Raw genomic sequence first — 70771 nt, 5'->3', positions numbered from 1 at the left:
TTAGAATAGCTGCTGATGGGCACAATTGAGAAAGGAAGGGGGGAAAACATTTGAATCCAGCACATATATGTAATTTGAATATGTAATTTGTACCTTCCTACTTTAAAATGTAATGGATGAACCTCACCCTGTGAGAACTATCTTTATGATCAAGAGATCTCATATGCAAGATAAGTATGTGTTGGCAGAGGCGCTCACTGGGCAGAGATGCTGATCGCATCTCTGGCATGTGCCGGTGCACTGCGGCACCAGCACACACACACACTTCAGACCTGATCTCCTGTTGTGTGAATATGCACAGCAGAGATCAGGTCTGAATTAGGCCCTATATACAGCTGTCAGTAAGGCAGGGATCTGCTGCTGCCAGTGAGGCAGGGATCTGCTGCTGCCAGTGAGGCAGGGATCTGCTGCTGCCAGTGAGGCAGGGATGTGCTGCTGTCAGTGAAGCAGTGATCTGCTGCTGTCAGTGAGGCAGTGATCTGCTGCTGTCAGTAAGGCAGGGATGTGCTGCTATAAGTGAGGCAGGGATGTGCTGCTGTCAGTGAAGCAGGGATGTGCTGCTGTCAGCAAGGCAGTGATCTGCTGCCCACTATCTCCCTATCACCCCTGCCTGAGTCACACACTTTCCCTGTCACCCCTGCCCCAGTTACCCACTATCTCCCAGTCACCGCTGCCTCAGTTAACCACTATACCTGCGACCCCTGCCTCAGTCACCCACTATACCAGTCACCCCTGCTTTAGTCACCCACTATCTCTGTCACCCCGGCCTCAGTCACCCACTATCTCCCACTCATACATGCTTCAGTCACCCACTATCTCCCAGTCATCCCTGCCTCAGTCACCTACTGACACCAGTGCAGACATTTCTGCTGCGGCCTCTCCACTCTCCAGCGTGAACGTCCTGACGACTGAGGAAATCCGCTTCCCAGTTGAGGACTCCGGGAATGAACACTGCCGATATTGCTGGCAGATGACGTTCTACCCAACTGAGGATTTTTGATACTTCCAGCTTTGCTATGCAATTTCGAGTGCCGCCTTGATGATTTGTGTACACTACCGTGGTGGCGTTGTCCGATTGTACTTGAACAGGCCTGTTCTGTACTAGAGGCAGGGCCAGTGTCAATGAATTGAACACTGCCTGCAATTCCAGAATGTTTATCGGGAGGAGAGATTCCTCCCTGGTCCACCGATGGTGAAGGGTCGTCATCACGGCCATGACCTTGGTGAATTTCCGAGGTGCCGTGGCCAAACCAGAAGGCAGGACCTGAAATCCAAAAACTAACCAGGCACAACACTGCTTAGCTTCCAACATCAGATGAGATTGGACATATCCAGTGTGATGCGGCTGTAGATGATTTTTGCTGTTTCTAACTTCTACTTCTAACTACTGGTACATCAATGAATAAGTTTCAAAATAGAATGCATCAAGAGAACGGTGTTGGTAGTATAAAACTACCTACAGCACCTGGTATTCCCAGGTGGTCTCACATCCAAGAACATACCAGGCCTAAAATCAGGTGATATTGGGCATATACAGTGTGGTGTGGCTGTAGATGAGCTTAGTGGTTTCTGTTAGAGTTCTTCTACTTCTAACTACTCGTACATAAATGAGTAAGCGGACGATTTATTAAACCTGGTGAAATGATAATTTGCATGGTGATAAAGTACCAGCCAATCAGCTCCTAATTGCCATGTCACAGGCTGGGTTTGAAAAATGACAGTTAGGAGCTGACTGGCTGGTACTTTATCACCTTGCACTTTATCAGTTCACCAGGCTTAATAGATCTGCCCCAATGTTTCAAAATGGAATGCATCAAGAGAACGGTGTTAGTATTGTAAAAATACACACAGCTCCTGGTATTTCCTGGTGGTCTCCCATCCAAGTACTAAAACCAGGACCAACACTGCTCAGCTTCCATGATCAGGAGAGATTGGGCAAATCCAGTGTGCTGTGGCTGTAGATGAGCTGGTGGTTTTTATTACAGCTCTTCTACTTCTAACTTCTGGTACATAAAAGAATACATGTAAAAATTAAATGTACCAAGAAAATGGTGTTGGTAGTTTAAAAACACCTAAAGAATCTGATACTACCAAGCAGTCTCCCATCCATGTATTAACAAAGTCCAATACTGCTTTGCTTCAAAAATCAAATGAGATTGGGCATATCCAGTGTGGTGTGGCTTTAGATAAGCTTTGTGGTTTCTGTTAGAGCTCTTCTACTTCTAACTACTGGTACATTAATGAATATGTATAAGGTTGTAGTTTATCCAATATGCCTTTACTACCTTACCTTTCAACCCCCCCTCCCCTCTTCTCCTTATAGCTTCCTTAGTTCTCTCCTCCTCATGTGTGCGTTATTTGTTTTCTCATACGTCCTAGATGATGCTGGGGTCACATTAAGAACCTTGGGGTATAGACTGGATCCGCAGGAGACATGGGCACTTTAAGACTTTCAAAGGGTGTGAACTGTCTCCTCCCTCTATGCCCCTCCTCCAGACTCCAGTTTTAGTATTGTGCGCAGTGATACTGGATGCACTACAGGGGAGCTCTACTGAGTTTCTCTGAAAAGACTTGTTAGTTTTTTTTATTTTCAGGGAGGCTGCTGGCAACAGTCTCCCTGCTTCGTGGGACTTAGGGGAGAGAAGTATGACCAACTTCTAGTGAGTTCAATAGCTCTGCTTCAGGCTGACAGGACACCATTAGCTCCTGAGGGTGCTGATCGCTGGGTACGCCTAGATGCACACTCCCGCAGCCTGCCGTCACCCCCTTACAGAGCCAGAAGACAGGTGAGTAGCAGAAGAACAGAAGACTTCTTCTCCAGTGATTGCATTCTGAGGTACCGAGCAGCGAGCGGAACGCTGCGCGCCATGCTCCCACACAAACACAGGCACTGCAGGGTGCAGGGCACAGGGGGGGGGGGCACCCTGGGCAGCATAAATTCCTCACAAAAGGCTGGAAAAAGTGGACATTAGTGCCTGGGCACTGTCCTTACCCCGCTAGCGTAATTAATTATTTCTGAGCAGGACAGATACGCGCCATTACAGTAGCGGGGCTTCTTCCTCACCTCACCAGAACATCTTTAGAGCATTACAAGTCTATCACTATAGAGTTTATTATTTCCCAGACTGTGTACTTTTGGCGCTGGATTGTGAGCTGAAAAATCCTCTGTGTCCCTCTGACAGATTTACTGACGGTCTGTCCCCCATAAGCCGATGTGTCTGTGGGTACTTGGTACATGTGTGTCAACATGTCGATGGCTGAATGTTTTTCCCAAGAGGAAACTATATTAGGAATGCAGACATATGATGGTGGCCCTGTTGGCACCACCAATAACTGACTGGGTAAAAGTTTCAGTAATATCAGAGTAAGGTTGGATAAATCTGTGTCCCAGACACAGACGTAGAGAATAGATGTGATGTTCTTGGCTATGTTTCTTTTCCCTCAGGCCCCGCGGGGTCGCAAAAATGTTATTTTGCCCAGTTACTACACACTGATACTGACACGGATACTGATTCCTATGTCGACCATAATGTTTCCTGATTAGATCCAATATTGGCAAGGAGCATTCAGTACATGATTGTGGATATTAAGGACATATTAAAATCACTGAAGACCCTGCTGTTCCTGAGAAAGGGGTCTATATGTATGTATATATAGATATATAATGAAAGCTGATGTAACGTTCCTCCATCTCTGTTTGAGAAAGTCTGGGCCAGCTCGACAAGATGGTTTCAAATCCCCAAAAGGATTCTGGTTGTTTATTCATTTCCCGCCGCGGACAGAATAAAGTGGGAGTCACCCCCTGTTCTGCACGGGGCCCTGTCACAAATCCAGCGGATCGTATGCAGGAAGCTACATTATTTCTAGTTATGTAACCAAGGGTACATTACTTAGACCTGCCATTACATGTGCATGGGTGAGTAGTAGTATTCAAGAATTGGTCGAATACCTTGTCATCCGATATAGATACCTTGGAGAGATGGGATACTCCTTACGTTGTATCATATCAAGGACACTGCAGCATACTTACGTGAGACTGCAAGGGATATAGGACTCTTGAGTTCACGGGCCAATTTCATGGCAGTCTCGGATAGGAGGGCATTGTGGATTCACCAAGAGAATGCTGATGCTGACTCCAAGAAGAAAGGGAGTCCCTTCCCTATGAAGGTGAAGCGTTGTTTGGTGACTGCCTAGTTAATTTGATCTCGGCAGCTCCCGCAGGTAAGTCAACCTTTTTGCCCTATGTTCCCTCCCAACGGATGAAGACGCATCATTATCTGATGCAGTCATTTCGGCCCAATAGATATGCAAGAAGTTAAGATTCCCCTTTCTTTGCAGGTAGAGGAAGGAGAAGAGGGAAGAGGTCTGCATCCTCTTCAAGATCGCAGGAGCAGAGATCATCCTCTGCTTCTGCCAAATCCACCGCATGACGCTGGGGCTCTCTTGCAGGAGCCCGCACCAGTGGGGGCACGTCTAAAACTCTTCAGTCAGTTCTGGATTCATTCGGACATGGACTCGTGTGTTTTACAAATAGTGTCCCAAGGGTACAAACTGGGGTTTCAAGACGTTCCCCCTCACCGATTGTTCAAATCGGCTTTAGTCAGCAGGGAGAAGGTTTTTATTCAAGCCTCTTCGTGGTCCCTAAGCCGGACAGCTCAGTCAGACCAATCTGAAATCTGAAATCCCTCAATTTCTACCTAAGGAAATTAAATTTCAAGATGGAATCTCTCAGTGCAGTGATCTCCAGTCCGGAGGAAGGAGATTTCATGGTTTTGGTAGACATAAAGGATGCCTACTTACATGTTCCCATTTAGCCTCTGCATCAAGCTACCTGAGGTTTGCAATTCAGTATTGCCATTACCAATTTCAGACATTGCCGTTTGGTCTGTCCACGGCTCTGAGGATTTTCACCAGGGTGATCGCAAGCAAGGAGTAACAATTATCCCGTACTTGGATGATCTTTTGATAAAGGCGAAATCCAGGGACCAGTTAGTGCAAAACATTGCACTCTCCCTGACAGTTCTTCAACAACATAGTTGGCTCCTAAACTTGCCAAAATCGCAGTTGGTCCCAATGACGCGGTTGTTGTTTTTGGGAGTGATACTGGACACAGAAGAGGTTTTCTTCCAGTGGAAAGGCTCTGGAGATCCAGAGTCTTGTCAAACAAATTCTGAAACCAGCAAGAGTGTTAATCCATCAATGCATTTGGTTGCTGGGTAAGATGGTTGCGGCCTACGAGCCCATTCAGTTTGGCTGGTTCCATGCCAGAGTGTTCCAGTGGGACCTGTTGGACAAGTGGTCCGGATCCCACCTACACACGCACCGGAGGATAATCCTGTCTTCCAAGACCAGAATCTCACTCCATTGGTGGCTGCACAGTTCTCACCTCCTAGAGGGGCGAAGGTTCGGGATCCAGGACTGGATCCTAGGGACCATGGATGCAACCCTCCGAGGCTGGGGAGCAGTCACACAGGGGGAAAACGTCCAAGGAAGATGGTCAAGTCGGGAAAGTTGTCTCCACATAAATGTTCTGGAGTTAAGGGCCATTTAATAACTGCAGACACAGTACGCACTGGGACGGGTGCCCAGCATCCTCTACGGAATAAGAGAAAAGGATTTACCTGTAGGTATTAAAATCCTATTTTCTCTAACGTCCTAGAGGATGCTGGGGACTCCGTAAGGACCATGGGGATAGACGGCTCCGCAGGAGACATGGGCACTTTAAGAAAGACTTTAGTTCTGGGTGTGCACTGGCTCCTCCCTCTATGCCCCTCCTCCATACCTCAGTTTGATACTGTGCCCAGTGGAGACTGGGTGCTTTTCAGGAGCTCTCCTGAGCTTTCTGACAGAAAGTATTTTGTTAGGTTTTTAATTTTCAGGGAGCACTGCTGGCAACAGACTCCCTGCATCGAGGGACTGAGGGGAGAGAAGCAGCCCTACTCTCCGAGTTGCAAGGTCCTGCTTCTTAAGCTACTGGACACCATTAGCTCCAAAGGGATTAGCTCCAAAGGGATTGGTACGCAGGATCTCACCCTCGCCGTCCGTCCCAGAGCCGCGCCGCCGTCCCCCTCGCAGAGCCGGAAGATAGAAGCCGGGTGAGTATGAGAAGAAAAGAAGACTTCAGAGGCGGCAGAGGACTTCATGATCTTCATTGAGGTAACGCACAGCACTGCAGCTGTGCGCCATTGCTCCCATACACCTCACATACTCCGGTCACTGTAAGGGTGCAGGGCGCAGGGGGGGCGCCCTGGGCTGCAATATAAACCTCTTTTTGGCAGAAATATAACATATATACAGCTGGGCACTGTATATATGTATGAGCCCCCGCCAATTGTACAGTTTAAGCAGGACAGAAGCCCGCCGCCGAGGGGGCGGGGCTTCTCCCTCAGCACTCACCAACGCCATTTTTTCTCCACAGCACCGCTGAGAGGAAGCTCCCCGGACTTTCCCCTGCTTATACCACGGTAGACAAGAGGGTTGAAAAGAGAGGGGGGGGCACATAATTTGGCGCAAATTACTTACAGCAGCGCTACTGTGCAAACATTAAGTTACTGTGCTATTCCTGGGTTATATAGCGCTGGGGTATGTGCTGGCATACTCTCTCTCTCTGTCTCTCCAAAGGGCAGAGCCGGCCATAGGCATAGGCAAACTAGGCAATTGCCTAGGGCATTTGATATGCCTAGGGGCATCAGCAACTTCTGCTGATTAAAATGATATGCGGCATGCCTATATTCTGTGTGTAGCATTTCATATGCAGATACAGCCACAGTCTCACACAGTATATAGGCGTGCTGCATATCATTTTAATCGGCAGAAGCTGCGTGTGCATCCTAACAACATAGCAATGCAAATAAGATGCATTTTAATAAAAAAAAGGTGCCCCAACGTTAGCATTGAGGCAAGATTTATGAGGACACATCTGTATCCAAGCAGAGGCAGAGGTCACAGTGTTAGTGGCAGTGTGAGTGCTGTGTGCATGTGAGTGGGTTGATTGTGCAGTAGTGTTCGGAATATGAGTAAGGAGCATTATGTGTGTCATGTAAAAATGCATTAATAATGTGCAACATATGGGTAAGGGGCACTATGTGTGTCATTATGTGTATAAGGGCATTAATAATGTGCGGCATATGTGTAAGGGACATTGGTGGTCATTTCGAGTTGTTCGCTCGGTAATTTTCTTCGCATCGCAGCGATTTTCCGCTAATTGCGCATGCGCAAGGGTGGTCATTCCGAGTTGTTCGCTCGGTAATTTTCTTCGCATCGCAGCGATTTTCCGCTAATTGCGCATGCGCAATGTTCGCTCTGCGACTGCGCAAAGTAAATTTGCTATGCAGTTAGGTATTTTACTCACGGCATTACGAGGTTTTTTTCTTTGTTCTGCTGATCGTAGTGTGATTGACAGGAAGTGGGTGTTTCTGGGCGGAAACTGGCCGTTTTATGGGTGTGTGTGAAAAAACGCTGCCGTTTCTGGGTAAAACGCGGGAGTGTCTGAAGAAACGGGGGAGTGTCTGGGCGAACGCTGGGTGTGTTTGTGACGTCAAACCAGGAACAAAACTGACTGAACTGATCACAGTTGTCGAGTAAGTCTGGAGCTACTCAGAAACTGCTAAGAAGTGTCTATTCGCAATTCTGCTAATCTTTCGTTCGCAATTTTGATAAGCTAAGATTCACTCCCAGTAGGCGGCGGCTTAACGTGTGCAATGCTGCTAAAAGCAGCTTGCGAGCTAACAACTCGGAATGAGGGCCATTATGTGTAAAAGGGCATTAATAAAGGTTGTCATAATGTGTAAGACGCATTATGTTTATAAGGACATTAGTGATGTGTCTCATATGTGTAAGGGGCATTACTGTGTGGAATTATGTGTATAAATGCATTACTAATGTGTGGCATTATGTGTATAAGGTGCTCTAATATGTAGCGTTGCGTATAGAAAGGGCATTTACTGTGTCGTCTAATGTGAATAAAGAGCAATAGGGTGTGGTGTAATGTAAATAAGGAGCAATTCAGTGTGATGTAATGTGAATAAGGAGCACTACTGTGAGAAGTAACGTTTATAAGGTAAAGTAATACTACTGTGGGATGTAATGTGAATTATGGACACTATCGCGTGATCAAATGTGAATAAAATTGCAGTACTGTGTGGCGGAATTTTAATTGGGGGTACTATTGTGAGGACATGCCCATTGCCAGCAAAAACACACCCCTTTTTGGACTGTGCGCCAAATGTGCGAACTGTTCCTGTTTAAAATATAGGGGGTACAAACACCAAAATAAGTACTGTTATGGGTGAGGGTTGATGGTGCTGGGAAAGAGGTGCAAGGTCAGAGGCGGAACCAGCGGTGGTGCTAGGGGGCACCAGGCAAAATCTTGCCTAGGGCATCATATTGGTTAGGGCCAGCTCTGCCAAAGGGCCTTGTGGGGGAAATGTCTTCAGTAAAAGCATTCCCTGTGTGTGTGGTGTGTCGGTACGCGTGTGTCGACATGTCTGAGGAAGAAGGCTATATTAGAGAGGAGCGGGAGCAAATGAATGTGGTGTCTCCGCCGACACCTGATTGGATGGATATGTGGAATGTTTTAAATGCTAGTGTAAACTCATTGCACAAAAGATTAGACAAGGCTGAAGCTTTGGGACAGTCAGGGTCTCAACCCATGCCTGATCCTATGTCGCAGGGACTGTCAGGGTCTCATAAGTGCCCACTATCCAGATTGTTGACACAGATACCGACACGGATTCTGACTCCAGTGTCGATTACGATGATGCAAAGTTACAGCCAAAATTGGCAAAATACATTTGATATATGATTATGGCAATAAAAGATGTTTTGCACATCACAGAGGAGCCCCCTATCCCTGACAAGAGGGTACATATGTACAAGGGAAAGAAGCCTGAGGTAACCTTTTCCCCTCACACGAGCTGAACGAGTTATGTGAAAAAGCTTGGGAATCTCCTGCAGATTTCCAAAAGGATTCTTATGGCGTATCCTTTCCCATCAACGGATAGGTTACGATGGGAATCCTCCCCTTGGGTGGACAAAGCATTAACACGCTTATCCAAGAAGTTAGCCCTCCCGTCCCAGGATACGGCTACCCTCAAAGAGTCTGCTGACCGCAAACAGGAGATTACCCTGAAGTCCATTTATACACATTCAGGTACCTTACTCAGACCGGCAATTGCGTCGGCCTGGGTGTGTATGTGTAGTGCTGTAGCGGCATGGACGGATACTCTAGATAATGATACTATTTTATTGCCCCTGGGGCATATAAGAGATGCTGTCCTATATATGTGTGTATGCAAACTACAGGTGGTGCTGCATGGCTCACACCCTTTTACTTGTCTTGTAGAGCAACTCTGGAGCTGTTACTGGGTCCAGCTGCTGCAAGAAATCAGCTTGAATGCTTCAGGGGCTGGGGCATGGCCAACATGAGCCCCACACTGATGGGGGTGTATAAAGCGATCTAGGGGTCATCCAAGCGCAACCCCACAAAGGCCGCCATGCCCTGCGTGACCATTTTCTCTTTTCATATGCAGACGAGGGTTGCAGCCAACTATACCCATTGCTTGGATGACATCACCATATGCGAATCCATCTGCTGCAGGCCTTCCCCCAGGAATGCTTGCACTAGTTGTTGCATTTGGTTTGTTGTTTGGGGGGTGCTTCAGTATTAGGCAGCCTTCTGCCCTCACACATTCGTCTGAAAATGTGTTCTCCCTGCAGTTGTTGTCCCCAGATGAGAGTTCCCTTGTGCTGCCTCAATTGAATCTCCTTTACTTGACGGAGGTGTGCCTGAGCAGCGGCCCTCCCCAGCCCTATCTCAAATCATACTTATTTTGCTTAGGTGATACCATGGTCATGAAGATTGTTTTCCCAGGGTGAGGTTCATTCATTGCATTCTGGGTATGCTGACCTCTGTGATTTCCCCAAATGTGGGAATCTCGACTGCATAATTTGTGGTAGGGGGGGGGGGACTGCATTTGTGCTTTCCCCTGGTTGGCTCTGGTATAATTTAGATCTCATTGTCTCAGGTCTCTCTCCCGCCTAGTTTGCTGTCTGTTTCCACTTCTCTTTTCTTGAGCCCCTCCATTCTATGCCCTTGCGCACTATCCTGACTTCTCCCGTCTGCTTACTTTGTGCCTTCCAACGCACAATGCGAACTACAGGTGGTGTTGCAGGGCCCACACCCTTTTATTTGCATTACAGAGCAGCTCTGGAGCTGTTACAGTGCCCAGCTGCTGCAAGAAATCAGCTTGAATGCTTCAGGGGCTGGGGCATGGCCAACATGAGCCCCACACCAAAGGAGGGTGGGGGGTGTTCAATGCGAACTAGGGGTCATCCAAGCGCCCCTTTTCTCTTTTCATATGCAGATGAGGGTTCCAGCCAACTTTGGCCCACTGCTTGGATGACATCACCGTATGCAAATCCGTCTGCTGCAGACCTTTCCCCAGGAATGCTTGTACTAGTTGTTGCATATGGTTTGATGTTTGAGGGTGCTTCAGTATTAGGCAGCCTTCCGCCCTCTCATTTTCATCTGAAAAGATGTGGTCTCCCTGCAGTTGTTGTCCCCAGACAAGAGTTCCCTTGTGCTTCCTCAGTTGAATCTCCTTAACTTGACGGGGGTGTGCTCGAGCAGCCGCCCTCCACAGCCCTATCCCAACACATGCTTTTCTTGCGTATGAGATCTCTTGATCATGAAGATAGTTCTCACAGGGTGAGGTTCATCCATTACATTTTAAAGTAGGAAGGTACAAATTACATATTCAAATTACATATATGTGCTGGATTCAAATGTTTTCCCCCCTTCCTTTCTCAATTGTGCCCATCAGCAGCTATTCTAATGTTGCTGCCAATGGGTGTGACACATTCATTTCTTCTGTGGGGTACACTGGACTCCACAAGGATTCACATTGGGGTGTAGAGTAGGATCTTGATCTGAGGCACCAACAGACTCAAAGCTTTTGACTGTTCCCAAGATGCTCAGCGCCCCCTGCTCTATAACCTCGCTTCCATGAACAGGGAGCTCAGTTTGTAGTTGGTGCCTTCAGTAGCAGGCCACTTAACAGGGGGCTGCCTCAGGCAGCCTATTCTTAGCTATTAATTTTGACAAGAAAAGAAGAACTTTTTTTTATAAGAATCTACAAGGGCTGCAGCAGGTTAGGTCTAATAGACATCTTTACTGCAGCTCCATCACTCCCAGCGGCGCAGTATACTCCCGTGCCCTGGTTGCTGGGTCACTGCAGCGGAGGCTCCGGTTTCTTCCTAAGGTCAGTCACACACACACCGCCCTCCGGGATCACGAGGCCGCTGATGAAAGGGAGGTAAGGGACTTCTGTGCCCACACTATACCGTGATCCAGCGTGGCTGTAGGGGGTGGGCCATGTGCGCACTGGCGTGGACACTGATTACTGGGCAGCCGCTCCACTAGCCACCAGGGACAGTTAAGGAGCACAGCTCTGGGGGGGTTTTCTCTTATATTAACCCCATTTTGTACTACCCGCAGTGCATTGTGATAGGTAATAGAGCCTGATTCAGGTTGGATTGCAATCGCAATAAGCAATCCAACTGCAAAAATTGCTAAGAGCATACGCATGCGCCTGCATTTTCTGCGGCACCCCGCAGAAAATGCGATCGCTTCTGACTGTCAATCGGTGCTGGGGGGAAGGGGCAGCAACAATCCATTTCCAAGTCGGAGATGGAGCGGTGCATGGGCAGGGCTACAAAATGGGGTCGGCAACGGAGAAACAGGAGGCGTGGTCAGAGCTGCTGCATGACATCACATGCAGCAGCTGCGATCACAAAAATGGTGGCGGCTTCCTGCGCACACATACAGTCTGCACCAACAGGAGGCTAACCCATTTTTTATGATCACGCTGAACTGCACTGAGACTGCAATTTCAGCGTGGTCAAGAAGGGAGGCGGCATGCTGGGTGGCCCCAGCATGCGAACCAAAGGATTGCAAATTCTGTTACTTAGCAGAATTTGCAATCCTTACTGAATTAGGCCCATTGATTACAAAATGTATTTGTAAATATTTGAAGTTTTTCTTCAGGGACTAACACAAAAGATGCTTGGGGCTACTAACACATGGGTAAGCCACGTAAAGCTTCCCATGGGTCAGTGGCATCACAACGGGGTTGCGGCCCACACCCGAGTGTCACCCGCCAAGGGGGGTGACACCAAAGTGCCGGCTCCTCTTCAGTGACAGAATATGGGTGTTTCACTGTAACATTACGTGCAACACCCAGTTTCTGTCACTGTGCAGGAGCCAGCACCACTCACACACTAGTCCCCGGGTGCAGCACTCAACCCCCGGGATACCCGGAGCAACAAAATGGAGATTCAGGAAAACAGGCCACACCCCTACCTATGAGACCATGCCTCTTTTTTACCATTGCGCTGCTTATCTGCGCGCACTGCATTACAATCTCCCTCGCTGCCTCTCTGGGTGTCACCAATGATAGTGACACCTTTGCCATGCTTGTAGCAGCTGGTCCTAAGATCTACACCTCCAGCCCTGAGTGTTTGCCCTTGTGACTTGTTGATCATCATAGCGAAGCAGATTCTTACAGAAAACTGCAGGGGCTTAGATTGAAAAGAAAAACATTGACGAACCCATCATTTCAGCAACAGGGTCTGCCACACGGCTGACTGAAATGACTGGTTGGTTTGGGTCCCCACCAAAAAAGAAGCAATCAATCTCTCCTTGCACAAACTGGCTCTACAGAGGCAAGATGTCCACCTCATCATCCTCCGATTCCTCACCCCTTTCACTGTGTACATCGCCCCCCTCACATATTATTAATTCGTCCCCACTGGAATCCACCATCTCAGATCCCTGTGTACTTTCTGGAGGCAATTGCTGGTTAATGTCTCCACGGAGGAATTGATTATAATTCATTTTGATGATCATCATCTTCTCCACATTTTCTGGAAGTAACCTCGTACGCCGATTGCTGACAAGGTGAGCGGCTGCAGTAAACACTCTTTTGGAGTACACACTGGAGGGAGGGCAACTTAGGTAGAATAAAGCCAGTTTGTGCAAGGGCCTCCAAATTGCCTCTTTTTCCTGCCAGTATACATACGGACTGTCTGACGTGCCTACCTGGATGCGGTCACTCATATAATCCTCCACCATTCTTTCAAAGGTGACAGAATCATATGTAGTGACAGTAGACGACATGTCAGTAATCGTTGCCAGGTCCTTCAGTCCGGACCAGATGTCAGCACTCACTCCAAACTGCCCTGCATCACCGCCAGCGGGTGGGCTCGGAATTCTTAGCCTTTTCCTTGCACCCCCAGTTGCGGGAGAATGTGAAGGAGGAGCTGTTGACGGGTCACGTTCCGCTTGACTTGACAATTTTCTCACCAGCAGGTCTTTGAACCTCTGCAGACTTGTGTCTGCCGGAAAGAGAGATACAATGTAGGTTTTAAATCTAGGATCGAGCACGGTGGCCGAAATGTATTGCTCTGATTTCAACAGATTGAATCCTGGTTAAGCGAATTAAGGGCTCCATCCACAAGTCCCACATGCCTAGCGGAATCGCTCTGTTTTAGCTCCTCCTTCAATGTCTCCAGCTTCTTCTGCAAAAGCCTGGCAGTGTCTGAACTGACTTCACGTGTGGCAAGTTCAAAGGGTTGCAGAACCTTACACAACGTTGAAATCATTCTCCACTGCGCTTGAGTCAGGTGCATTCCCCCTCCTTTGTCTATATCGTGGGTAGATGTATAGGCTTGAATGGCCTTTTGCTGCTCCTCCATCCTCTGAAGCATATAGAGGGTTGAATTCCACCTCGTTACCACCTCTTGCTTCAGAGGATGGCAGGGCAGGTGCAGGAATGTTTGGTGGTGCTCCAGTCTTCGGCACGCGGTGGCTGAATGCAGAAAGTGGCCCGCAATTCTTCGGGCCACCGACAGCATCTCTTGCACGCCCCTGTCGTTTTTTTTAAATAATTCTGCACCACCAAATTCAATGTATGTGCAAAACATGGGACGTGCTGGAATTTGCCCAGATGTAATGCACGCACAATATTGGTGGCATTGTCCGATGTCACAAATCCCCAGGAGAGTCCAATTGGGGTAAGCCATTCTGCGATGATGTTCCTCAGTTTCCGTAAGAGGTTGTCAGCTGTGTGCCTCTTATGGAAAGCGGTGATACAAAGCGTAGTCTGCCTAGGAACGAGTTGGCATTTGCGAGATGCTGCTACTGGTGCCGCCGCTGCTGTTCTTGCTGCGGGAGGCAATACATCTACCCAGTGGGCTGTCACAGTCATATAGTCCTGAGTCTGCCCTGCTCCACTTAACCACGGACATGTGGACTAGTGGACCTTGGGTACAACTGCATTTTTTAGGACACTGGTGACTCTTTTTCTGAGGTCTGTGTACATTTTCGGTATCGCCTGCCTAGAGAAATGGAACCTAGATGGCATTTGGTACCGGGGACACAGTACCTCAATCAAGTCTCTAGTTGCCTCTGAATTAACGATGGATACCGGAACCACGTTTCTCACCACCCAGGCTGACAAGACCTGAGTTATCCGCTTTGCAGCAGGATGACTGCTGTGATATTTCATCTTCCTCGCAAAGGACTGTTGGACAGTCAATTGCCTACTGGAAGTAGTACAAGTGGTCTTCCGACTTCCCCTCTGGGATGACGATCGACTCCCAGCAGCAACAACAGCAGCGCCAGCAGCAGTAGGCGTTACACTCAAGGATGCATCGGAGGAATCCCAGGCAGGAGAGGACTCGTCAGACTTGCCAGTGACATGGCCTGCAGGACTATTGGCTTTCCTGTCTAAGGAGGAAATTGACACTGAGGGAGTTGGTGGTGTGGTTTGCAGGAGCTTGGTTACAAGAGGAAGGGATTTAGTGGTCAGTGGACTGCTTCCGCTGTCATCCAAAGTTTTTGAACTTGTCACTGACTTATGATTAATGCGCTGCAGGTGACGTATAAGGGAGGATGTTCTGAGGTGGTTAACGTCCTTACCCCTACTTATTACAGCTTGACAAAGGCAACACACGGCTTGACACCTGTTGTCCGCATTTGTGTACAGGATGCATACCTTCATGTCCCCATTTATCCATCTCATCAGGCGTACCTCAGATTTGCGGTACAGGATTGTCATTGCCAATTTCAGACGTTGCTGTTTGGTCTCTCCACGGCCCAGAGAATTTTCACCAAGGTAATGGCGGAAATGATGGTTCTCCTGCGAGGTGTCACAATTATCCCGTACTTGAGCGATCTCATAAAAGCGAGATCAAGAGAGCAGTTGCTGAACAGCGTATCACTTTCACTGAAAGTGTTACAGCAACACGGCTGGATTTTCAATATCCCAAAGTCGCAGTTGGTTTCTACGACTCGTCTGTCTTTCTTGGGCATGATTCTGGACACAGACCAGAAGAGAGTTTATCTCCCGATAGGAAAGGCCCAGGAACTCATGACTCTTGTCAGGAACCTATTGAAACCAAAACTTGTGTCAGTGCATCACTGCACTCGAGTCCTGGGAAAGATGGTGGCATCATACGAAGCCATTCCATTCGGCAGGTTCCATGCGAGGACTTTCCAATGGGACCTACTGGACAAGTGGTCTGGGTCACATTTGCAGATGCATTGGTTGATCACCCTGTCCCCCAGGGTCAGGGTATCACTCCTGTGGTGGCTGCAGAGTGCTCACCTTCTCGAGTGACGCAGATTCGGCATTCAGGACTGGATCCTGGTGACCACAGAGGCAAGCCTCCAAGGTTGGGGAGCAGTCACACAGGGAAGAAATATCCAAGGTCTTTGGTCAAGTCAAGAGACTTGTCTTCACATCAACATCCTGAAACTAGGGGCCATATACAATGCCCTACGTCAAGCGGAGACCTTACTTCGCGACCAACCGGTTCTGATCCAGTCAGACAACGTCACCGCAGTGGCTCATGTAAACCGCCAAGGCGGCACAAGGAGCAGAGTGGCGATGGCACAAGCCACCAGAATTCTTCGCTGGGTGGAGAATCACGCAAGCGCACTGTCAGCAGTGTTCATTCTGGGAGTGGACAACTGGGAAGCAGACTTCCTCAGCAGACACGACCTACATCCGGGAGAGTGGGGACTTCATCAGGAAGTCTTTGCACAGATTACAAGTCGGTGGGAACTGCCACAGATAGACATGATGGCGTCCCGGCTCAACAAAAAGCTACAGAGGTATTGCGCAAGGTCAAGAGACCCTCAGGCAGTAGCTGTAGACACCCTAGTGACACCGTGGGTGTTCCGGCCGGTCTATGTATTTCCTCCTCTTCCTCTCATACCCAAGGTGTTAAGGATAATAAGACAAAGAGGAGTGAGAACAATCCTCATTGTTCCAGATTGGCCACGGAGGACCTGGTATCCGGATCTGCAGGAAATGCTCACAGAAGATCCGTGGCCTCTTCCTCTAAGACAGGACCTGTTGCATCAGGGGCCCTGTCTGTTCCAAGACTTACCGCGGCTGCGTTTGACGGCATGGCGGTTGAATGCCGGATCCTAGCAGTGAAAGGCATTCCGGTTGAGGTCATCCCTACGCTGATAAAGGCTAGGAAGGATGTAACGTCAAAACATTACACCGTATATGGTGAAATTATGTTTCTTGGTGTGAGGCCAGGAATGCTCCTACGGAAGAATTCCATCTGGGCCGTTTCCTTCACTTCCTACAAACTGGAGTGAATTTGGGCCTAAAATTAGGCTCTATTAAGGTCCAGATTTCGGCCTTATCCATTTTCTTTCAAAAAGAATTGGTTTCTCTTCCAGAAGTTCAGAATTTTGTAAAAGGAGTGCTGCATATTCAGCCTCCTTTTGTGCCTCCGGTGGCACCTTGGGACCTTAACGTGGTGTTAAGTTTTCTAAGATCACACTGGTTTGAACCACTTAAAACGGTGGAGTTAAAATATCTCACATGGAAGGTGGTCATGTTATTAGCCTTGGCTTCGGCTAGGCGAGTGTCGGAATTAGCGGCTTTGTCACATAAAAGCCCATATTTGGTGTACCATGTGGATAGAGCGGAATTGCGGACCCGTTTTCAATTCCTACCAAAAGTGGTCTCATCTTTTCACATGAACCAACCTATTGTGGTGCCTTTGGCTACGCGTGACTTGGAGGATTCCGAGTTACTTGATGTGGTCAGGGCTTTGAAAATTTACGTGGCCAGGACGGCTAGAGTCAGGAAAACTGAAGCGCTGTTTGTCCTGTATGCAACCAACAAGATTGGTGCCCCTGCTTCAAAGCAGGCTATTGCTCGCTGGATTTGTAACACGATTCAGCAAGCGCATTCTATGGCTGGATTGCAGTTACCGAAATCGGTCTAGGCCCATTCCACGAGGAAAGTGGGCTCTTCTTGGGCGGCTGCCCGAGGGGTCTCGGCACTACAGCTGTGTCGAGCTGCTACTTGGTCAGGTTCAAACACCTTTTCAAAATACTATAAGTTTGATACCCTGGCTGAGGAGGAACTCATGTTTGCTCAATCGGTGCTGCAGAGTCATCCGCACTCTCCCGCCCGTTTTGGAGCTTTGGTATAATCCCCATGGTCCTTACGGAGTCCCCAGCATCCTCTAGGATGTTAGAGAAAATAAGATTTTAAACCTACCGGTAAATCTTTTTCTCGTAGTCCGTAGAGGATGCTGGGTGACCGTCCCAAGTGCGGACTACTTCTGCAATACTTGTATATAGTTATTGCTTCAATAAGGGTTATGTTAGAGTTGCATCAATCCTGCACTGATGCTACAGTATGTTGTTTTTTCGTACTCATAACTGGGTAGTTTATCACAAGTTATATGGTGTGATTGGTGTGGCTGGTATGAATCTTGCCCTGGATTAACAAAATCCTTTCCTCATACTGTCAGTCTCCTCTGGGCACAGTTTCTCTAACTGTGGCATAGAGGGGCATAGAGGGAGGAGCCAGTGCACACCCAGAACTAAAGTCTTTCTTAAAGTGCCCATGTCTCCTGCGGAGCCCGTCTATCCCCATGGTCCTTACGGAGTCCCCAGCATCCTCTACGGACTACGAGAAAAAGATTTACCGGTAGGTTTAAAATCTTATTTTCTACTTTATTCTTTTCTATCCTAGTTTATTACGACCAACTTTCATCCAAGGACTTTGATATTCTACTACCTGCATGCAATTTAAATTGCTTAAATTGTTTATATGGTTGATTTGTCCTTCACAATCCATAATCTGCAACTTGGATGTACTTGTGTCATTGAAAATCTTATAATAAAAATGTTTATATATTGAAAAAAAAGTTATAAGACTTATGCCTACCTACTAAATGGGGTAAAATTAGGGGATTCTGTACAGGAAAAGGACTTAGGTGTCCTCATAGATAGCAAGCTAAGCAGTAGTACCCAAAGTAGGACTGCAGCAAAGAAGGCTAATAAGATATTAGCATGCATAAAACGGGGTATTGATGCTAGGGACGAGAGTATTATACTCCCGTTATATAAATCACTAGTGAGGCCACACCTTGAATACTGTGTACAGTTCTGGGCACCGTACTACAAAAAGGATATCCTGGAGCTTGAAAAGGTACAGAGGAGGGCGACCAAACTAATTAAGGGCATGGAGATGATGGCATACAAGGAAAGGCTTGAAAGACTAGGCATGTTTACATTGGAAAAGCGGAGACTAAGAGGGGATATGATCAACATCTACAAATATATAAGGGGACAATACACAGAGCTTGCGTGGGACCTGTTTCTGGTTAGATCAACACAGAGGACTCGTGGACACTCGCTCAGGTTAGAGGAGAGGAGATTCCGCACAATACAGCGTAAAGGCTTTTTCACGGTAAGGACAATACGTGTTTGGAATTCCCTGCCCGAGGGAGTTGTAATGGCGGAATCTGTCAACACCTTTAAGAATGGGTTAGATAAATTCCTATTGGATAAGGATATCCAGGGGTATGGTGCATAGTCATGCATTATAATTACTATAAATAGGGATAAAATGCAATGGCTGACAGCAGCATCAGTCAGACATTTTAGTAAAATCATCATGCATAGGACACCACAAATAGGTTGAACTCGATGGACAATTGTCTTTTTTCAACCTCAGATACTATGTTACTATGTTACTATGTAATATTTGAAGAAACAAAATAAAATAAAGCTATGTATTGGGTTTCACTAACAAGCACATTGGAAGACTTGACTACTGTTAAAAGACATGCATTACATGGTATAGAGCCACAAACCACAATGTAGTAAAATAAAAACAAACTTACATGTGTATCAAACCTATGTGAGGCTTACATTGATAGTGCAAGATCAACACTCTATCAACTGTGCAAACTAGACTGCACATAAATGCCATAAAATGTATCTGAGATTTTAGTAAATAAGGCCTGTTGCTGTCCGGGTCACACAGCCGTCACGGCCCCGCCCCCATACGGTCCGGTCATGTCTGCGTTGTCCTGACTGTGCCCCCAAAATGGCGGCACAACGCCGCTGGCCCGACTCCTCCTGCCCAGTGACCGCCTCTACCTGTCAATCAGGCAGAGGCGCTCACTGGGCAGAGATGCTGATCGCATCTCTGGCATGTGCCGGTGCACTGTGGCACCAGCACACACGCACTTCAGACCTGATCTCCTGTTGTGTGAATATGCACAGCAGGGATCAGGTCTTAATTAGGCCCTATATACAGCTGTCAGTAAAGCAGGGATGTGCTGCTGCCAGTGAGGCAGGGATGTTCTGCTGTCAGTGAAGCAGTGATGTGCTGCTGTCAGTGAAGCAGTGATGTGCTGCTGTCAGCGAGGCAGTGATGTGCTGCTGTCAGCGAGGCAGGGATGTGCTGCTATAAGTGAGGCAGGGATGAGCTGCCGTCAATGAGGCAGGGATGTGCTGCCGTCAATGTTGCAGGGATGTGTTGCTGTCAACGTTGCAGGGATGTGCTGCTGTCAGTGAAGCAGGAATGTGCTGCTGCAGTGAGGCAGAGATATGCTGCCCACTATCTCCCTATCACCCCTGCCTGAGTCGCACACTTTCCCTGTCACCCCTGCCTCAGTTACCCACTATCTCCCAGTCACCGCTGCCTCAGTCAACCACTATACCTGCGACCCCTGCCTCAGTCTCTCACTGTCCCTGTCACCCCTGCCACAGTCATCCACTATCTCCCTATCATCCCTGCCTTATTCATTTATTATCCCTGTCACCCACTTTCTTCCCATACTTACCCAACCCCTTCCTATCACCCCTCCCTCAGTAACCAACTATCTCCCTGTCACCCCTGCCTAAGTCACCCACTATCACTGTCACCCCTGCATCAGTCACCCACTATCTCCCAGTCACCCCGGCTTCAGTCACCCACTATATCCCACTCATACATGCTTCAGTCACCCACTATCTCCCAGTCATCCCTGCCTCAGTCACCTACTGACACCAGTGCAGATATTTCTGCTGCAGCCTCTCCACTCTCCAGCGTGAACGTCCTGACGACTGAGGAAATCCGCTTCCCAGTTGAGGACTCCGGGAATGAACACTGCCGATATTGCTGGCAGATGACGTTCTACCCAACTGAGGATTTTTTTATACTTCCAGCTTTGCCATGCAGTTTCGAGTGCCGACTTGATGATTTGTGTACACTACCGTGGTGGCGTTGTCCGATTGTACTTGAACAGGCCTGTTCTGTACTAGAGGCAGGGCCAGTATCAATGAATTGAACACTGCCCGCAATTCCAGAATGTTTATCGGGAGGAGAGATTCCTCCCTGGTCCACCGATGGTGAAGGGTCGTCATCACGGCCATGACCTTGGTGAATTTCCGAGGTGCCGTGGCCAAACCAGAAGGCAGGACCTGAAATCCAAAAACTAACCAGGCACAACACTGCTTAGCTTCCAACATCAGATGAGATTGGACATATCCAGTGTGATGCGGCTGTAGATGATTTTTGCTGTTTCTAACTTCTACATCAATGAATAAGTTTCAAAATAGAATGCATCAAGAGAACGGTGTTGGTAGTATAAAACTACCTACAGCACCTGGTATTCCCAGGTGGTCTCACATCCAAGAACAAACCAGGCCTAAGATCAGGTGATATTGGGCATATACAGTGTGGTGTGGCTGTAGATGAGCTTAGTGGTTTCTGTTAGAGTTCTTCTACTTCTAACTACTAGTACATAAATGAATAAGCGGCCGATTTATTAAACCTGGTGGAATGATAATTTGCATGGTGATAAAGTACCAGCCAATCAGCTCCTAATTGCCATGTCACAGGCTGGGTTTGAAAAATGACAGTTAGGAGCTGACTGGCTGGTACTTTATCACCTTGCACTTTATCAGTTCACCAGGCTTAATAGATCTGCCCCAATGTTTCAAAATGGAATGCATCAAGAGAACGGTGTTGGTATTGTAAAAATACACACAGCTCCTGGTATTTCCTGGTGGTCTCCCATCCAAGTACTAAAACCAGGACCAACACTGCTCAGCTTCCATGATCAGGAGAGATTGGGCAAATCCAGTGTGCTGTGGCTGTAGATGAGCTGGTGGTTTCTGTTAGAGCTTTTCTACTTCTAACTTCTGGTACATAAAAGAATACATGTAAAAATTAAATGTACCAAGAAAAGGGTGTTGGTAGTTTAAAAACACCTAAAGAATCTGATAATACATGGATGGGAGACTGCTTGGTAGTAACAAAGTCCAATACTGCTTTGCTTCAAAGATCAAATGAGATTGGGCATATCCAGTGTGGTGTGGCTTTAGATAAGCTTTGTGGTTTCTGTTAGAGCTCTTCTACTTCTAACTACTGGTACATTAATGAATATGTATAAGGTTGTAGTTTATCCAATATGCCTTTACTACCTTACCCCCCCCCCTCCCCCCCCCCTTCCTTTGTTCTCTCCTCGTGTGTGCGTTATTTGTTTTCTCATACGTCCTAGAGGATGCTGGGATCACATTAAGAACCATGGGGTATAGACGGGATCCGCAGGAGACATGGGCACTTTAAGACTTTCAAAGGGTGTGAACTGTCTCCTCCCTCTATGCCCCTCCTCCAGACTCCAGTTTTAGAATTGTGCCCAGTGAGACTGGATGCACTACAGGGGAGCTCTACTGAGTTTCTCTGAAAAGACTTATGTTAGTTTTTCTTATTTTCAGGGAGGCTGCTGGCAACAGTCTCCCTGCTTCGTGGGACTTAGGGGAGAGAAGTATGACCAACTTCTAGTGAGTTCAATGGCTCTACTTCTGGCTGACAGGACACCATTAGCTCCTGAGGGTGCTGATCGCTGGGTACGCCTAGATGCCCACTCCCGTAGCCTGCCATCACCCCCTTACAGAGCCAGAAGTCAGAAGACAGGCGAGTAGCAGAAGAACAGATGGCATTCTGAGGTACCACGCAGCGAGCGGAATGCTGTGCGCCATGCTCCCACACAAACACAGGCACTGCAGGGTGCAGGGCGTTGGGGGGGGGGGGCACCCTGGGCAGCATAAATTCCTCACAAAAGGCTGGCAAAAGTGGACATTAGTGCCTGGGCACTGTCCTTACCCCACCAGCGTAATTAATTGTTTGTTTCTGAGCGGGACAGAAGCGTGCCATTACAGCGGCGGGGCTTCTTCCTCACCTCACCAGCACATCTATAGAGCGTTACAAGTCTATCACTATAGAGTTTATTATTTCCCAGACTGTGTACTTTTGACGCTGGGTTGTGAGCTGAAAAATCCCATCTGTCCCTCTGACAGATTTACTGTAGGTCTATCCCCCATAAGCCGATGTGTCTGTGGGTACTTGGTACATGTGTGTCAACATGTCGGTGGCTGAATGTTTTTCCCAAGAGGAAACTATATTAGGAATGCAGACATATGATGGTGGCCCTGTTGGCACCACCAATAACTGACTGGGTGAAAGTTTCAGTAATATCAGAGTGAGGTTGGATAAATCTGTGTCCCAGACACAGACGTAGAGAAAAGATGTGATGTTCATGGCTATGCTTCTTTTCCCTCAGGCCCCGCAAAAATGTTATTTTGCCCAGTTACTACACACTGATACTGACTCGGATACTGATTCCTATGTCGACCATAATATTTCCTGATTAGATCCAATATTGGCAAGGAGCATTCAGTACATGATTGTGGATATTAAGGACATATTAACATCACTGAGGACCCTGCTGTTCCTGACAAAGGGGTCTATATGTATGTATATATATAGATATATAATGAAAGCTGATGTAACGTTCCTCCATCTCTGTTTGAGAAAGTCTGGGCCAGCTCGACAAGATGGTTTCAAATCCCCAAAAGGTTTCCGGTTGTTTATTCATTTCCTGCCGCGGACAGAATAAAGTGGGAATCACCCCCTGTTCTGCATGGGGCCCTGTCACAAATCCAGCGGATCGTATGCAGGAAGCTACATTATTTCTAGTTATGTAACCACGGGTACATTACTTAGACCTGCCATTACATGCGCATGGGTGAGTAGTAGTATTCAAGAATTGGTCGAATACCTTGTCATCCGATATAGATATCCTGGAGACATGGGATGCTCCTTACGTTGGATCATATCAAGGACACTGCAGCATACTTACGACTGCAAGGGATATAGGACTCTTGAGTTCACGGGCCAATTTCATGGCAGTCTCGGATAGGAGGGCATTGTGGATTCACCAAGGGAATGCTGATGCTGACTCCAAGAAGAAAGGGAGTCTCTTCCCTATGAAGGTGAAGCCTTGTTTGGCGACGGCCTAGTTAATTTGATCTCGGCAGCTCCCGCAGGTAAGTCAACCTTCTTGCCCTATGTTCCCTCTCAACGGATGAAGACGCATCATTATCTAACGCAGTCATTTTGGCCCAATAGATATGCAAGAAGTTAAGATTCCCCTTTCTTTGCAGGTAGAGGAAGGAGAAGAGGGAAGAGGTCTGTAGCCTCTTCAAGATCGCAGGAGCAGAGATCGTCCTCTGCTTCTGCCAAATCCACTGCATGACGCTGGGGCTCTCTTGCAGGAGCCCACACCAGTGGGGGCACGTCTAAAACACTTCAGTCAGTTCTGGAATAATTTGGACCTGGACTCGTGGGTTTTACAAATAGTGTCCCAAGGGTACAAACTGGGGTTTCAAGACGTTCCCCCTCACCGATTGTTCAAATCGGCCTTAGTCAGCAGGGAGAAGGCTTTTATTCAAGCCTCTTCGTGGTCCCGAAGCCGGAAGGCTCAGTCAGACCAATCTGAAATCTGAAATCCCTCAATTTCTACCTAAAGAAATTCAATTTCAAGATGGAATCTCTCAGGGTAGGGATCTCCAGTCCGGAGGAAGGAGATTTCATGGTTTTGGTAGACATAAGGATGCCTACTTACATGTTCCGTTTAGCCACTGCATCAAGCTACCTGAGGTTTGCAATTCAGTATTGTCATTACCAATTTCAGACGTTGCCGTTTGGTCTGTCCACGGCTCCGAGGATTTTCACCAGGGTGATGGCGGAAATGATGGTTCTCCTTCGCAAGCAAGGAGTCACAATTATCCCGTACTTGGATGATCTCTTGATAAAGGCGAGATCCAGGGACCAGTTGTTGCAAAACATTGCACTCTCCCTGACAGTTCTTCAACAACATGGTTGGCTCCTAAACTTGCCAAAATCGCAGTTGGTCCCAATGACGCGGTTGTTGTTTTTGGGAGTGATACTGGACACAGAAGAGGTTTTCTTCCAGTGGAAAGGCTATGGAGATCCAGAGTCTGGTCAAACAAATTCTGAAACCAGCAAGAGTGTTAATCCATCAATGCATTCGGTTGCTGGGGAAGATGGTTGCGGCCTACGAGGCCATTCAGTTTGGCAGGTTCCATGCTAGAGTGTTCCAGTGGGACCTGTTGGACAAGTGGTCCGGATCCCACCTACACATGCACCGGAGGATAATCCTATCTTCCAAGACCAGAATATCACTCCATTGGCGGCTGCACAGTTCTCACCTCCTAGAGGGGCGATGGTTCGGGATCCAGGACTGGATCCTAGGGACCACGGATGCAACCCTCCGAGGCTGGGGAGCAGTCACACAGGGGGAAAACATCCAAGGAAGATGGTCAAGTCGGGAAAGTTGTCTCCACATAAATGTTCTGGAGTTAAGGGCCATTTAATAACTGCAGACACAGTACGCACTGGGACGGGTGCCCTGCATCCTCTACGGACTAAGAGAAAAGGATTTACCGGTAGGTATTAAAATCCTATTTTCTCTAACGTCCTAGAGGATGCTGGGGACTCTGTAAGGACCATGGGGATAGACGGGCTCCGCAGGAGACATGGGCACTTTAAGAAAGACTTTAGTTCTGGGTGTGCAGTGGCTCCTCCCTCTATGCCCCTCCTCCATACCTCAGTTTGATACTGTGCCCAGTGGAAACTGTGTGCTTTTCAGGAGCTCTCCTGAGCTTTCTGACAGAAAGTATTTTGTTAGGTTTTTAATTTTCAGGGAGCACTGCTGGCAACAGACTCCCTGCATCGAGGGACTGAGGGGAGAGAAGCAGCCCTACTCTCCGAGTTGCAAGGTCCTGCTTCTTAGGCTACTGGACACCATTAGCTCCAGCGGGATTGGTACGCAGGATCTCACCCTCGCCGTCCGTCCCAGAGCCGCGCCGCCGTCCCCCTCGCAGAGCCGGAAGATAGAAGCCGGGTGAGTATGAGAAGAAAAGAGACTTCAGCGGTGGCAGAAGACTTCATGATCTTCACTGAAGTAATGCACAGCACTGCAGCTGTGCGCCATTGCTCCCATACACCTCACATACTCTGGTCACTGTAAGGGTGCAGGGCGCCCTGGGCAGCAATATAAACCTCTTTTTGCCAAAAATATAACATATATACAGCTGAGCACTGTATATATGTATGAGCCCCCGCCAATTTTACAGTTTAAGCGGGACAGAAGCCCGCCGCCGAGGGGGCGGGGCTTCTCCCTCAGCACTCACCAGCGCCATTTTTTCTCCACAGCACCGCTGAGGCAGCTCCCCAGACTCTCGCCTGCTGAAACCACGGTAGACAAGAGGGTTGAAAAGAGGGGGGGGGCACATAATTCGGCGCAAATTACATACAGCAGCACTACTGGGCAAACATTAAGTTACTGTGTTATTCCTGGGTTATATAGCGCTGGGGTGTGTGCTGGCATACTCTCTCTCTCTGTCTCTCCAAAGGGCCTTGTGGGGAAACTGTTTTCAGAAAAAGCATTCCCTGTGTGTGTGGTGTGTCGGTACACGTGTGTCGACATGTCTGAGGAAGAAGGCTATATTAGAGAGGAGCGGGAGCAAATTAATGTGGTGTCTCTGCGACAGCTGATTGGATGGATATGTGGAATGTTTTAAATGCTAGTGTAAACTCAGTGCACAAAAGATTAGACAAGGCTGAAGCTTTGGGACAGTCAGGGTCTCAACCCATGCCTGATCCTATGTCGCAGGGACTGTCAGGGTCTCATAAGCGCCCACTATCCCAGATTGTTGACACAGATACTGACACGGATTCTGACTCCAGTGTCGATTACGATGATGCAAAGTTACAGCCAAAATTGGCAAAATCCATTCGATATAGGATTATGGCAATAAAAGATGTTTTGCACATCACAGAGGAACCCCCTGTCCCTGACAAGAGGGTACATAAGTACAAGGGAAAGAAGCCTGAGGTAACCTTTCCCCCCTCACACGAGCTGAACGAGTTATGTGAAAAAGCCTGGGAATCTCAAGATAAAAGACTGCAGATTTCCAAAAGGATTCTTATGGCGTATCCTTTCCCATCAATGGATAGGTTAAGATGGGAATCCTCCCCTAGGGTGGACAAAGCATTAACACGCTTATCCAAGAAGGTAGCCCTCCCGTCCCAGGATACGGCTACCCTCAAAGAGTCTGCTGACCGCAAACAGGAGATAACCCTGAAGTCCATTTATACACATTCGGGTACCTGACTCAGACCGGCAATTGCGTCGGCCTGGGTGTGTAGTGCTGTAGCAGCATGGACGGATACCTTATCTGAGGGGATGGATACCCTAGATAAGGATACTATTTTATTGACCCTGGGGCATATAAGAGATGCTGTCCTATATGTGTGTATGCAAAGTACAGGTGGTGCTGCAGGGCTCACACCCTTTTACTTGTCTTGTAGAGCAACTCTGGAGCTGTTATTGGATCCATCTGCTGCAGGCCTTCCCCCAGGAATGCTTGCACTAGTTGTTGCATTTGGTTTGTTGTTTGGGGGTGCTTCAGTATTAGGCAGCCTTCTGCCCTCCCATGTTCATCTGAAAATATGTGTTCTCCCTGCAGTTGTTGTCCCCAGATGAGAGTTCCCTTGTGCTGCCTCAGTTGAATCTCCTTTACATGACAGAGATGTGCCTGAGCAGCGGCCCTCCCCAGCCCTATCCCAAGTCATACTTATTTTGCATAGGAGATACCATGGTCATGAAGATTGTTCTCCCAGGGTGAGGTTCATTCATTGCATTCTGGGTATGCTGACCCCTGTGATTTCCACAAATGTGGGAAACTCGACTGCATTATTTGTGGTAGTGGGGGACTGTGTTTGTTCTTTCCTCTGGTCAGCTCTGGTAAAAGTCAGATTTATTTGTCTCAGATCTTCCTCTAGCCTTGTTCTTCTATCGAGAGTTTCCTTGTGCTGCCTCAGTTGGATCTACTTCACTTGACAGGGGGGTGCCCGAGCAGCGACCCTCCCCAGCTCTAGCCCAACTCCTACTTACCTGCCAGGTGAGATACTATGATCATGAAGTTGCTTCTCCCAGGACAAGGATCACCCATTGCACTCTGGGTGTGCTGCTCCTGCGATTTCCCCAAATGTGGGAAACTTGACTGCAAAATTTGTGTTTCCCCTGGTCAGCTCTCATATAATTCAGATCTCTTTGTCTCAGGTCTCTCTCCAGCCTAGTTTGCTGTCTGTTTCCACTTCTTTTTTCTTGAGCCCCTCCCTTCTATACCCTAGTGCACTATCCTGACTTCTCCTCCCGTCTGCTTACTTAGTGCCTTACAATGCACAATGCAAACTACAGGTAGTGCTGCAGGGCCCACACCCTTTTACTTGCCTTACAGAGCAGCTCTGGAGCTGTTACAGTGCCCAGCTGCTGCAAGAAATCAGCTTGAATGCTTCAGGGGCTGGGGCATAGCCAACATGAGCCCCACACCGAAGGAGGGTGGAGGTGTTTAATGCGAACTAGGGGTCATCCAAGCGCCGCAAAAGGCCGCCATGCCCTGCACGCCCCTCTTCTCTATTCATATGCAGATGAGGGTTGATGCCAACTTTGACCCACTGCTTGGATGACATCACCATATGCAAATCCATCTGCTGCAGGCCTTCCCCCAGGAATGCTTGCACTAGTTGTTGCATTTGGTTTGTTGTTTGGGGGTGCTTCAGTATTAGGCAGCCTCTGCCCTCCCATGTTCATCTGAAAATATGTGTTCTCCCTGCAGTTGTTGCCCCCAGATGAGAGTTCCCTTGTGCTGCCTCAGTTGAATCTCCTTTACTTGACAGAGATGTGCCTGAGCAGCGGCCCTCCCCAGCTCTATCCCAAATCATACTTATTTTGCATAGGAAATACCATGGTCATGAAGATTGTTTTCCCAGGGTGAGGTTCATTCATTGCATTCTGGGTATGCTGACCCCTGTGATTTCCCCAAATGTGGGAAACTGGACTGCATTATTTGTGGTAGTGAGGGACTGTGTTTGTGCTTTCCTCTGGTCAGCTCTGGTAAAAGTCAGATTTCTTTGTCTCAGATCTTCCTCTAGCCTTGTTCTTCTTTCGAGAGTTCCCTTGTGCTGCCTCAGTTGGATCTCCTTCACTTGACAGGGGGGTGCCCGAGCAGCGACCCTCCCCAGCTCTAGCCCAGCTCCTACTTACCTGCCAGGTGAGATACTATGATCATGAAGGTGCTTCTCCCAGGGCAAGGCTCACCCATTGCACTCTGGGTGTGCAACTCCTGCGGTTTCCCCAAATGTTGGACACTTGACTGCATAATTTGTGTTTCACCTGGTCGGCTCTCGTATAATTCAGATCTCTTTGTCTCAGGTCACTCTCCAACCTAATTTGCAGTCTGTTTCCACTTCTCTTTTCTTGAGTTGCTCCCTTCTATGCCCTTGCGCACTATCCTGACTTCTCCCGTCTGCTTACTTTGTGCCTTCCAACGCACAATGCAAACTACAGGTAGTGCTGCAGGGCCCACACCCTTTTACTTGCCTTACAGAGCAGCTCTGGAGCTGTTACAGTGCCCAGCTGCTGCAAGAAATCAGCTTGAATGCTTCAGGGGCTGGGGCATAGCCATCATGAGCCCCACACCGAAGGAGGGTGGAGGTGTTTAATGCGAACTAGGGGTCATCCAAGCACCGCAAAAGGCCGCCATGCCCTGCATGCCAATTTTCTCTTTTCATATGCAGACGAGGGTTGAAGCCAACTTTGACCCACTGCTTGGATGACATCACCATATGCAAATCCATCTGCTGCAGGCCTTCCCCCAGGAATGCTTGCACTAGTTGTTGCATTTGGTTTGTTGTTTGGGGGTGCTTCAGTATTAGGCAGCCTTCTGCCCTCCCATGTTCATCTGAAAATATGTGTAACTCCTGCAGTTGTTGTCCCCAGATGAGAGTTCCCTTGTGCTGCCTCAGTTGAATCTCCTTTACTTGACAGAGATGTGCCTGAGCAGCGGCCCTCCCCAGCCGTATCCCAAATCATACTTATTTTGCATAGGAGATACCATGGTCATGAAGATTGTTCTCCCAGGGTGAGGTTCATTCATTGCATTCTGGGTATGCTGACCCCTGTTATTTCCCCAAATGTGGTAAACTTGACAGCATTATTTGTGGTAGTGGGGGACTGTGTTTGTGCTTTCCTCTGGTCAGCTCTGGTAAAAGTCAGATTTCTTTGTCTCAGATCTTCCTCTAGCCTTGTTCTTCTTTCGAGAGTTCCCTTGTGCTGCCTCAGTTGGATCTCCTTCACTTGACAGGGGGGTGCCCGAGCAGCGACCCTCCCCAGCTCTAGCCCAACTCCTTCTTACCTGCTAGGTAAGATACTATGATCATGAAGGTGCTTCTCCCAGGGCAAGGCTCACCAATTGCACTCTGGGTGTGCTGCTCCTGCGATTTCCCCAAATGTGGGAAACTTGACTGCATAATTTGTGTTTCCCCTGGTCGGCTCTCGTATAATTCAGATCTCTTTGTCTCATGTCTCTCTCCAGCCTAGTTTGCTGTCTGTTTACACTTCTTTTTTCTTGAGCCGCTCCCTTCTATGCCCTTGCGCATTATCCTGACTTCTCCCGTCTGCTTAATTTGTGCCTTCCAACGCACAATGCGAACTACAGGTAGTGCTGCAGGGCCCACGCCCTTTTACTTGCCTTACAGAGCAGCTCTGGAGCTGTTACAGTGCCTAGCTGCTGCAAGAAATCAGCTTGAATGCTTCAGGGGCTGGGGCATAGCCAACATGAGCCCCACACCGAAGGAGGGTGGAGGTGTTTAATGCGAACTAGGGGTCATCCAATTGCCGCAAAAGGCCGCCATGCCCTGCACGCTCCTTTTCTCTTTTCATATGCAGACGAGGGTTGAAGCCAACTTTGACCCACTGCTTGGATGACATCACCATATGCAAATCCATCTGCTGCAGCCTTCCCCCAGGAATGCTTGCACTAGTTGTTGCATTTGGTTTGTTGTTTGGGGGTGCTTCAGTATTAGGCAGCCTTCTGCCCTCCCATGTTCATCTGAAAATATGTGTTCTCCCTGCAGTTGTTGTCCCAAGATGAGAGTTCCCTTGTGCTGCCTCAGTTGAATCTCCTTTACTTGACAGAGATGTGCCTGAGCAGCGGCCCTCCCCAGCCCTATCCCAAATCATACTTATTTTGCATCGGCGATACCATGGTCATGAAGATTGTTCTCTCAGGGTGAGGTTTATTCATTGCATTCTGGGTATGCTGACCCCTGTGATTTCCCTAAATGTGGGAAACTCGACTGCATTATTTGTGGTAGTGGGGGACTGTGTTTGTGCTTTCCTCTGGTCAGCTCTGGTAAAAGTCAGATTTCTTTGTCTCAGATTTTCCTCTAGCCTTGTTCTTCTTTCGAGAGTTCCCTTGTGCTGCCTCAGTTGGATCTCCTTCACTTGACAGGGGGGTGCCCGAGCAGCGACCCTCCCCAGCTCTAGCCCAACTCCTACTTACCTGCCAGGTGAGATACTATGATCATGAAGTTGCTTCTCCCTGGGCAAGGATCACCCATTGCACTCTGGGTGTGCTGCCCCTGTGATTTCCCCAAATGTGGGAAACTTGACTGCGTAATTTGTGTTTCTCCTGGTCGGCTCTCATATAATTCAGATCTCTTTGTCTCAGGTCTCTCTCCAGCCTAGTTTGCTGTCTGTTTCCACTTCTTTTTTCTTGAGCCCCTCCCTTCTATACCCTTGTGCACTATCCTGACTTCTCCTCCCGTCTGCTTACTTTGTGCCATACAATGCACAATGCAAACTACAGGTAGTGCTGCAGGGCCCACACCCTTTAACTTGCCTTACAGAGCAGCTCTGGAGCTGTTACAGTGCCCAGCTGCTGCAAGAAATCAGCTTGAATGCTTCAGGGGCTGGGGCATGGCCAACATGAGCCCCACAGAGAAGGAGGGTGGGGGTATTTAATGCGAACTAGGGGTCATCCAAGCGCCGCAAAAGGCCGCCATGCCCTGCATACCCCTTTTCTCTTTTCATATGCAGATGAGGGTTCCAGCCAACTTTGGCCCACTGCTTGGATGACATCACCGTATGCAAATCCGTCTTCTGCAGACCTTCCCCCAGGAATGCTTGTACTAGTTGTTGCATTTGGTTTGTTGTTTGGGGGTGCTTCAGTATTAGGCAGCCTTCTGCCCTCCCATGTTCATCTGAAAATATGTGTTCTCCCTGCAGTTGTTGTCCCCAGATGAGAGTTCCCTTGTGCTGCCTCAGTTGAATCTCTTTTACTTGACAGAGATGTGCCTGAGCAGCGGCCCTCCCCAGCCCTATCCCAAATCATACTTATTTTGCATAGGAGATACCATGGTCATGAAGATTGTTCTCCCAGGGTGAGGTTCATTCATTGCATTCTGGGTATGCTGACCCCTGTGATTTCCCCAAATGTGGGAAACTTGACTGCATTATTTGTGGTAGTGAGTGACTGTGTTTGTGCTTTCCTCTGGTCAGCTCTGGTAAAAGTCAGATTTCTTTGTCTCAGATCTTCCTCTAGCCTTGTTCTTCTTTCGAGAGTTTCCTTGTGCTGCCTCAGTTGGATCTCCTTCACTTGACAGGGGGGTGCCCGAGCAGCGACCCTCCCCAGCTCTAGCCCAACTCCTACTTACCTGCCAGGTGAGATACTATGATCATGAAGGTGCTTCTCCCAGGGCAAGGCTCACCCATTGCACTCTGGGTGTGCTGCTCCTGCGATTTCCCCAAATGTGGGAAACTTGACTGCATAATTTGTGTTTCCCCTGGTCGGCTCTCGTATAATTCAGATCTCTTTGTCTCAGGTCTCTCTCCAGCCTAGTTTGCTGTCTGTTTCCACTTCTCTTTTCTTGAGCCGCTCCCTTCTATGCCCTTGCGCACTATCCTGTCTTCTCCCGTCTGCTTACTTTTTGCCTTCCAACGCACAATGCGAACTACAGGTAGTGCTGCAGGTCCCACACCCTTTTATTTGCCTTACAGAGCAGCTCTGGAGCTGTTACAGTGCCAACTGCTGCAAGAAATCAGCTTGAATGCTTCAGGGGCTGGGGCATAGCCAACATGAGCCCCACACCGAAGGAGGGTGGAGGTGTTTAATGCGAGCTAGGGGTCATCCAAGCGCCGCAAAAGGCTGCCATGCCCTGCACGCCCCTTTTCTCTTTTCATATGCAGACGAGGGTTGAAGCCAACTTTGACCCACTGCTTGGATGACATCACCATATGCAAATCCATCTGCTGCAGGCCTTCCCCCAGGAATGCTTGCACTAGTTGTTGCATTTTGTTTGTTGTTTGGGGGTGCTTCAGTATTAGGTAGCCTTCTGCCCTCCCATGTTCATCTGAAAATATGTGTTCTCCCTGCAGTTGTTGTCCCCAGATGAGAGTTCCCTTGTGCTGCCTCAGTTGAATCTCCTTTACTTGACAGAGATGTGCCTGAGCAGCGGCCCTCCCCAGCCCTATCCCAAATCATACTTATTTTGCATAGGAGATACCATGGTCATGAAGATTGTTCTCCCAGGGTGAGGTTCATTCATTGCATTCTGGGTTTGCTGACCCCTGTGATTTCCACAAATGTGGGAAACTCGACTGCATTATTTGTGGTAGTGGGGGACTGTGTTTGTGCTTTCCTCTGGTCAGCTCTGGTAAAAGTCAGATTTCTTTGTCTCAGATTTTCCTCTAGCCTTGTTCTTCTTTCGAGAGTTCCCTTGTGCTGCCTCAGTTGGATCTCCTTCACTTGACAGGGGGCTGCCCGAGCAGCGACCCTCCCCAGCTCTAGCACATGTAAGTTTGTTTTTATTTTACTACATTGTGGTTTGTGGCTCTATACCATGTAATGCATGTCTTTTAACAGTAGTCAAGTCTTCCAATGTGCTTGTTAGTGAAACCCAATACATAGCTTAATTTTATTTTGTTTCTTCAAATATTAAATGCATATGTCTTATAACTTTTTTTTTCAATATATAAACATTTTTATTATAAGATTTTCAATGACACAAGTACATCCAAGTTGCAGATTATGGGTTGTGAAGGACAAATCAACCATATAAAAATTTAAGCAATTTAAATTGCATGCAGGTAGTAGAATATCAAACTCCTTGGATGAGAGTTGGTCGTAATAAACTAGGATAGAAAAGAATAAAGTAGAAAATAAGATTTTAAACCTACCGGTAAATCTTTTTCTCGTAGTCCGTAGAGGGTGCTGGGGACTCCGTAAGGACCATGGGGATAGACGGGCTCCGCAGGAGACATGGGCACTTTAAGAAAGACTTTAGTTCTGGGTGTGCACTGGCTCCTCCCTCTATGCGCCTCTATGCCACAGTTAGAGAAACTGTGCCCAGAGGAGACTGACAGTATGAGGAAAGGATTTTGTTAATCCAGGGCAAGATTCATACCAGCCACACCAATCACACCGTATAACTTGTGATAAACTACCCAGTTATGAGTACGAAAAAACAACATACTGTAGCATCAGTGCAGGACCGATGCAACTATAACATAACCCTTATTGAAGCAATAACTATATACAAGTATTGCAGAAGTAGTCCGAACTTGGGACGGGCGCCCAGCATCCTCTACGGACTACGAGAAAAAGATTTACCGGTAGGTTTAAAATCTTATTTTCTCTAACGTCCTAGAGGATGCTGGGGACTCCATAAGGACCATGGGGATTATACCAAAGCTCCAAAACGGGCGGGAGAGTGCGGATGACTCTGCAGCACCGATTGAGCAAACATGAGTTCCTCCTCAGCCAGGGTATCAAACTTATAGTATTTTGAAAAGGTGTTTGAACCAGACCAAGTAGCAGCTCGACACAGCTGTAGTGCCGAGACCCCTCGGGCAGCCGCCCAAGAAGAGCCCACTTTCCTCGTGGAATGGGCCTAGACCGATTTCGGTAACTGCAATCCAGCCATAGAATGCGCTTGCTGAATCGTGTTACAAATCCAGCGAGCAATAGCCTGCTTTGAAGCAGGGGCACCAATCTTGTTGGTTGCATACAGGACAAACAGCGCTTCAGTTTTCCTGACTCTAGCCGTCCTGGCCACGTAAATTTTCAAAGCCCTGACCACATCAAGTAACTCGGAATCCTCCAAGTCACGCGTAGCCAAAGGCACCACAATAGATTGGTTCATATGAAAAGATGAGACCACTTTTGGTAGGAATTGAGGATGGGTCCGCAATTCCGCTCTATCCACATGGAACACCAAATATGGGCTTTTATGTGACAAAGCCGCTAATTCCGACACTCGCCTAGCCGAAGCCAAGGCTAATAACATGACCACCTTCCACGTGAGATATGTTAACTCCACCGTTTTAAGGCTGCTAAAAACTGCTAGCGAGCAATCAACTCAGAATGACCCCCATAGTGTATTGCAAGAAAATATCTGTAAATCCAATGGTACCGTAAGTGCTGTATATACTCGCACTTCTTTGCGGGGCGAGAACATCTCCCCTTAGTGAAGTCAGCCCTATGAATAGAGTTTGTGTGATCCCTGTGCAGCAGTCACAGAAAGGGTTCATCTCTGCAGTTTGTCACTCAAATTACATTGTTGCATTTTTTCTAGAAGTGGATCTGAGAGCTGTTACCCGCAGACCAGCTACAATAATTATCCTGGGATAGTGCGCAAGGGCATAGAAGGGAGCGGCTCAAGAAAAGAGAAGTGGAAACAGACAGCAAACTAGGCTGGGGAGAGACCTGAGACAAAGACATTTGAGGTCCACGCCATATGCCTCTTCCAACCAGTCCATCTTAGAGAAGCTGTCATTTACCGCCCCCCTGGCACTGCTTCCAAATTAATCGACAACTTTGCTTCCTGGCTTCCTCACTTCCTCTCTTCTGACATTCCCACCATTATCCTTGGCGATTTCAACATCCCTATTGACATCCCCACACAATCCCCTGCCTCTAAACTCCTTAACCTCACCTCTTCACTTGGTCTCTCCCAGTGGACCTCCTCACCCTCCCATGTGAATGGGAGCTCACTGGATCTGGTCTTCACTCACCGCTGTGATATTTCTGATTTTTCCAACTCCCCATTTCCCCTCTCTGACCACCACCTGCTCTCCTTCAACCTATCTCTCTCGACTTCCCCATCTCTACCTCCTAAGGCTACCATCACTAAGCGTAACATTGAAGCTATTGACACCACATTCCTTTCCTCCCTGTTTGACTCACTTCTCTCTCCTATTCTCTCTCTCTCATGCCCTGAACAAGCCACTTCCACATACAATGCTTCCCTTACTTCTGCTCTTGACTCTGTTGCTCCACCAACCACTATTCACCCTCACAAATTAACACCTCAACCCTGGCACACCAAATGCACCAGATATCTGCAAAAATGCTCACGTACGGCTGAGCGACACTGGAGGAAATCACGCTCTAAGGCAGACTTCCTCCATTTCAAACTTAGGCTCTCATCCTTCAGTGCTGCCCTTTCTCTTGCTAAACAGTCATACTTCAAGAACCTCATCTCCTCCCAGTCTTCCAACCCCCGGCGCCTCTTTGCCACTCTCAACTCACTCCTCTGCCCACCTCCACCTCGTCTCCCTTCCTCACTCTCTGCTCTTGACTTTGCCACTTACTTCACATCCAAAATTGACTCCATACGTCAGGACATCACATCACACCAGACTATCAGTAACCAGCCTTCTCCCAACCCTTACCAACCCTCCCCATCCCTCGCACCAACTCTGTCATCTTTCTCCCATGCATCTGGAGAGGAAGTCATGGCCCTCATTCGTTCCTGTCCCCTCACCACCTCCCCACTTGACCCAATCCCCTCCCGCCTCCTTTGCCACCTCTCTTCTTCTGCTTTTTCCCATCTTTCCCACCTTCTCAATCTCTCCCTCTCATCAGGCACTGTCCCCTCTGCCTTCAAGCACGCTCTCATCTCTCCTATTCTTAAAAAACCTACCCTTGATCCAAACACTCTCTCCAACTACCGACCCATCTCTCTCCTCCCTTTTGCCTCCAAACTCCTTGAGCGTATTGTCTACAACCGCCTTACTTCCTTTCTTTCCTCACACTCACTGCTTGACCCATTCCAGTCTGGCTTCCGTCCTCTCCACTCCACTGAAACTGCCCTTACAAAAGTATGCAATGACCTCCATGCTGCTAAATCTAAGGGACACTACTCTCTACTTATTCTACTTGATCTCTCTGCTGCTTTTGACACTGTGGACCATCCTCTCCTACTGCAAATCCTTCACTCCATTGGTCTGCGTAACACAGCCCTCTCTTGGTTGTTGTCCTACCTTTCTGACCGTTCATTCTCTGTCTCCTCTCATGACTCCACCTCCCCCTCACTTCCACTAACTGTAGGGGTTCCCCAAGGTTCTGTCCTTGGTCCTCTTCTCTTCTCTCTCTATACGTCCTCACTAGGTAAGCTCATTAGTTCTTTTGGTTTCCAATATCATCTCTATGCTGATGACACTCAAATCTATCTTTCCTCTCCAGACCTCTCCCCTACTCTCCTCACTCGTATCTCCAACTGTCTCTCTGCTATCTCTTCCTGGATGTCCCAGCTCTTTCTTAAACTTAACATGTCTAAGACCGAGCTGATCATCTTCCCTCCCTCCCGCATAACCTCACCTCCTACAATCTCATTATCTATTGATGGCACTACTATCTCCTCTACCCCCCAAGTGCGCTGTCTTGGAGTAATCCTTGACTCCTCCCTCTCCTTCAAACCACACATTCAGCACCTCTCACAAACCTGCCGTTTTCATCTAAAAAATATTTCCAGGATCAGACCCTTTCTGACCCAGGATGCTACTAAGACTCTTATCCACTCACTGGTCATCTCCAGACTGGACTGCTGTAATCTCTTCCTGACTGGCATTCCTGACAAATACCTCTCTCCACTCCAATCTATCCTCAATGCTGCTTCCCGGCTCATTTTCCTCACCAAACGCACTACGTCCACCTCTCCTCTCTTACTAGTCCTTCACTGGCTCCCCTTCCCTTTCAGAATCCATTTCAAGCTTCTCACACTTGCTTACAAAGCCCTCACCCACTCCTCTCCCATCTACATCTCTGATCTTATCTCGCTTTACACTCCCACCCGTCCTCTTCGCTCTGCTAATGCACACCGACTCCTGCCTACGGATTACTTCCTCCCACTCCTACCTCCAAGATTTTTCACGTGCTGCACCACTTCTCTGGAATTCCCTACCTCTCCCCCTCAGACTCTCCACCTCTCTACAAAACTTCAAACGGGCTCTCAAGACCCACTTCTTCACCAAACCCAGCCAAATCTCATCCTAAACCTCCGTTCCATGCTCTCTATGTACCCCATCTGTCTCACCCCTGTCTGTCTACCCCTCCCTTTTAGAATGTAAGCTCTCACGACAGGGCCCTCTTCCCTCATGTGCTTACTCTTTTCTTACATTAATAATCTTCAGCTGCACCAAATCCAGCAGTCTTCTGCCACCTGATACTTATTCCAGTGTCATCTGCTGATGTAGCTATGTTTATTTACCCTGTACTTGTCCTATATTGTCGTCAACTGTAAGTTGCTGTTTTCCTGTTTGATTATTTGTTTATGTACTCTGTAATTGGGCACTGCGGAACCCTTGTGGCGCCATATAAATAAAGGATAATAATAATAATAATAAATAATATAATATATAGCAGTACGGTACAGTAGGCCACTGCTCTACCTACCTCTGTGTCGTCAAGTATACTATCCATCCATACCTGTGGTGCATTTTAGAAAAAAACATGTCTCGGCAGAGCAATCTATAAATCCATAATTTTTCAGACAGCAACAGTGGGTATTGTAATAGTCACCCAATCCATCACTTTTATAGGGTTACATGCACCCACATGCTACAGCCTGTCTCAATAATTTTACTGTCACGCTGTGTGTGTTTGTGTTTTTATTTGGGTATTTTTTGTTGTTGTAGAACTACAGGTACCAGCAAGCCCGTTATTTCCCTGCCTGCTGGTACTTGAGGTTCTCCAAGTACCAGCAAGCGGGGGAGGCTTGCTGGGCCTTGTAGTTCTACAACAACAAAAAACAATATTCTTTTTTTACACACATGGCTATCAGCCCGGCACCCACCACCCAGGGGTGCTGGGGACAGCCTCGGGCTTCACCTCTGGCCCTTGGGTGCCTCGAGGGGAGGAACCTCTTGATTTAAGGGGTCCCCACTCCTCCAGGGAACCCCGGCCAGGGGTGACTAGTTGGAGCGGTAATGCCAGGGCCGCAGGCACCTACATCTGCATATGAAAAGAGAAAAGGGGCGTGCAGGGCATGGCAGCCTTTTGCGGCGCTTGGATGACCCCTAGTTCGCATTAAACACCTCCACCCTCCTTCGGTGTGGGGCTCATGTTGGCTATGCCCCAGCCCCTGAAGCATTCAAGCTGATTTCTTGCAGCAGCTGGGCACTGTAACAGCTCCAGAGCTGATCTGTAAGGCAAGTAAAAGGGTGTGGGCCCTGCAGCACTACCTGTAGTTCGCATTGTGCGTTGGAAGGCACAAATTAAGCAGACAGGAGAAGTCAGGATAGTGCGCAAGGGCATAGAAGGGAGCGGCTCAAGAAAAGAGAAGTGGAAACAGACAGCAAACTAGGCTGGAGAGAGACCTGAGACAAAGAGATCTGAATTATACGAGAGCCGACCAGGGGAAACACAAATTATGCAGTCAAGTTTCCCACATTTGGGGAAATCGCAGGAGCAGCACACCCAGAGTGCAATGGGTGAGCCTTGCCCTGGGAGAAGCAGCTTCATGATCATAGTATCTCACCTGGCAGGTAAGTAAGATTTGGGATAGAGCTGGGGAGGGTCGCTGCTCGGGCACCCCCCTGTCAAGTGAAGGAGATCCAACCGAGGCAGCACAAGGAAACTCTCGAAACGAAGGACACTAGAATGAAAATTTTAAAGCCTCCTGTTAGTGCTTCATCTACACGGTATAGCCCTGAATATTTCAATGCGCAGCTCTTTGCAAAAGAGAGATATTGCCAAGGAAAAGCTGTCTTGTACCTTTGCATTTTTCTCCCAAACGAAGGACACTAGAAAGAAAATTTTAAAGCTTCCTGTTAGGCCATCATCTACACGGCATAGCCCTGAATTTTCCATTGCGCAGCTCTTTGCAAAAGAGAGATTTTGGCAAGGAAAAGCTGTCTTGTACCTTTGCATTTTTCTCCCAAACGAAGGACACTAGAAAGAAAATTTTAAAGCCTCCTGTTAGGCCATCATCTACACGACATAGCCCTGAATTTTCCAATGCGTAGCTCTTTGCAAAAGAGAGATATTGGCAAGGAAAAGCTGTCTTGTACCTTTGCATTTTTCTCCCAAACGAAGGACACTAGAAAGAAAATTTTAAAGCCTCCTGTTAGGCCATCATCTACACGGCATAGCCCTGAATTTTCCAATGCACAGCTCTCTGCAAAAGAGAGATATTGGCAAGGAAAAGCTGTCTTGTACCTTTGCATTTTTCTCCCAAACGAAGGACACTAGAAAGAAAATTTTAAAGCCTCCTGTTAGGCCATCATCTACACGGCATAGCCCTGAATTTTCCAATGCGCAGCTCTCTGCAAAAGAGAGATATTGGCAAGGAAAAGCTGTCTTGTACCATTGGATTTTTCTCCCAAACGAAGGACACTAGAATGAAAATTTTAAAGCCTCCTGTTAGTGCTTCATCTACACGGTATAGCCCTGATTTTTCCAATGCGTAGCTCTTTGCAAAAGAGAGATATTGGCAAGGAAAAGCTGTCTTGTACCTTTGCATTTTTCTCCCAAACGAAGGACACTAGAAAGAAAATTTTAAAGCCTCCTGTTAGGCCATCATCTACACGGCATAGCCCTGAATTTTCCAATGCGTAGCTCTTTGCAAAAGAGAGATATTGGCAAGGAAAAGCTGTCTTGTACCTTTGCATTTTTCTCCCAAACGAAGGACACTAGAAAGAAAATTTTAAAGCCTCCTGTTAGGCCATCATCTACACGGCATAGCCCTGAATTTTCCAATGCGCAGCTCTCTGCAAAAGAGAGATATTGGCAAGGAAAAGCTGTCTTGTACCATTGGATTTTTCTCCCAAACGAAGGACACTAGAATGAAAATTTTAAAGCCTCCTGTTAGTGCTTCATCTACACGGTATAGCCCTGATTTTTCCAATGCGTAGCTCTTTGCAAAAGAGAGATATTGGCAAGGAAAAGCTGTCTTGCACCTTTGCATTTTTCTCCCAAACGAAGGACACTAGAAAGAAAATTTTAAAGCCTCCTGTTAGGCCATCATCTACACGGCATAGCCCTGAATTTACCAATGCGCAGCTCTTTGCAAAAGAGAGATATTGGCAAGGAAAAGCTGTCTTGTACCTTTGCATTTTTCTCCCAAACGAAGGACACTAGAAAGAAAATTTTAAAGCCTCCTGTTAGGGCTTCATCTACACGGCATAGCCCTGAATTTTCCAATGCGCAGCTCTCTGCAAAAGAGAGATATTGGCAAGGAAAAGCAGTATTGTACCTTTGCATTTTTCTCCCAAACGAAGGACACTAGAAAGAAAATTTTAAAGCCTCCTGTTAGGCCATCATCTACACGGCATAGCCCTGAATTTTCCAATGCGCAGCTCTCTGCAAAAGAGAGATATTGGCAAGGAAAAGCTGTCTTGTACCATTGGATTTTTCTCCCAAACGAAGGACACTGGAATGAAAATTTTAAAGCCTCCTGTTAGTGCTTCATCTACACGGTATAGCCCTGAATTTTCCAATGCGTAGCTCTTTGCAAAAGAGAGATATTGGCAAGGAAAAGCTGTCTTGTACCTTTGCATTTTTCTCCCAAACGAAGGACACTAGAATGAAAATTTTAAAGCCTCCTGTTAGTGCTTCATCTACACGGTATAGCCCTGAATTTTCCAATGCGTAGCTCTTTGCAAAAGAGAGATATTGGCAAGGAAAAGCTGTCTTGTACCTTTGCATTTTTCTCCCAAACGAAGGACACTAGAAAGAAAATTTTAAAGCCTCCTGTTAGGCCATCATGTACACGGCATAGCCCTGAATTTTCCAATGCGCAGCTCTTTGCAAAAGAGAGATATTGGCAAGGAAAAGCTGTCTTGTACCTTTGCATTTTTCTCCCAAACGAAGGACACTAGAAAGAAAATTTTAAAGCCTCCTGTTAGGCCATCATCTACACGGCATAGCCCTGAATTTTCCAATGCGCAGCTCTTTGCAAAAGAGAGATATTGGCAAGGAAAAGCTGTCTTGTACCTTTGCATTTTTCTCCCAAACGAAGGACACTAGAATGAAAATTTTAAAGCCTCCTGTTAGGGCTTCATCTACACGGTATAGCCCTGAATTTTCCAATGCGCAGCTCTTTGCAAAAGAGAGATATTGGCAAGGAAAAGCTGTCTTGTACCTTTGCATTTTTCTCCCAAATGAAGGACACTAGAAAGAAAATTTTAAAGCCTCCTGTTAGGCCATCATCTACACGGCATAGCCCTGAATTTTCCAATGCGCAGCTCTTTGCAAAAGAGAGATATTGGCAAGGAAAATCTGTCTTGTACTTTTGCATTTTTCTCCCAAACGAAGGACACTAGAAAGAAAATTTTAAAGCCTCCTGTTAGGCCATCATCTACACGGCATAGCCCTGAATTTTCCAATGCGCAGCTCTTTGCAAAAGAGAGATATTGCCAAGGAAAAGCTGTCTTGTACCTTTGCATTTTTCTCCCAAACGAAGGACACTAGAATGAAAATTTTAAAGCCTCCTGTTAGTGCTTCATCTACACGGTATAGCCCTGAATTTTCCAATGCGCAGCTCTTTGCAAAAGAGAGATATTGGCAAGGAAAAGCTGTCTTGTACCTTTGCATTTTTCTCCCAAACGAAGGACACTAGAAAGAAAATTTTAAAGCCTCCTGTTAGGCCATCATCTACACGGCATAGCCCTGAATTTTCCAATACGCAGCTCTTTGCAAAAGAGAGATATTGGCAAGGAAAAGCTGTCTTGTACCTTTGCATTTTTCTCCCAAACGAAGGACACTAGAAAGAAAATTTTAAAGCCTCCTGTTAGGCCATCATCTACACGACATAGCCCTGAATTTTCCAATGCGTAGCTCTTTGCAAAAGAGAGATATTGGCAAGGAAAAGCTGTCTTGTACCTTTGCATTTTTCTCCCAAACGAAGGACACTAGAAAGAAAATTTTAAAGCCTCCTGTTAGGCCATCATGTACACGGCATAGCCCTGAATTTTCCAATGCGCAGCTCTTTGCAAAAGAGAGATATTGGCAAGGAAAAGCTGTCTTGTACCTTTGCATTTTTCTCCCAAACGAAGGACACTAGAAAGAAAATTTTAAAGCCTCCTGTTAGGCCATCATCTACACGGCATAGCCCTGAATTTTCCAATGCGCAGCTCTTTGCAAAAGAGAGATATTGGCAAGGAAAAGCTGTCTTGTACCTTTGCATTTTTCTCCCAAACGAAGGACACTAGAATGAAAATTTTAAAGCCTCCTGTTAGGGCTTCATCTACACGGTATAGCCCTGAATTTTCCAATGCGCAGCTCTTTGCAAAAGAGAGATATTGGCAAGGAAAAGCTGTCTTGTACCTTTGCATTTTTCTCCCAAATGAAGGACACTAGAAAGAAAATTTTAAAGCCTCCTGTTAGGCCATCATCTACACGGCATAGCCCTGAATTTTCCAATGCGCAGCTCTTTGCAAAAGAGAGATATTGGCAAGGAAAATCTGTCTTGTACTTTTGCATTTTTCTCCCAAACGAAGGACACTAGAAAGAAAATTTTAAAGCCTCCTGTTAGGCCATCATCTACACGGCATAGCCCTGAATTTTCCAATGCGCAGCTCTTTGCAAAAGAGAGATATTGCCAAGGAAAAGCTGTCTTGTACCTTTGCATTTTTCTCCCAAACGAAGGACACTAGAATGAAAATTTTAAAGCCTCCTGTTAGTGCTTCATCTACACGGTATAGCCCTGAATTTTCCAATGCGCAGCTCTTTGCAAAAGAGAGATATTGGCAAGGAAAAGCTGTCTTGTACCTTTGCATTTTTCTCCCAAACGAAGGACACTAGAAAGAAAATTTTAAAGCCTCCTGTTAGGCCATCATCTACACGGCATAGCCCTGAATTTTCCAATACGCAGCTCTTTGCAAAAGAGAGATATTGGCAAGGAAAAGCTGTCTTGTACCTTTGCATTTTTCTCCCAAACGAAGGACACTAGAAAGAAAATTTTAAAGCCTCCTGTTAGGCCATCATCTACACGACATAGCCCTGAATTTTCCAATGCGTAGCTCTTTGCAAAAGAGAGATATTGGCAAGGAAAAGCTGTCTTGTACCTTTGCATTTTTCTCCCAAACGAAGGACACTAGAAAGAAAAATTTAAAGCCTCCTGTTAGGCCATCATCTACACGGCATAGCCCTGAATTTTCCAATGCACAGCTCTCTGCAAAAGAGAGATATTGGCAAGGAAAAGCTGTCTTGTACCTTTGCATTTTTCTCCCAAACGAAGGACACTAGAAAGAAAATTTTAAAGTCTCCTGTTAGGCCATCATCTACACGGCATAGCCCTGAATTTTCCAATGCGCAGCTCTCTGCAAAAGAGAGATATTGGCAAGGAAAAGCTGTCTTGTACCATTGGATTTTTCTCCCAAACGAAGGACACTAGAATGAAAATTTTAAAGCCTCCTGTTAGTGCTTCATCTACACGGTATAGCCCTGATTTTTCCAATGCGTAGCTCTTTGCAAAAGAGAGATATTGGCAAGGAAAAGCTGTCTTGCACCTTTGCATTTTTCTCCCAAACGAAGGACACTAGAAAGAAAATTTTAAAGCCTCCTGTTAGGCCATCATCTACACGGCATAGCCCTGAATTTTCCAATGCGCAGCTCTTTGCAAAAGAGAGATATTGGCAAGGAAAAGCTGTCTTGTACCTTTGCATTTTTCTCCCAAACGAAGGACACTAGAAAGAAAATTTTAAAGCCTCCTGTTAGGGCTTCATCTACACGGCATAGCCCTGAATTTTCCAATGCGCAGCTCTCTGCAAAAGAGAGATATTGGCAAGGAAAAGCAGTATTGTACCTTTGCATTTTTCTCCCAAACGAAGGACACTAGAAAGAAAATTTTAAAGCCTCCTGTTAGTGCTTCGTCTACACGGTATAGCCCTGAATTTTCCAATGCGTAGCTCTTTGCAAAAGAGAGATATTGGCAAGGAAAAGCTGTCTTGTACCTTTGCATTTTTCTCCCAAACGAAGGACACTAGAAAGAAAATTTTAAAGCCTCCTGTTAGGCCATCAGGTACACGGCATAGCCCTGAATTTTCCAATGCGCAGCTCTTTGCAAAAGAGAGATATTGGCAAGGAAAAGCTGTCTTGTACCTTTGCATTTTTCTCCCAAACGAAGGACACTAGAAAGAAAATTTTAAAGCCTCCTGTTAGGCCATCATCTACACGGCATAGCCCTGAATTTTCCAATGCGCAGCTCTTTGCAAAAGAGAGATATTGGCAAGGAAAAGCTGTCTTGTACCTTTGCATTTTTCTCCCAAACGAAGGACACTAGAATGAAAATTTTAAAGCCTCCTGTTAGGGCTTCATCTACACGGTATAGCCCTGAATTTTCCAATGCGCAGCTCTTTGCAAAAGAGAGATATTGGCAAGGAAAAGCTGTCTTGTACCTTTGCATTTTTCTCCCAAACGAAGGACACTAGAAAGAAAATTTTAAAGCCTCCTGTTAGGCCATCATCTACACGGCATAGCCCTGAATTTTCCAATGCGCAGCTCTTTGCAAAAGAGAGATATTGGCAAGGAAAAGCTGTCTTGTACCTTTGCATTTTTCTCCCAAACGAAGGACACTAGAATGAAAATTTTAAAGCCTCCTGTTAGGGCTTCATCTACACGGTATAGCCCTGAATTTTCCAATGCGCAGCTCTTTGCAAAAGAGAGATATTGGCAAGGAAAATCTGTCTTGTACTTTTGCATTTTTCTCCCAAACGAAGGACACTAGAAAGAAAATTTTAAAGCCTCCTGTTAGGCCATCATCTACACGGCATAGCCCTGAATTTTCCAATGCGCAGCTCTTTGCAAAAGAGAGATATTGGCAAGGAAAAGCTGTCTTGTACCTTTGCATTTTTCTCCCAAACGAAGGACACTAGAATGAAAATTTTAAAGCCTCCTGTTAGTGCTTCATCTACACGGTATAGCCCTGAATTTTCCAATGCGCAGCTCTTTGCAAAAGAGAGATATTGGCAAGGAAAAGCTGTCTTGTACCTTTGCATTTTTCTCCCAAACGAAGGACACTAGAAAGAAAATTTTAAAGCCTCCTGTTAGGCCATCATCTACACGGCATAGCCCTGAATTTTCCAATACGCAGCTCTTTGCAAAAGAGAGATATTGGCAAGGAAAAGCTGTCTTGTACCTTTGCATTTTTCTCCCAAACGAAGGACACTAGAATGAAAATTTTAAAGCCTCCTGTTAGGGCTTCATCTACACGGTATAGCCCTGAATTTTCCAATGCGCAGCTCTTTGCAAAAGAGAGATATTTGCAAGGAAAAGCTGTCTTGCACCTTTGCATTTTTCTCCCAAACGAAGGACACTAGAAAGAAAATTTTAAAGCCTCCTGTTAGGCCATCATCTACCCGGCATAGCCCTGAATTTTCCAATACGCAGCTCTTTGCAAAAGAGAGATATTGGCAAGGAAAAGCTGTCTTGTACCTTTGCATTTTTCTCCCAAACGAAGGACACTAGAAAGAAAATTTTAAAGCCTCCTGTTAGGCCATCATCTACACGGCATAGCCCTGAATTTTCCAATGCGCAGCTCTTTGCAAAAGAGAGATATTGGCAAGAAAAAGCTGTCTTGTACCTTTGCATTTTTCTCCCAAACGAAGGACACTAGAAAGAAAATTTTAAAGCCTCCTGTTAGGCCATCATCTACACGGCATAGCCCTGAATTTTCCTATGCGCAGCTCTTTGCAAAAGAGAGATATTGGCAAGGAAAAGCTGTCTTGTACCATTGGATTTTTCTCCCAAACGAAGGACACTAGAATGAAAATTTTAAAGCCTCCTGTTAGTGCTTCATCTACACGGTATAGCCCTGAATTTTCCAATGCGTAGCTCTTTGCAAAATAGAGATATTGGCAAGGAAAAGCTGTCTTGTACCTTTGCATTTTTCTCCCAAACGAAGGACACTAGAATGAAAATTTTAAAGCCTCCTGTTAGTGCTTCATCTACACGGTATAGCCCTTAATTTTCCAATGCGCAGCTCTTTGCAAAAGAGAGATATTGGCAAGGAAAAGCTGTCTTGTACCTTTGCATTTTTCTCCCAAACGAAGGACACTAGAAAGAAAATTTTAAAGCCTCCTGTTAGGCCATCATCTACCCGGCATAGCCCTGAATTTTCCAATACGCAGCTCTTTGCAAAAGAGAGATATTGGCAAGGAAAAGCTGTCTTGTACCTTTGCATTTTTCTCCCAAACGAAGGACACTAGAAAGAAAATTTTAAAGCCTCCTGTTAGGCCATCATCTACACGGCATAGCCCTGAATTTTCCAATGCGCCCCAATAAATGTCCATCAGTTATATTAAATATTAATTGTAGGACGTTTGGGGGTGCAACCAGAGACAAGTAATGTTATGCAGGAAAGGAGAAGAGAAAAGAATGTCTCTTTTGCTGGCGCACAAATGATGATTTAAAAATTAACTTTTAATAAATTCGTTAAAATTGTCTAAACACGAAATAAAGTACAATAAGTTTGTATAATGTAATTACCATATATAATAAATTGAAATACATTTATTAATATCAAGGTTCGCTACCTGTGTTGTGTCTTTATTATTGATCCAAATTGACTATAACAATTAGTCTGATACTGAATTACTGGACACTATGTAATATTAGTTGAATGTATATTAGTAATTCACTTGACAAATGTCAGAACCTGACAATAGTTCTACATATCATACACTTACAGCACTCTTTCCACAATATTTTCCCTTTATTCCAGATCAAATGGTATAATCCCCCACAGTAATTATTCCTGTTATAGTATAGTACAGTATGGTTGCTGGGGACGTCTTTAATGAAAAGAGAGGGAACATCTAATGTGTCTCCTTATGGGTAAAATACTTGCAAGCTAAGTGCTATGAATAGCATCAGCATGTAGATAAATGCTGAGTGTTAGGTGAGTAATGCAGATAAATAGGGATATCTAATAATTCTATAGAATAGTGGGTGAATTATTAGATATCCCTATTTATCTGCACCTCTAAGCACACTATTTGACTGTCCACACCCTGCTGTGCCTATTACCCATCTCCTCCACCACCCTCAACACTGACCCACACATCATTCACCCACAAAGATACAATAAAGGTAGTTTGGATAAATTAGCTAAATGAAATGGATTTAACCAATTTATCTAAATGACCATTTTTGGATGTTTTCCAGTGTTTGGGAGCAAATGGTCAATTGTCATTTGCTGCCACATATTAGCATAATTTTGTTTCAACTAGAAAAAAAAATTGGACAGATAATCTAAGTGTGGATCCAGTTTAATGCTGATTTCAGAGCCAACTATAGACTTGATTGAGGTACTGTGTCCCCGGTACCAAATACCAAAAGAAATAATATTGTGAGGTGTTCAAAAAAGACTGAAAATGAGTGGAAATTATGGTTATTGAGGTTAATAATACTATGGGATCAAAATGACCCCCAAATTCTATGATTTAAGCTGTTTTTTAGGGTTTTTTGAAAAAAAAACCTGAATCCAAAACACACCCGAATCCGACAAAAAAATTTCGGTGAGGTTTTGCCAAAACGCGTCCGAACCCAAAACACGGCCGCGGAACCGAACCCAAAACCAAAACACAAAACCCGAAAAATTTCCGGTGCACATCACTACTTAATTAGAACTTCGGTCAATGTGAATTAACCATTGGACTCAACCATGGTTATCCTTAAAACCCAGGGGTCTATTTAAGATCTGTTATGATTCCCGTACTCCAGACCAGAGGAGATCTTATGGCAGAGGTCTGAGTACTGGAAAGATATGCTGGTTACGGGAGCAGGAAAGCCTAGTAACCCCTGGCGCCCTAACTCCGTTGTCTCGCCCGTGTTATCAGAAATCCCCTGCGAGACTATGGTTGCTTGAGCCCATGGCAGCCGCGTTTGAAGGGCGGATTATGTCTGCCCAACTTCGATGCCCCCTCAGGTCTTAATGGGAGACAAAGGGAAATCCGAGACAGGGTGATAACAAGGGGCCCTCTGACTAAGCAACCAGGCCAGGGGCTACAAGCTAACTAACTTAAACCAAAAGTATGTGCGGACAAACCGCCAGGGAAAAGGACAACCAAAGATCCACTGATCCGTTACTCCTATCCAGCACCGCTGGATACCAGAGTGGATTTGTGGGAGCGGAATCCTCCGCAAAAGCTCCGGAACACAATGAAACTAAATAATAAACAGTAAGCGGTCAAGCCGCAACACACGGCTACGCCGCGACTCACGAACACCACAGGATGTTAAAGGTGCTCGGTCGGACTCCAGGAATAGATGACAACTTCCGAGTACAGGACCACTGAGGACAGGAACAACCGGATTGAGCAGGACTGGAAACTCTCTGTAACTGACACAGCAAACAGGAAGCTATCACCGGCGTCTGTGAGAAGTCCTGAGAGTGCTTAAATTTGGGAGCCCTCCAATCAAGATCCAGACAGGGTAATCACATAATCATGCCGTGCAGCTGCATGCTGTACGGCCAGGATACACTTGAACTGATTAATTAAGACACAGCAACGGGGAACGCGGTCCGAGCGTGGCGTCCCCGTTGCTAGGGTCTGAGCGGCTCCGTGCGCCCGGCGTCTAGCGTTGCTAGGGAGCCGGCGGCTGTCTGCCTGCGGCGTCCCTAGTTGCTAGGCGCCGGGCCGCACTGACGGGCGGACCCTCGGCGCCTAACAGTACCCCACCCTTGAGGAGGGGTCAAGGAACCCCTAAGGCCAGGTTTCTGCGGAAATTCTCGAAAAAATGCCCTTTTGAGCCTCGGGGCTTGGAGATCCTCATCCAGGACCCAAGACCTTTCTTCTGGACCATAACCTCTCCAATGTACCAAAAAATAAAGCCGACCCCGGGACAACTTGGAATCGAGAACCTTCTCCACCAAGAACTCCTGCTGACCCTGTACATCTATTGGTGATTTCCCCTGAGAGATCTTGCGAGGAAATCTACTGGACGAAACATATGGTTTTAACAAGGAGCAATGGAAGGTATTTCCGATCCGTAAAGTTTTTGGTAAACGTAACCGGAAAGCAACTGGATTTACTTTTTTGATAATATGAAATGGTCCAATAAATTTAGGACCCAATCTGGCTGAGGTTTGTCGAAGTTTAATGTTGCGAGTCGACAACCATACCCTATCTCCTACTTTAAAAGTGCACGGCCGCCGGAGCCTGTCAGAAAATTTTTTCTCCCGAAATGCCGCTTTTCTGAGAGCCAGGTGCACTTTTCTCCAAATGAGTTTGAGATGAGAGGTCAAGGTCAGTGAGGAGACAGAGGAATGTTGAAAAAAGGAATTAGCTCTGGGGTGAAAACCAAAAACTGTAAAAAATGGAGACACATTGGTGGAGGAATGACAGGCATTGTTGTAAGCAAACTCCGCCAACGGAAGAAACTCAGACCAGTCATTTTGGAGTTTGGCCGAGTACAAACGCAAATATTGTTTTAATGATTGATTAACTCGCTCAGTCTGCCCGTTGGATTGGGGATGGTAGCCAGACGTTAAAGATAATTTTATCTTTAATGAGGCACAAAAAGACTTCCAAAATTGTGCAATGAATTGTGGACCCCGATCAGAGACAATATCAGTGGGTAACCCATGGAGTCTGAAAACATGGCGGAGGAACAAGACTGCCAATCCCTGGGCAGATGGCAATCGGGGAAGAGCAATGAAATGGGCCATTTTGCTAAAACGGTCCACTACCACCCATATGACTCGGCATCCGGCTGACAGAGGGAGGTCCACCACAAAATCCATGGAAATATGAGACCATGGCCTAAGAGGAACATTCAAGGGCATAAGTTGACCGATAGGCAAGGAACGGGGAACCTTATGCTGTGCACAGACCTGACAAGAAAAAACAAACTCCTTAATGTCTTTAGAAAGACCAGGCCACCATACCGAGCGGGAAACTAATTCAAAAGTTTTGGCGATCCCCGGATGCCCGGCAACTTTGCTATCATGAAACTCCGTCAAAACAGTTGCTCTCAAAAACTCGGGGACATAAAGACGACCAGCAGGAGTATTTCCAGGAGCTTGATGTTGAAGCTGCTTTAACTGGGTAAATAAATCTTGTGTGAGGCCTGCCCGAATGACTGAAGACGGAAGTATGGGAGTAACAGGACTGTTGTCTTGAACTGGAAGAAAACTGCGTGACAGGGCATCTGCCTTGGTATTCTTGGAACCTGGCCTGAAGGTGATAATGAACTTGAAACGAGTAAAAAATAAAGCCCAACGAGCTTGCCGGGCATTCAGCCGTTTAGCTGATTCAATGTATTGAAGATTTTTGTGATCAGTCAAAACTGAAATGGTATGAGTGGCTCCTTCAAGCCAATGCCTCCACTCCTCGAAAGCCCATTTAATAGCCAGTAATTCCCGGTTACCAACATCGTAGTTGGATTCAGCAGATGAGAATTTCCTGGACATAAAGGCACAAGGATGTAATTCTAGAGAATCCGGATCCTTCTGAGATAGGATAGCCCCTACTCCAACCTCCGAGGCATCAACCTCAACAATGAAAGGCAATTCTGGGTTGGGATGTCTGAGGACTGGGGCTGAGACAAAGGCTTGTTTCAAGGCCTGAAAAGATAAGTCCGCTTCACGTGACCAGTTGGTAGGATCTGCTCCCTTCTTAGTCAGTGCCACAATGGGAGCAACTAGGTCGGAGAAAGAGTGAATAAATCTTCTATAGTAATTCGCAAACCCTAAAAAGCGCTGAATTGCTTTTAAGTTGGTGGGTTGCGCCCAACTAAGGATGGCTTGGAGCTTCTTTGGTTCCATACAGAATCCCCGAGGGGAAATTATGTACCCTAAAAAGGATACCTCCGTGACATGAAATTCACACTTCTCCAGCTTGGCATATAGGTGATTTTCACGTAATTTTTTTAGAACCTGACGCACCTGGGTAACATGTTGTTCTATAGAGTCAGAATATATCAAAATATCGTCTAAGTAGACTACAACGAATCTTCCAAGAAATTCACGGAGCACATCGTTAATGAGATCCTGGAAAACTGCCGGAGCGTTAGACAGGCCGAATGGCATAACCAGATACTCATAGTGACCCGACTGAGTACTGAATGCCGTTTTCCACTCATCCCCTGACTTGATCCGGATGAGGTTATATGCTCCTCTCAGGTCAATCTTAGAAAAAATCACAGCCGAACGTAGCTGATCAAAGAGGACAGAAATCAGCGGCAAAGGGTAAGTATTTTTTACTGAGATCTTATTCAAGGCTCTAAAGTCAATGCAAGGTCTGAGTGATCCATCCTTCTTCTCCACGAAGAAGAAGCCTGCACTTAAAGGGGATTTAGATGGCCTGATAAATCCTTTCCCTAGGCTTTCTTTAACATACTCATTAATGGCCACAGTTTCAGGTCCGGACAATGCATATAACCTTCCCTTAGGCAAAGTGGCACCAGGAATTAGCTCAATAGCACAATCATAAGGCCTATGGGGAGGCAGAATGTCCGCATTGCCCTTGGAAAATACATCAACAAAATCCTGGTATTCCACAGGAATGGGTGCGGGAATGACAGCAGCTATTCTGATGGGAAACGTAATACATTCCTTATTACAGATGGTACCCCATTGTGAGATCTCCCCCGACTGCCAATCAATGATGGGATTATGAAAGGCCAGCCAAGGGTGACCCAGAACCACTGGAACTGCTGGGCAATGGGTAAGGAAAAACTCAATTTTTTCAGAATGCAGAGCTCCTACCGAAAGTAGAACAGGAGGTGTACAGAGAGAAATAACCCCATTGGACAAGGGACTCCCATCTAAACCATGCATGGTGATACACCTACCCAAGGCTAACTGAGGAATACCTAAGGCCTTGGCCCATGTTAAATCCATAAAGTTCCCTGCAGCTCCACTGTCCACAAAAGCCGAGACCGAGGAACAGAGGCTGCCAAAGGAAACTTTAGCTGGGACTAACAGTGAATTATTTGAGGAGATAAGCTGCAGACCAAAGTGAACCCCCTCACAAATCACTTGGTCGAGGCGTTTCCCGACTTGTTCGGACAACTACGGGCAAAATGTCCCTTACCTCCACAGTATAAACAAAGACCAGAATTTTGCCTTCTGGTTCTTTCTTCAGGAGACAGTTTGGAGAGGCCTATCTGCATGGGCTCCTCTATGTCCACAGGAATGGAAAAAACACAAGGAGTAGACCCGACAGATGCTCCTTTTTCAGCCCTCCGCTCTCTGAGACGACGATCAATCTTAATAGAGAGCTCCATGAGTTTATCGAGAGTCTCAGGAGCGGGATACTGAAGGAGACTGTCTTTTATAGACTCGGATAAGCCGAGGCGAAACTGACTGCGCAGGGCTGGGTCATTCCATCCACAGTCGTTTGACCAACGGCGAAACTCCGTACAATAAATCTCTGCGGGATTCCTACCCTGTCTGAGAGCACGCAACTGACTCTCGGCGGATGCCTCTCTATCAGGGTCGTCATACAATAGCCCTAAAGACCCCAGAAAGGCGTCTACAGACAATAAAGCCGGATCGTCTGTTCTTAAACCAAAAGCCCAGGTCTGAGGATCCCCCTGAAGTAAGGAAATAATAATTCCAACCCGCTGAGATTCCGTACCTGAAGAGACTGGTCTTAAACGAAAATAAAGTTTACAAGACTCTTTAAAATTAAAAAACTGCTTTCTATCCCCAGAAAAACGGTCAGGCAAATGCATTTTTGGTTCAGGAATGACCCTCGGGGAAGTCCGTAACAGATCTTCCTGTGACCTCACCCGAAGGGACAGATCCTGAACCATCTGAGTAAGTTCTTGAATCTGGCTAACTAGAAGCTGGCCAGGATTTGGCCCAACACCGGTGGGATTCATGAGGCCGACAAATCTTCCAACTGAATAAGGGAAAAAATTAAATCCTGTTTAATTTTAAATTTTAGTCTGGCCGGTGATAATGTTATGATTCCCGTACTCCAGACCAGAGGAGATCTTATGGCAGAGGTCTGAGTACTGGAAAGATATGCTGGTTACGGGAGCAGGAAAGCCTAGTAACCCCTGGCGCCCTAACTCCGTTGTCTCGCCCGTGTTATCAGAAATCCCCTGCGAGACTATGGTTGCTTGAGCCCATGGCAGCCGCGTTTGAAGGGCGGATTATGTCTGCCCAACTTCGATGCCCCCTCAGGTCTTAATGGGAGACAAAGGGAAATCCGAGACAGGGTGATAACAAGGGGCCCTCTGACTAAGCAACCAGGCCAGGGGCTACAAGCTAACTAACTTAAACCAAAAGTATGTGCGGACAAACCGCCAGGGAAAAGGACAACCAAAGATCCACTGATCCGTTACTCCTATCCAGCACCGCTGGATACCAGAGTGGATTTGTGGGAGCGGAATCCTCCGCAAAAGCTCCGGAACACAATGAAACTAAATAATAAACAGTAAGCGGTCAAGCCGCAACACACGGCTACGCCACGACTCACGAACACCACAGGATGTTAAAGGTGCTCGGTCGGACTCCAGGAATAGATGACAACTTCCGAGTACAGGACCACTGAGGACAGGAACAACCGGATTGAGCAGGACTGGAAACTCTCTGTAACTGACACAGCAAACAGGAAGCTATCACCGGCGTCTGTGAGAAGTCCTGAGAGTGCTTAAATTTGGGAGCCCTCCAATCAAGATCCAGACAGGGTAATCACATAATCATGCCGTGCAGCTGCATGCTGTACGGCCAGGATACACTTGAACTGATTAATTAAGACCCAGCAACGGGGAACGCGGTCCGAGCGTGGCGTCCCCGTTGCTAGGGTCTGAGCGGCTCCGTGCGCCCGGCGTCTAGCGTTGCTAGGGAGCCGGCGGCTGTCTGCCTGCGGCGTCCCTAGTTGCTAGGCGCCGGGCCGCACTGACGGGCGGACCCTCGGCGCCTAACAAGATCGATCTTAATCGATGTTGGGCTTCCAGGTTGAAAAAAACACACACATTTACTAACATTTTAAAATTTATATAAAAAATTATCTGTTCGTAAATGCAGTGCACATGGTTTTGCCCAACTGCTAACAAAAATCCTGCTGCGATCAACTCAGAATTACCCCCCATGTGCACTGCAGGGAAGGCAGATTTAACATGTGCAGAGAGAGGCCCTCATTCCGAGTTGATCGCTCGCAAGCTGCTTTTAGCATCATTGCACACGCTAAGCCGCCGCCTACTGGGAGTGAATCTTAGCATCTTAAAATTGCGAACGAAAGATTCGCAATATTGCGAAAAGACATCTCTGTGCAGTTTCTGAGTAGCTCGAGACTTACTCTGCCAGTGCGATCAGTTCAGTGCTTGTCGTTCCTGGTTTGACGTCACAAACACACCCAGCGTTCGCCCAGACACTCCTCCGTTTCTCCAGCCACTCCCGCGTTTTTCCCAGAAACGGTAGCGTTTTTTCCCACACGCCCATAAAATGACCAGTTTCCGCCCAGAAACACCCACTTCCTGTCAATCACACTCCGATCACCAGAACGAAGAAAAAACCTTGTAATGCCGTGAGTAAAATTCCTAACTGTATAGAAAATTTACTTTGCGCAGTCGCAGTGCGAACATTGCGCATGCGCAATAATCGGAAAATCGCTGCGATGCGAAGAAAATTACCGAGCGAACAACTCGGAATGACCACCAGAGTTAGATTTGGGTGTGGTGTGTTCAATCTGCAATCTGATTTGCAGTGTAAAAATAAAGCAGTCAGTATTTACCCTGCACAGAAACAAATTAACTCACCCAAATCTAACTCTTTCTGCACATGTTATATCTGCCTCCCCTGCAGTACACATGGTTTTGCCCAACTGCTAACAAAATTCCTGCTGCGATCAACTTGGAATTACCCCCATCGATTGGTGTTTTCACACTGCTCGTTCCAACCGCAAAAACTATGAAGAGGATGGGGGCATATACGCAGGGTCCATCCTGTGCATGTGCCTACATTTTCTCCGGGTGCCCCACAGAAAATGCGAATGCCTCTGCCTGTCAATCAGTAGAGGGCGTACCTTCGCAGGTATATCGCGATCATGAGCCATGTCTCCCATTTTTGTCATTATAGGTGCTCTGTGAGCTGCTGACCATGCCCCAGCCCCTCTGTCTCCCGTGAATAGACATTGGGGCTTATTCAGACCAGATCGCTTCAATTTATTTTCACCCAGCGGGCAATCAGGTCTTCACTGCACATGCGTATGCGCCACAATGCGTAGGTGCGACGGTCCGGAGATCAAAAGAAGATTGACAAGAAGAGGGTGTTTGTGTGGGTGAATGTTTCTAGGGAGTGTCCGGAAAAACACTGGAGGGACCCGGCGTTTTGTGGGAGGATTTGTGATGTCACCTCAATGGCTGAGTAAGTGCTGAGCTGTGCAGCTCTTGTGCACATGTGATCACACACCTGCACAGCAAATTTTCCCTTCCGCTGTAGGCGGCAACTACCTGATCACAGGGATGCAAAAAACACACCCTAGCAATCAGGTCTGAATTACACACAATGTGCATATTTGCAGAGCAACAAGCTACAGGGAGCCTTCCACCACCCCCCCCCCTTCCTCATGACTATGGGACACTGGGGGGGGGGGTTGTTTGGGTTAGCTGGACATTCCCAAAAAAAGTGACTGTCCTGCAAAAATTGGGTTAGTTGGGAGGTATGTGCAAATACATTTATTGTTTTGCATGCAGGGTAAATACTGGCTTCTTTGACATTTAGCCACAAATGCTGCACAGTTGAATTACAGTATTACACTGCAATTAACAGTTATGCTAGGACATTCCTTCTCCCAAAATCTACCTCTCTCTGCATGTTACATCTGTCCCACAGTGGCGTGCGGTGAGGTCAGTGGCTAGTGAGGCACTACAGCCATAATGTCCGCCGAATCCTGCCGATGACCCTTAGCCAATGCCCGCTACTGCCTCTGAGCCGATACCCACTGCCACCGCCAATGGCTTACAAACTCTCCCACAATCAACTGACCCAGCCCTCCACCACTAATTTCTATCTCAGTCCGATGCCGCCAATGCCCGCCTGCTCATTGTTCTTGTGATATATTATAAATTTTTAAAGAAAATAAAATGAGTGTTTGGGACTGGGAAGGGTGAGGGAGGAGGACATGAATGCAATTTTGTTGTCCAGGGCTTCCATTAACTTAAAGGAGAAGGGTCTGAATGGGTTAAAAAAAATGTGTGAGGTCCCCCCTCCTTAGTATAACCAGCCTCTTTGAGCCGGTCCTGGTTATTTAAATACTGGGGGAAAAATTGGACAGAGGTTCCCCGTATTTAGACAACCAGCACCGGGCTCTTAGACGGGTCCTGGTTCCAAAAATACGTGGGACAAACGATGTAGGGGTCCCCCATATTTTTAAAACCAGCACCGGGCTCCACTAGCCAGAGAGATAATGCCACAGCCGGGGGACACTTTTATGTAGGTCCCTGCGGCCCTGGCATTACCCCTCCAACTAGTCACCCCTGGCTGGGGTTCCCTGGAGGAGTGGGGACCCCTTAAATCAAGAGGTTCCTCCCCTCGAGGCACCCAAGGGGCAGGGGTGAAGCCCGAAGCTGTCCCCAGCACCCCTGGGTGGTGGGTGCCGGGCTGATAGCCATATGTGTAAAAAAAGAATATTGTTTTTTTGTTGTGGAACTACAAGGCCCAGCAAGCCTCCCGCACTTGCTGGTACTTGGAGAACCTCAAGTACCAGCAGGCGGGGAAATAACGGGCTCGCTGGTACCTGTAGTTCTACAACAACAAAAAATACCCAAATTAAAACACAAACACACACACCGTGACAGTAAAATTATTGAGACAGGCTGTAGCATGTGAATGCATGTAACCCTATAAAAGTGATGGATTGGGTGACTATTACAATACCCACTGTTGCTGTCTGAAAAATGATGGATTTATAGATTGCTCTGCCGAGATATGTTTTTTTCTAAAATGCACCACAGGTATGGATGGATAGTATACTTGACGACACAGAGGTAGGTAGAGCAGTGGCCTACTGTACCGTACTGCTATATATTATATTATTTATTATTATTATTATTATCCTTTATTTATATGGCGCCACAAGGGTTCCGCAGCACCCAATTACAGAGTACATAAACAAATAATCAAACAGGAAAACAGCAACTTACAGTTGATGACAATATAGGACAAGTACAGGGTAAATAAACATAGCTACATCAGCAGATGACACTGGAATAAGTATCAGGTGGCAGAAGACTGCTGGATTTGGTGCAGCTGAAGATTATTAAAGTAAGAAAAGAGTAAGCACATGAGGGAAGAGGACCCTGCTCGTGAGAGCTTACATTCTAAAGGGGAGGGGTAGACAGACAGGGGTGAGACAGATGGTGTACATAGAGAGCGTGGAACAGAGGTTTAGGATGAGATTTGGCTGGGTTTGGTGAAGAAGTGGGTCTTGAGAGCCCATTTGAAGTTTTGTAGAGAGGTGGAGAGTCTGAGGGGGAGAGGTAGGGAATTCCAGAGAAGTGGTGCAGCACGTGAAAAATCTTGGAGGTAGGAGTGGGAGGAAGTAATCTGTAGGCAGGAGAGTCGGCGTGCATTAGCAGAGCGAAGAGGACGGGTGGGAGTGTAAAGCGAGATAAGATCAGAGATGTAGATGGGAGAGGAGTGGGTGAGGGCTTTGTAAGCAAGTGTGAGAAGCTTGAAATGGATTCTGAAAGGGAAGGGGAGCCAGTGAAGGACCAGTAAGAGAGGAGAGGTGGACATAGTGCATTTGGTGAGGAAAATGAGCCAGGCAGCAGCATTGAGGATAGATTGGAGTGGAGAGAGGTATTTGTCAGGAATGCCAGTCAGGAGGAGATTACAGTAGTCCAGTCTGGAGATGACCAGTGAGTGGATAAGAGTCTTAGTAGCATCCTGGGTCAGAAAGGGTCTGATCCTGGAAATATTTTTTAGATGAAAACGGCAGGTTTGTGAGAGGTGCTGAATGTGTGGTTTGAAGGAGAGGGAGGAGTCAAGGATTACTCCAAGACAGCGCACTTGTGGGGTAGAGGAGATAGTAGTGCCATCAATAGATAATGAGATTGTAGGAGGTGAGGTTATGCGGGAGGGAGGGAAGATGATCAGCTCGGTCTTAGACATGTTAAGTTTAAGAAAGCGCTGGGACATCCAGGAAGTGATAGCAGAGAGACAGTTGGAGATACGAGTGAGGAGAGTAGGGGAGAGGTCTGGAGAGGAAAGATAGATTTGAGTGTCATCAGCATAGAGATGATATTGGAAACCAAAAGAACTAATGAGCTTACCTAGTGAGGACGTATAGAGAGAGAAGAGGACCAAGGACAGAACCTTGGGGTACCCCTACAGTTAGTGGAAGTGAGGGGGAGGTGGAGTCATGAGAGGAGACAGAGAATGAACGGTCAGAAAGGTAGGACGACAACCAAGAGAGGGCAGTGTTACGCAGACCAATGGAGTGAAGGATTTGCAGTAGGAGAGGATGGTCCACAGTGTCAAAAGCAGCAGAGAGATCAAGTAGAATAAGTAGAGAGTAGTGTCCCTTAGATTTAGCAGCATGGAGGTCATTGCATACTTTTGTAAGGGCAGTTTCAGTGGAGTGGAGAGGACGGAAGCCAGACTGGAATGGGTCAAGCAGTGAGTGTGAGGAAAGAAAAGAAGTAAGGCGGTTGTAGACAATACGCTCAAGGAGTTTGGAGGCAAAAGGGAGAAGAGAGATGGGTCGGTAGTTGGAGAGAGTGTTTGGATGAAGGGTAGGTTTTTTAAGAATAGGAGAGATGAGAGCGTGCTTGAAGGCAGAGGGGACAGTGCCTGATGAGAGGGAGAGATTGAGAAGGTGGGAAAGATGGGAACAAGCAGAAGAAGAGATGTGGCAGAGGAGGCGGGAGGGGATAGGGTCAAGTGGGGAGGTGGTGAGGGGACAGGAACGAATGAGGGCCATGACTTCCTCTCCAGATGCATGGGAGAAAGATGACTGAGTTGGTGCGAGGGATGGGGAGGGTTGGTAAGGGATGGGAGAAGGCTGGTTACTGATAGTCTGGTGTGATGTGATGTCCTGACGTATGGAGTTAATTTTGGATGTGAAGTAAGTGGCAAAGTCAAGAGCAGAGAGTGAGGAAGGGAGACGAGGTGGAGGTGGGCAGAGGAGTGAGTTGAGAGTGGCAAAGAGGCGCCGGGGGTTGGAAGACTGGGAGGAGATGAGGTTCTTGAAGTATGACTGTTTAGCAAGAGAAAGGGCAGCACTGAAGGATGAGAGCAAAAGTTTGAAATGGAGGAAGTCTGCCTTAGAGCGTGATTTCCTCCAGTGTCGCTCAGCAGTACGTGAGCATTTTTGCAGATATCTGGTGCATTTGGTGTGCCAGGGTTGAGGTGTTAATTTGCGAGGGTGAATAGTGGTTGGTGGAGCAACAGAGTCAAGAGCAGAAGTAAGGGAAGCATTGTATGTGGAAGTGGCTTGTTCAGGGCATGAGAGAGAGAGAGAATAGGAGAGAGAAGTGAGTCAAACAGGGAGGAAAGGAATGTGGTGTCAATAGCTTCAATGTTACGCTTAGTGATGGTAGCCTTAGGAGGTAGAGATGGGGAAGTCGAGAGAGATAGGTTGAAGGAGAGCAGGTGGTGGTCAGAGAGGGGAAATGGGGAGTTGGAAAAATCAGAAATATCACAGCGGTGAGTGAAGACCAGATCCAGTGAGCTCCCATTCACATGGGAGGGTGAGGAGGTCCACTGGGAGAGACCAAGTGAAGAGGTGAGGTTAAGGAGTTTAGAGGCAGGGGATTGTGTGGGGATGTCAATAGGGATGTTGAAATCACCTAGGATAATGGTGGGAATGTCAGAAGAGAGGAAGTGAGGAAGCCAGGAAGCAAAGTTGTCGATGAATTTGGAAGCAGTGCCAGGGGGGCGGTAAATGACAGCTACTCTAAGATGGACTGGTTGGAAGAGGCATATGGAGTGGACCTCATATGTAGAGAATATAAGGGATGGTTCTGGTGGTATGAGTTGGTAGGAGTAACTAGAAGGTAAAAGGACCCCAACACCACCCCCATGGCGACCCCCAGGTCGGGGGGTGTGTGTGAATGTAAGGCCCCCAGCAGAGAGAGCAGCAGCAGAAGTAGTGTCAGAGGGCGTAATCCAAGTTTCAGTAATGGCTAGTAGGTGTAGGGAGTTGGAAATGAAAAAGTCATGAGTGGGGACCAGTTTGTTACAAACAGATCTGGCATTCCAGAGGGCACAGGATAGGGGGTATGAGTTTGTGGGAGAGATGTGAATTAGATTTTCAGGGTTGCTGTAGCGATGAGGTGGGATTAACTTTGAGGGCAGGGATGAGAGAGTAGTGATGGTACAAGTGCCTGAGCTAGGAGGGGAAACAGCAGGAGGTGGGCAGGGAGGGAGGTCAGTGTGATGTGGATGGGGGTGTGGGGAGGTGACAGGGAAGGGAAAGAGGGAGCAGGGCTGAGTTGTGGGGTAGCAGGACCATGGGGCAGAGGTGAATGAAAGTGGGGTAACAGGAAAGGTGGGGGAAGGAAACAGAGGGATGGAGGGGAGACAGAGGAGGAGGTGGAGGAGACTAGGGGGGAAGGATAAAGATACATTATTAGGTAGACACTGAGTGATGTGGGGAGTATAAGAAAGCATTGACATAGTGTTAAGTAGGTAAATAGGTTGAGGGAAAGTGGAAGTAGGAGAGGAGACTGTAAGGGAATCCGAGCAGAAGAATTGTAGAAATGCAGGTGAGAAAAGCAGTGTAGGCTCAAGGGGTGTAGATTTAGTATGAAATGAGTCAAAAGTGTAGATAAAGTGGGTGCAGAAATGTATTTGGAGTGTAAGAAATGAAAGGATTGTGAGAGGTTTAAGAAGCAATGGTAATTATGTTAGATGTTTTAAGTGTTTGCAGGTAAAATTGCATTGGTGCAGCTGTGCTTAAAAAACAAAATTACAATAATACAGATACAGGCATTTGTAGGTGAAATGGATGGTTTATGAAATGTCCAAGTAAGGTAGTTCTGTGCTATGTAATCAGATGCAACAATCAGGAGGTGAGTGATCTGAGGAGTAAGTGACTCACATTTGTTATTAGTTCTTCAGTTTTCTTTGTTTTGTTAGATTGGTGTGCTTCTGTTTTCCTTCTTTTTCACTTCGATTGAACGCTAATTGAACACTGCTGTTATGTGTCAATTTTATCACGCTTTTATAAAAATGCACGCTTAGATCAATAAATGCACAGCCAAATGGCTTTGCACAGCTTACACCATTGGACTTAAGTAGAAGACTATTACAAGTGAAACCAATAATTGAAATCTGTAACCACACCCCACCCCCTCAAATGCCAGGCAATAAATTACCTTAAAAGCTACAACCAGGCATTCCACAAAAATTAAACTGGGTCTATATCATTCAAAACTTTAAAAAAAAGTACTTTAAAATCACATACTATGCAATAATGTTTCAATTTGCATTACCCAGCAGAATTAGCTTTGCATATATAGATATAGTGCAGCAGAATATATTGGTGGTTGTAATCAATTGTAATTACCCAGCAGAATTAGCTTTGCATATTTAGATATAGTGCAGCAGAATATATTGGTGGTTGTAGTCAATTGTAATTACCCAGCAGAATACGCTTTGCATATATAGATATAGTGCAGCAGAATAGATTGGTGGTTGTAGTCAATTGTAATTACCTGTAGGTGACAAGAAGAGAAGAAACGTCAATTCACAATCGATATCAGCTGAAGATAAATGAACGCTGATTGAACGCTGCTGTTATGTGTCAATTTTATCACGCTTTGATAAAAATGCATGCTTAGATCAATAAATGCACAGCCAAACGGCTTTGCACATCCTACACCATTGGACTTAAGTAGAAGTCTGGTGGTCAGCAAAATTCTGCACTGTCCTCCTACTATATATAGTGCGCACAACTACTAAAATACACCACAGGTATGGATGGATAGTATACTTGACGAAACAGAGGTAGGTAGAGCAGTGGCCTACTGTACCGTACTGCTATATATTATATACTGGTGGTCAGCAAAATTCTGCCCTGTCCTCCTACTATATATACTGCGCACAACTAAAATGCACCACAGGTATGGATGGATAGTATACTTGACGACACAGAGGTAGGTAGAGCAGTGTACTGCTATATAATACTGGTGGTCACTGGTCGACAAAATTCTGCACTGTCCTCCTACTATATACTAGAATGCAGCACAGATATGGAGCATTTTTCAGGCAGAGAACGTAGATATTTTCAGCACACTGAGCACAGATATTTGCAAGCACACTGAGCACAGATATTTGCAGCACACTGAACACAGAAACTGAGAAAACGCTGCACGTCCTCTCCCTATCATCTCCAATGCACAGGGAGGGATTGGCTAGGCAATTATGCAGATTACAATGGAAACAGCGGATTGGTGGAAATGTACAGGTGACAGAATCCAACATGGCTGCGCCCATGCAGACACTTGGAGGGAAGATTGGTTTGATAATCCATGTGGGAACTTTAACAGCAATGGCGGCGCCGGCCACAGTAAACAGGAGACACCAGACTGATGAGTGCACATTTGAACTACGTGGGCAACAGCAGAGGCCGCGGCTGACATAAGCGCCACTCTGACATCCTGCATGCAGAAACTCAGGGACGGCGGCGGAGGCCGCGGGAGATGCCATTCAAGATGTAACATGGCGCCGCTGTGACAGCGTCTCAGAGTGACAGGAGAGGAGGCAGGAATGTGGACATCAGAATAACAGATGGGATCCGGTCCTGGAGCGCTGAGCCAGCCTTAGGAGGAATCTGAAAGGTAAGTAATGGCGTCCAGATACCCGGATCGTGACAGTATACACTAGAGGACTTTCCGAACCCCCTAATCCTAACATTGTAATTTGCTTTAGGGAGCACCTCCAATTAGTCTAGTGTTTCTTGCTGCCTTTCCAATGAAGCAAGTTTAATTTAGTAATAGGTGAAAAACCATCCCTACAAAGGTGTTAATCAGAGACTTGGCTTTGTGGACATTTTCAGAGAACAAATTTGTTAGCATAAAAATAAAGCCAGAAAATGAAGAGCTGTTTAATCACTCAATTGGATTTTTTTGCCAGCATATTTCTTTTTCTCTGCAACCCACTGCTAAATTGTGCTTCCTAGCTGTTTTTATAAAATCACTGAATCAAATCTAACTCTGATTACATCAGAGAAGGCCAGGTACCCTACACCATAACAGGGGGTTTGAAATTTTGACTTGTCTACTTAAAGATCACCAAAACCTGATAACAAGGTCAATTACGTCCCTGGGTGGGATTGAACCACCAACATTTTGGTTAATAGCCGTACACACTAACTGAGTGCGCCACAGAGACACTTTGCAAAAGTACATACTGACAAAGGCTAATAAGCATTCATCTAAAACGTTTCCTAGAAAAACTTTAAAAAGTCAATAATCTGGAGAGTTTTTGTAAGATGTTTCTTCCATCAACCAACGAAGAAACACATTGGTACTTTCCCATGATGAGTGAGTGCTTCAGGATTTCTTGCACTTACATGTGCAGCAGAGTACTGCAATGGAAGCATGCTGGGCCCATAACCCAGAGGTAGGCAGATTGAAACTATCCTTTGCTATATGCATTTTTTTTTTGTTAATTAAAGTAATCCAAAACTGGGATTGATATTTTTGCTCTTTTATTTTTACTTAAAGTACAATAACTTTTACCATTTTAATTTGTTTTAATAGTATATTGACAGTATTGTTTTCTTTAAAAAATCCACTTAATTTTCTTTACCCTATTATTAAAATGGTAATTGACAAAAACAAACTACATTGTCACCAGAAGAGCAATACAAAATGTACAAGTGATATATTAAAATCATCTTTCCAGCTTGAATTTCAATGATGCATTGGGGCAACGATTTTGTGAGAAACATCTTCACCCTTAAATAAAGATTTTCTTAATTCCTTACCTGTGTGCTAATTAGATATCACCTTGTTTTCACATTAAACAGACTTCCACATGAGAAAGCAGCAAGGATGCAGTGGCGTTAATGTTTCCTGGTGTCAACCTGTATTATTTCAGTAGACATTGAAATGAGGATGCATCTTGCTGCCTTTACAATGAAGCAAGTTTAATTTAGTTATAGGTGAAAAACCATCCCTACAAAGGTGTTAATCAGAGACTTGGCTTTGTGGACACTTTTCAGAGAACAAATTTGTTAGCATAAAAATAAAGGCAGAAAATGAAGAGCTGTTCATTCACTCAATTGGATTTTTCTGCCAGCATATTTTTTTTCTCTGCAACCCATTGCTAAATTGTGCTTCCTAGCTGTTTTTTATAAAATCACTGAATCAAATCTAACTCTGATTACATCAGAGAAGGCCAGGTACCCTACACCATAAGAGGGGGTAACGTGTAGATGAAGCACTAACAGGAGGCTTTAAAATTTTCATTCTAGTGTCCTTCGTTTGGGAGAAAAATGCAAAGGTTCAATACAGCTTTTCCTTGCCAATATCTCTCTTTTGCAAAGAGCTAGGCACTGGAAAATTCAGGGCTATGCCGTGTAGATGAAGCACTAACAGGAGGCTTTAAAATTTTCATTCTAGTGTCCTTCGTTTGGGAGAAAAATGCAAAGGTTCAATATAGCTTTTCCTTGCCAATATCTCTCTTTTGCAAAGAGCTAGGCATTGGAAAATTCAGGGCTATACCTTGTAGATGAAGCACTAACAGGAGGCTTTAAAATTTTCATTCTAGTGTCCTTCGTGTGGGAGAAAAATGCAAAGGTACAATACAGCTTTTCCTTGCCGATATCTCTCTTTTGCAAAGAGATAGGCATTGGAAAATTCAGGGCTATAACGTGTAGATGAAGCACTAACAGGAGGCTTTAAAATTTTCATTCTAGTGTCCTTCGTTTGGGAGAAAAATGCAAAGGTACAATACAGCTTTTCCTTGCCGATATCTCTCTTTTGCAAAGAGATAGGCATTGGAAAATTCAGGGCTGTAACGTGTAGATGAAGCACTAACAGGAGGCTTTAAAATTTTTATTCTAGTGTCCTTCGTTTGGGAGAAAAATGCAAAGGTACAATGCAGCTTTTCCTTGCCGATATCTCTCTTTTGCAAAGAGATAGGCATTGGAAAATTCAGGGCTGTAACGTGTAGATGAAGCACTAACAGGAGGCTTTAAAATTTTCATTCTAGTGTCCTTCGTTTGGAAGAAAAATGCAAAGGTACAATGCAGCTTTTCCTTGCCGATATCTCTCTTTTGCAAAGAGATAGGCATTGGAAAATTCAGGGCTATAACGTGTAGATGAAGCACTAACAGGAGGCTTTAAAATTTTTATTCTAGTGTCCTTCGTTTGGGAGAAAAATGCAAAGGTACAATGCAGCTTTTCCTTGCCGATATCTCTCTTTTGCAAAGAGATAGGCATTGGAAAATTCAGGGCTGTAACGTGTAGATGAAGCACTAACAGGAGGCTTTAAAATTTTCATTCTAGTGTCCTTCGTTTGGGAGAAAAATGCAAAGGTACAATGCAGCTTTTCCTTGCCGATATCTCTCTTTTGCAAAGAGATAGGCATTGGAAAATTCAGGGCTGTAACGTGTAGATGAAGCACTAACAGGAGGCTTTAAAATTTTCATTCTAGTGTCCTTCGTTTGGGAGAAAAATGCAAAGGTACAATGCAGCTTTTCCTTGCCGATATCTCTCTTTTGCAAAGAGATAGGCATTGGAAAATTCAGGGCTATAACGTGTAGATGAAGCACTAACAGGAGGCTTTAACATTTTCATTCTAGTGTCCTTCGTTTGGAAGAAAAATGCAAAGGTACAATGCAGCTTTTCCTTGCCGATATCTCTCTTTTGCAAAGAGATAGGCATTGGAAAACTCAGGGCTATAACGTGTAGATGAAGCACTAACAGGAGGCTTTTAAATTTTTATTCTAGTGTCCTTCGTTTTGGAGAAAAATGCAAAGGTTCAATATAGCTTTTCCTTGCCGATATCTCTCTTTTGCAAAGAGCTAGGCATTGGAAAATTCGGGGCTATACCGTGTAGATGAAGCACTAACAGGAGGCTTTAAAATTTTCATTCTAGTGTCCTTCGTTTGGGAGAAAAATGCAAAGGTACAATGCAGCTTTTCCTTGCCGATATCTCTCTTTTGCAAAGAGATAGGCATTGGAAAATTCAGGGCTAAAACGTGTAGATGAAGCACTAACAGGAGGCTTTAAAATTTTCATTCTAGTGTCCTTCGTTTGGGAGAAAAATGCCAAGGTACAATATAGCTTTTCCTTGCCGATATCTCTCTTTTGCAAAGAGATAGGCATTGGAAAATTCAGGGCTATAACGTGTAGATGAAGCACTAACAGGAGGCTTTAAAATTTTAATTCTAGTGTCCTTCGTTTGGGAGAAAAATGTAAAGGTACAATATAGCTTTTCCTTGCCGATATCTCTCTTTTGCAAAGAGATAGGCATTAGAAAATTCAGGGCTATAACGTGTAGATGAAGCACTAACAGGAGGCTTTAAAATTTTCATTCTAGTGTCCTTCGTTTGGGAGAAAAATGCAAAGGTACAATGCAGCTTTTCCTTGCCGATATCTCTCTTTTGCAAAGAGATAGGCATTGGAAAATTCAGGGCTATAACGTGTAGATGAAGCACTAACAGGAGGCTTTAAAATTTTCATTCTAGTGTCTTTCGTTTGGGAGAAAAATGCAAAGGTACAATGCAGCTTTTCCTTGCCGATATCTCTCTTTTGCAAAGAGATAGGCATTGGAAAATTCAGGGCTATAACGTGTAGATGAAGCACTAACAGGAGGCTTTAAAATTTTCATTCTAGTGTCCTTCGTTTGGGAGAAAAATGCAAAGGTACAATACAGCTTTTCCTTGCCGATATCTCTCTTTTGCAAAGAGATAGGCATTGGAAAATTCAGGGCTATAACGTGTAGACGAAGCACTTTAAAATTTTCATTCTAGTGTCCTTCGTTTGGGAGAAAAATGCAAAGGTACAATGCAGCTTTTCCTTGCCGATATCTCTCTTTTGCAAAGAGATAGGCATTGGAAAATTCAGGGCTATAACGTGTAGATGAAGCACTAACAGGAGGCTTTAAAATTTTCATTCTAGTGTCCTTCGTTTGGGAGAAAAATGCAAAGGTACAATGCAGCTTTTCCTTGCCGATATCTCTCTTTTGCAAAGAGATAGGCATTGGAAAATTCAGGGCTATAACGTGTAGATGAAGCACTACCAGGAGGCTTTAAAATTTTCATTCTAGTGTCCTTCGTTTGGGAGAAAAATGCAAAGGTTCAATACAGCTTTTCCTTGCCAATATCTCTCTTTTGCAAAGAGATAGGCATTGGAAAATTCAGGGCTATACCGTGTAGATGAAGCACTAACAGGAGGCTTTAAAATTTTCATTCTAGTGTCCTTCGTTTGGGAGAAAAATGCAAAGGTACAATACAGCTTTTCCTTGCCGATATCTCTCTTTTGCAAAGAGATAGGCATTGGAAAATTCAGGGCTATAACGTGTAGATGAAGCACTAACAGGAGGCTGTAAAATTTTCATTCTAGTGTCCTTCGTTTGGGAGAAAAATGCAAAGGTACAATACAGCTTTTCCTTGCCGATATCTCTCTTTTGCAAAGAGATAGGCATTGGAAAATTCAGGGCTATAACGTGTAGACGAAGCACTTTAAAATGTTCATTCTAGTGTCCTTCGTTTAGGAGAAAAATGCAAAGGTACAATGCAGCTTTTCCTTGCCGATATCTCTCTTTTGCAAAGAGATAGGCATTGGAAAATTCAGGGCTATAGCGTGTAGATGAAGCACTAACAGGAGGCTTTAAAATTTTCATTCTAGTGTCCTTCGTTTGGGAAAAAAATGCAAAGGTTCAATGCAGCTTTTCCTTGCCGATATCTCTCTTTTGCAAAGAGATAGGCATTGGAAAATTCAGGGCTATAACGTGTAGATGAAGCACTAACAGGAGGCTTTAAAATTTTCATTCTAGTGTCCTTCGTTTGGGAGAAAAATGCAAAGGTACAATACAGCTTTTCCTTGCCGATATCTCTCTTTTGCAAAGAGATAGGCATTGGAAAATTCAGGGCTATAACGTGTAGACGAAGCACTAACAGGAGGCTTTAAAATTTTCATTCTAGTGTCCTTCGTTTGGGAGAAAAATGCAAAGGTACAATGCAGCTTTTCCTTGCCGATATCTCTCTTTTGCAAAGAGATAGGCATTGGAAAATTCAGGGCTATAACGTGTAGATGAAGCACTAACAGGAGGCTGTAAAATTTTCATTCTAGTGTCCTTCGTTTGGGAGAAAAATGCAAAGGTACAATGCAGCTTTTCCTTGCCGATATCTCTCTTTTGCAAAGAGATAGGCATTGGAAAATTCAGGGCTATAACGTGTAGATGAAGCACTAACAGGAGGCTTTAAAATTTTTATTCTAGTGTCCTTCGTTTGGGAGAAAAATGCAAAGGTACAATGCAGCTTTTCCTTGCCGATATCTCTCTTTTGCAAAGAGATAGGCATTGGAAAATTCAGGGCTGTAACGTGTAGATGAAGCACTAACAGGAGGCTTTAAAATTTTCATTCTAGTGTCCTTCGTTTGGGAGAAAAATGCAAAGGTACAATGCAGCTTTTCCTTGCCGATATCTCTCTTTTGCAAAGAGATAGGCATTGGGAAATTCAGGGCTGTAACGTGTAGATGAAGCACTAACAGGAGACTTTAAAATTTTCATTCTAGTGTCCTTCGTTTGGGAGAAAAATGCAAAGGTACAATGCAGCTTTTCCTTGCCGATATCTCTCTTTTGCAAAGAGATAGGCATTGGAAAATTCAGGGCTATAACGTGTAGATGAAGCACTAACAGGAGGCTTTAACATTTTCATTCTAGTGTCCTTCGTTTGGAAGAAAAATGCAAAGGTACAATGCAGCTTTTCCTTGCCGATATCTCTCTTTTGCAAAGAGATAGGCATTGGAAAACTCAGGGCTATAACGTGTAGATGAAGCACTAACAGGAGGCTTTTAAATTTTTATTCTAGTGTCCTTCGTTTTGGAGAAAAATGCAAAGGTTCAATATAGCTTTTCCTTGCCGATATCTCTCTTTTGCAAAGAGCTAGGCATTGGAAAATTCGGGGCTATACCGTGTAGATGAAGCACTAACAGGAGGCTTTAAAATTTTCATTCTAGTGTCCTTCGTTTGGGAGAAAAATGCAAAGGTACAATGCAGCTTTTCCTTGCCGATATCTCTCTTTTGCAAAGAGATAGGCATTGGAAAATTCAGGGCTAAAACGTGTAGATGAAGCACTAACAGGAGGCTTTAAAATTTTCATTCTAGTGTCCTTCGTTTGGGAGAAAAATGCCAAGGTACAATATAGCTTTTCCTTGCCGATATCTCTCTTTTGCAAAGAGATAGGCATTGGAAAATTCAGGGCTATAACGTGTAGATGAAGCACTAACAGGAGGCTTTAAAATTTTAATTCTAGTGTCCTTCGTTTGGGAGAAAAATGTAAAGGTACAATATAGCTTTTCCTTGCCGATATCTCTCTTTTGCAAAGAGATAGGCATTAGAAAATTCAGGGCTATAACGTGTAGATGAAGCACTAACAGGAGGCTTTAAAATTTTCATTCTAGTGTCCTTCGTTTGGGAGAAAAATGCAAAGGTACAATGCAGCTTTTCCTTGCCGATATCTCTCTTTTGCAAAGAGATAGGCATTGGAAAATTCAGGGCTATAACGTGTAGATGAAGCACTAACAGGAGGCTTTAAAATTTTCATTCTAGTGTCTTTCGTTTGGGAGAAAAATGCAAAGGTACAATGCAGCTTTTCCTTGCCGATATCTCTCTTTTGCAAAGAGATAGGCATTGGAAAATTCAGGGCTATAACGTGTAGATGAAGCACTAACAGGAGGCTTTAAAATTTTCATTCTAGTGTCCTTCGTTTGGGAGAAAAATGCAAAGGTACAATACAGCTTTTCCTTGCCGATATCTCTCTTTTGCAAAGAGATAGGCATTGGAAAATTCAGGGCTATAACGTGTAGATGAAGCACTACCAG

At 46.0% G+C, this 70771-nt stretch overlaps 12 non-coding genes and 1 pseudogene across 12 annotated transcripts; 12 read left to right on the top strand and 1 right to left on the bottom strand.

Annotated features, from left to right (window-relative positions):
• The first annotated feature begins 9821 nt into the window (after positions 1-9821).
• On the top strand, positions 9822-9989 carry LOC134951586 (U1 spliceosomal RNA). Its single transcript, XR_010184298.1, has one exon. It is a non-coding gene; the product is annotated as a U1 spliceosomal RNA (small nuclear RNA).
• A 17326-nt stretch (positions 9990-27315) lies between these two features.
• On the top strand, positions 27316-27479 carry LOC134950989 (U1 spliceosomal RNA). The gene has a single exon (XR_010183810.1). It is a non-coding gene; the product is annotated as a U1 spliceosomal RNA (small nuclear RNA).
• Positions 27480-27631: 152 nt separating this feature from the next.
• LOC134952957 (U1 spliceosomal RNA) lies at positions 27632-27773 on the top strand (annotated as a pseudogene).
• Positions 27774-28467: 694 nt separating this feature from the next.
• Positions 28468-28631, top strand: LOC134951193 (U1 spliceosomal RNA). Its single transcript, XR_010183979.1, has one exon. It is a non-coding gene; the product is annotated as a U1 spliceosomal RNA (small nuclear RNA).
• A 152-nt stretch (positions 28632-28783) lies between these two features.
• Positions 28784-28946, top strand: LOC134953226 (U1 spliceosomal RNA). Its single transcript, XR_010185501.1, has one exon. It is a non-coding gene; the product is annotated as a U1 spliceosomal RNA (small nuclear RNA).
• Positions 28947-29617: 671 nt separating this feature from the next.
• Positions 29618-29781, top strand: LOC134951299 (U1 spliceosomal RNA). Its single transcript, XR_010184065.1, has one exon. It is a non-coding gene; the product is annotated as a U1 spliceosomal RNA (small nuclear RNA).
• A 152-nt stretch (positions 29782-29933) lies between these two features.
• LOC134953602 (U1 spliceosomal RNA) lies at positions 29934-30096 on the top strand. The gene has a single exon (XR_010185673.1). It is a non-coding gene; the product is annotated as a U1 spliceosomal RNA (small nuclear RNA).
• A 670-nt stretch (positions 30097-30766) lies between these two features.
• LOC134950892 (U1 spliceosomal RNA) lies at positions 30767-30930 on the top strand. Its single transcript, XR_010183730.1, has one exon. It is a non-coding gene; the product is annotated as a U1 spliceosomal RNA (small nuclear RNA).
• A 152-nt stretch (positions 30931-31082) lies between these two features.
• On the top strand, positions 31083-31245 carry LOC134953153 (U1 spliceosomal RNA). Its single transcript, XR_010185459.1, has one exon. It is a non-coding gene; the product is annotated as a U1 spliceosomal RNA (small nuclear RNA).
• Positions 31246-31919: 674 nt separating this feature from the next.
• LOC134951394 (U1 spliceosomal RNA) lies at positions 31920-32083 on the top strand. The gene has a single exon (XR_010184143.1). It is a non-coding gene; the product is annotated as a U1 spliceosomal RNA (small nuclear RNA).
• Positions 32084-32235: 152 nt separating this feature from the next.
• On the top strand, positions 32236-32398 carry LOC134952054 (U1 spliceosomal RNA). Its single transcript, XR_010184672.1, has one exon. It is a non-coding gene; the product is annotated as a U1 spliceosomal RNA (small nuclear RNA).
• A 670-nt stretch (positions 32399-33068) lies between these two features.
• Positions 33069-33232, top strand: LOC134950834 (U1 spliceosomal RNA). Its single transcript, XR_010183683.1, has one exon. It is a non-coding gene; the product is annotated as a U1 spliceosomal RNA (small nuclear RNA).
• Positions 33233-39199: 5967 nt separating this feature from the next.
• On the bottom strand, positions 39200-39362 carry LOC134952378 (U1 spliceosomal RNA). The gene has a single exon (XR_010184917.1). It is a non-coding gene; the product is annotated as a U1 spliceosomal RNA (small nuclear RNA).
• Between the last annotated feature and the right edge of the window lie 31409 nt (positions 39363-70771).

This window comes from Pseudophryne corroboree, chromosome 8 (genome assembly GCF_028390025.1).
Source record: "Pseudophryne corroboree isolate aPseCor3 chromosome 8, aPseCor3.hap2, whole genome shotgun sequence".
Taxonomy (NCBI): Eukaryota; Metazoa; Chordata; class Amphibia; order Anura; family Myobatrachidae; genus Pseudophryne; species Pseudophryne corroboree.
The sequence above is the reverse complement of the archived record's forward strand: the minus strand, read 5'-3'. Positions and strand labels throughout refer to the sequence as shown.